This window comes from Mesoplodon densirostris, chromosome 1 (genome assembly GCF_025265405.1).
Source record: "Mesoplodon densirostris isolate mMesDen1 chromosome 1, mMesDen1 primary haplotype, whole genome shotgun sequence".
NCBI lineage: Eukaryota > Metazoa > Chordata > Mammalia > Artiodactyla > Ziphiidae > Mesoplodon > Mesoplodon densirostris.
Window position 1 is genome coordinate 33,010,746 of NC_082661.1, and position 72,089 is coordinate 33,082,834.

At 36.7% G+C, this 72,089-nt stretch overlaps 1 protein-coding gene across 7 annotated transcripts; it reads right to left on the bottom strand.

Moving 5' to 3' along the window:
* Window positions 1-1,778: 1,778 nt before the first annotated feature.
* On the bottom strand, window positions 1,779-27,123 carry ZNF518A (zinc finger protein 518A). 7 transcript variants are annotated; one of them, XM_060101611.1, is made up of 7 exons: window positions 26,771-27,123; window positions 24,715-24,826; window positions 24,180-24,265; window positions 11,345-11,492; window positions 8,541-8,592; window positions 7,882-8,005; window positions 1,779-7,736 (listed from the first exon to the last, which is right to left on the bottom strand). In XM_060101611.1, exon 7 carries the CDS (start codon window positions 7,606-7,608, stop codon window positions 3,142-3,144), a length of 4,467 nt encoding a protein of 1,488 aa, XP_059957594.1. In that variant the 5' UTR covers window positions 7,609-7,736; window positions 7,882-8,005; window positions 8,541-8,592; window positions 11,345-11,492; window positions 24,180-24,265; window positions 24,715-24,826; window positions 26,771-27,123; the 3' UTR covers window positions 1,779-3,141. The 7 variants fall into 7 exon arrangements, with proteins under 7 accessions (XP_059957594.1, XP_059957577.1, XP_059957602.1 ...); XM_060101594.1 differs by lacking the exon at window positions 24,715-24,826; XM_060101619.1 differs by lacking the exons at window positions 24,715-24,826; window positions 26,771-27,123 and adding an exon at window positions 26,265-26,750.
* Window positions 27,124-72,089: the final 44,966 nt, after the last annotated feature.

The following is a 72,089-nucleotide window of genomic DNA, read 5'->3' on the forward strand; positions in this document are numbered from 1 at the left end:
AATCTAAAAACCGATCTTTGAGAGAAAGCAAGGGTTGGTAAACCATTTGATGGGCCAAATTTGGCCCACTGACAGGTTTTTTTTTTAACGTTTTATTAAAATACAGGCAAACTCATTCATGTGTTGTCTATGGCTGCTTCTGCATTATGACAAAGTAGTTAATGACAGAGACTAATGGCCTACAAAGCCTAAGTTATTTGTCTGACCCTTTACTGAAATACCTCACTGACTCCTTAATGAAAACAAAAATTTTTATAAAAAACTATTAGAATTCAATCTGTGCTGAATGCTTAGTATTGAAATTATATTTCAATTATATTTCAAACTCTGAAAGTTGAACTATTATTTTAAGTGAATGACAAATAGTGAGGCCCATTTCAATGCAGAAGGACAAATAGGAAAAAATGAAAATCTCCTGACCCAGAAGTTGGATTGCAAAAATAACACTAACTCTTCCAGTTGTAATAAGAACTTCAAACTAATTAATATCATATTTTGGAAAGCCATCTTTAGCTAACTTTCAGCCAGAAGGAAAGAAAGGATAGAGGGTTTTATTTTCAGATTTTCTGCTCTGGCAATAAAGAGGCTCCAAGCAGGCTTTCCTCCTTCAGAATAACCTAGTTTAAAAACAAAACAAAACAAAAAAACTCATAAAAGGTATCAACTAGAGTATCTGGGGCATGAAGCTTTTTAAAATAGCTTTTAAAACCTTAAGGCAAAAAGTATGTGTCTTGACATTAGATTTTTTTTTTTACTGGTATGGCTATTCTGAAATGTATTTTTATAGTGCTGCAAACATTGGCAAGACAGTTCCTTCTCTCTCCTCTATTTACAGAAGGTGATGCATCATAATAGATCTAACCATAACAGAGCAACATTTCAGTTTTACTGCCGTTAGGGTACTGAAGAACATAAGCTTCTCTGTGGCTTTTCTTACCAGCATAGTTAAATTATAATATATGTTACCCCTCTCAAACAAAATCTCAAAATTTCACCTATAATTATGGGGAAAAAAAAATCCCAAACTTCATTTTGCATTCACTAGCATTAAAAAAAAAAAAAAAAAAAAAAAAAAAAAAAAAGCTTTGAAAACTAAGTATTTCTCACTAGAATAAAATTCCCATTTGACTTCAGCATAGTAAAAAAAATTATGTAAACACAAACTTAAGATAAATTTAATTGAAGACATTCGTTACAGAAATTAACAATGCTTACCATTCTTTAAACACCATATACATTATTAATATATACCGTATATTTCCAATCAACTCCGTTCTTAGGCTCAATTGAAGAACACAATTGTAACAGGTTTTATACAAAAAATACTTCACTTCTAAGAAAGTAGACAAACTGCACAAAAACAGTACATGTATAATGTGCATAGCAAGATAGCTTGAAGCATCTATGTATGGCTTTCTTTAAAATAAAATTATTGGGGGAGTGGGCCCATTTGGGACCTAATGTTACAGTTGACGTATGTAAACTGTTTCACATCTTTTAGGCACTTGCTAACAATAGTGTTCAATCCCTGAAAACTGAATTTATCAAAAAAAAGAAATTGTACATCTGAAATAAAAACCAAAAAAATAACATGGGTAAAGTCTTATATATTCCTTTTAAATTAAATGACAAGTTTTATTAGTGCATGCACAGAACTAAATTGAAAGAAAATAAACTTTTTATGTCAAAAACTTTCTGTGCAAAATTTACATAACTGAAAGGTACAAAAATATGTACAGGTTTTAAATTCTTTGTTATATACAGAAAAGGAGCCCTGAAGTTTTCAATCAATGAAAATGTCATAACACTAGTAGTAACAATGTAACAAAAATTATATAGTATGTAATTTTTTAATACAAGAACTCCATTGTCCAATGGTCCAACAAAATTTGATCCAAACTTACAAAGTGGGAAGTTTAAATTGATGATTCTGTTGTCATGAAAATATTCATTTTAAAACTCTACCTGTTGGGCATATCCCTTCGGAATCTGTCCTGAAGTGTTATGCACTGTCACTGAGTCCACTATTAATGCTTCTTCAATTTCCAACTGCAAACAATCAGTAATCTGCTTTGGGTTGTCAGTCATACTGAGAAGTTGCTAACAAAAATGGTTTGTCCCAATGTGGACATGTTCAGACACTAATAATAAACACAAAAATATGATTTGCTTTGCTAATCTTACTTCAAAATATTGTTTCTGAAGAATAATTTTTAATTTTCAAGAAAAGCCATTCCCTTGGAAGTGCTTCTATGTTTCACTTTTTTTAAAAGGGATGGCAACCAAGAAAAAAATTGGCTACTTGGTTTACGAGGGGACAAACAATTTAAATCAAATAAACATAGTTCTGTGCAACGGAATCACTGGGGAATATAACCAAATTCAGAAAAATGTTCAAGTTCTTTAAATGAACTTCAAACTAGACAAAGAGAGTTTAATTCTTCTCTCGAGATTGCCCATCTACTGCAACGCTTGAGAGCCATTTAGAAAAAGAAAATCACCTTGGAAGGGTGTTCCAATCAATGACATGTAACACAGTTTACAAGGAAAAAAGATCTGCTTGTCAAAAACTCTTATCAACCATCATATGAGGTGTACTGTAGTGAGTTAAATGTACCCTCAAAGGAGCTTAACTACCTTCAAAAGAACTACATTTTGCATATGTAGAGTAAGTTCTTTACCCAAGTTCTCTTAGAGTATCTTCACAAATGATGAGAAACTCCTTCAGTTCCATAATGAAAGAGCTCTCAACCTCTTCAGGGGAGCTACAGTTATCAGAATCATAAGGCTGGTGGAAGAAGAGAGGGAATGGGGCTGTCAACTGTTACCCTCTACTAAGAGTCACTAAACTCGGAAAACTGTTTTATCAAAATTTTTAGCCCTAACTTCCCGAGAACACATTTAAAAAAATTAAATCAAGGTGTATCTGTGCTGATTAGTTTCTTTCAAAACTTACATGTGCACTGACAGCATTTTCAAATATCACACTAAAACTTTTGCTCTTCCATGGAAATATAGCTAACTTTTAAATGTTTAACTCCAGGTACTATATTGAAGTAAAAAATGTCTGCATTAGTAATTCAACCCACTATTTTCTTCTAAGGTACTTTCACTTTTCTTTTCCTTGGTAATTACAGTAAATTATTGTAACACGTTCCAATCACGAGTAGCTTCCATTAAATGTCTCTGACCATGACCAGCCCAAGCATCCTGATTGTCAAATACTCTACCACAAAACCAACAGCTAAATTTAGCCTTCAGAACATTTTCAGAGGTAGTTTTCACAATCTGGTAATTGTTTTTGCTTGTCTTTTTGAGAGTTAATTTTAGCACAAATCTTTCTTTCACAGAACTAATAGGTTTAAATGTTTTGTGCCTCTTGGGAAAATCATCGTAAGTTGTTTTAGAAGGGCTATAACAAACTGGTTTCAGTAAAGCACTGATAGTTCTTTTTGACAATGAAACCTTAAGTACACGTCCATTAAATTTAGCAATAGTTTTCATTACACTTACTACTTCTGGGGCATCTGCATCAGGATGATTCAAAACTACAACTGGTTGGTTTCTCCTAGGACATTTCACAAGCTGTTTGGAACTGAAGGGGGAAAGCTGCAAAGTTCTGACTGAATCTTTTGAAAGCCTAGGTCTGCTGAATCCGAATGATTCATGGACATCTTCAGGCTTTGCTTTTTCTTTACACTTTCTGTGTAATGCTTTTTTTCTTGGAGGTTCTTGGTAACTATCCCTACACTTGCGTTTACAGTTTCTGTTTCTAGATACAAAGGAAGTTTCAGAATCTTTACTTCTTTCATGAGTTTTTATTCTTGAACATTTCTTTTTCGAAGTCTTTTTCTTATTGAAGTTTCTCTCAATTGTACAATTTGTTTTACACCTTAACACCCTGGCCTCTGAATGGTCAGTGATACCTATTGGTTTCTCAGAAGATTCTGGGCATGTTGCAGTAGAAGTTATCACAATTTCATTTGCTGGCATCATATCATCTAGTAATAAGGGTAAGGCATCTCTAGAAGATTCTGGCTCTTTCTGCTCTCCTCCTATAGTCTGATTAGATGGTACATTGTCTTTCTGCAATGAGGATGCAGAGTTGCTTACTGACAGATTATTAGCAGCAGTCACATTTAAAACAGGGTTAAAAATTTTCAGCAATATTTTTTGTGGTGTTCCTTCAGGTTTCTTTGGCTGTATATTTTTATAATAAGTACTATTCTGGACTAATTTAGACTTAAGCAGCTCAGTCTTATTTGGCATCACACACTTTAAAAAAACAGCTTGTTTGCCATCAGGCAAAAGGGTGTAAAGAGGTGGCTTTGGAAAAATCTTGTTCTGCTGTTTTACTGAATCCGAGATGTTCAACTTAGTGCCCTGATGCTCAGATATTATATTAGGAGCAGGAACACCTTTCACTGAAGAACTTGCTGGCGTTTTAATAATGTAAGGGCCTTTTAATGACAAAGTATTTTCTGAGCTACTTTTCATGCTCAAACAGCTGCCAATGCTGGAACAAAGTGCAGGGGTTAGACAATTACTGTTTGGTTCTACTTTTAAAAAAGGTGTTCTGCAAGGCTCCTTACTTGTAGTTCCACAAGCTTGAGCATTCTCAGTTTTGACAGCAGAAACATCTTCAAGTTTCCCATTATTAAATGTTAAAATCATCCCAGGTTTCTTGTTTAAAAGGAGAGAGGCAGGGACACCTTGTGTATTAACCAATGGAAGTGGTCTTCCTGAAACATGTAATGCAGGCTTGTTAGCAATGTGCAATGGTACAAAAAAGCCTTTTGGAGTCTGAACAAAGACAGCCTTTTTTGGTTCTGAATTTACAAGTGGACTCTGCACATATACAGAACCTATATTTTGCGTAGTGGCTCGTAGTTTGTCTTTTACAAGCTGCTGTGTAATTATTGCATCTGACTGAGTCTTAAGTAATGTGCCAAAACCAGAAATTCTAGGGGTCTTCTCTGAATCTCTCACATCTTGTGACATTGACATTTGTTTTTCTTTTCCACTAAATTTTAAATTCAGATCATTTGTAGCCACATTAATCCCCATATTACCAGATGGAATTGGAAAGAAGCCTTTTACTTTCAAGTCTTTTGAAGATTCAACTATTTTGTCTTCTCCCTCATGTTTCTGAAATGACTGGTCACAATGAAGCGGCAGGTCTTTATCTGGAGTGTTACTAGAGTCTTGTTTTACATCAGGTTTTGCTTTTAATACATCTTGAAGTAACTGGTTTATTTCAGGTGGCAAAAGTTCTGATGCCTGTTGGCTCTGGAGAGAGAAAACAGATGTAATTCTAGGCATCATAGGTGACTCAACACTAGAAACGTCATCCCATTTAGGCTTTTCAGTCATGCTCTCTAAATTCTGATTTTCATTAGTGTATAGGTTCTGTCCATCAATGTTTTGTCCTTTTTCTAAAACACACTGTTCTTCAATTTCAGCTTGTGTTTTTAAAGTTCCATCTTTAGTATTTAAACGACTAATAGATGCTAACAGGCTATCTGGGTTTGAGCTCTCCTTCCTCACTAGTGATAAAACTGACTCACTTATTGGTTGTTGAACTACTGTCTTGCTTGATGAAGATTCTCTTTGAGGGTTTTCACACATTGCTGTCCCTGAAAACCTATGACGTTTATTAGAATTATTCACTTTTGAGTAATTATGAAAAGGCAATGATCCTTGGTTGGAAGAATCAACAGGTAACTCAGAGTTGACATAATTAATGCAATAGTTATGCATATCTCCACTGTTGTATGAATTTGGTTTGGTAGTACAGGTGACTTTATCTGGACTTTTAATGGCAGTACCTGACACCTCAGGGTGACACTGAGTAATATGACTTCCCCATAAGTCAACATTCTCTCTTGTTTCTACTTTTGTGGTCAAATTCACCGATGCTGTGATCAATTCTGATGTTATTGGCAAAGGAGAAACACTTTTTCCATCATCCACTGTTGGAAGCATATTACTTGTTTGAGATAGCAAAGCCATTTCTTTTTCTGAAGTTACCTTCCCTGAAAGTATAGGAGAAGAAGATGAAAATGGAGTAGCTGCTTTCATGTAAACTGTGTCATTTAACTCAGTTGTTACTCCTGTTAAAAATGCAGTAGTGCCCAAAGTCTGGGGCTGCAAAATTGCAGTACTGTCCCTTACGGCACCTGACTGTGAGCCTGGTGAATATAAATTCTGTTTATTGGTAGGCAACAGTTTTATTACAATATGTTGTTTTCCATCCACCATCTTAAAGCCCATAAACTTAGCACTGTAGTTAGCAGGAATTGTTATTCTATTATTTTTTACCATTAACACTGTAGGTCCTTGTACAGCAGTCTTCAAGAAACCTGAAGTAGAATTTGATCCCTCTTCAGCTCCATTACATTGCCCAGTGGACAGAAGAGTTGGCTTTTCTGACTCTGACTCAGCAGGTTTATCATTATTCTCACAGTATAGTCTTTCATCCTTTTCTTCATTTAAATGTTCCTGAACAAGATGGCTCTGGTCTTCAGATTTAGCCTGTGTTTTGTTCACTTTTTTAAGAACTTGAGTGTTTTTTTCTATACTTCTGTCACTTCCATTGTTGATTTTCTTACGTTTCCAGAATGTCTTCCTTGATGCACCTATTTTATATCTTTTCAATATTAGTTTAAGTCCTGCTGAAGTCTTTGCCATCCTTTTTTCATATTTGTCTTTTTCCAGTTTTTCTTTCGCATATAAATGTTCTTTGTGCAAAGTTATAACATGTCTTACAAGGTGCTCTCTCCTGGTAGCACCATAGCTACAATATTGACAAGTGAAGGGAAACGTACCAGAATGAATATGAAGGTGCTTCTGAAGCTCTCCTTTGGTTAAACATATATAATGGCATTTACCACATCTATAAAGGATTTCATTATGTCTATGTATGTGCTGAACAAATGTGCCAACATCCTGGGTGGAGAATTCACACTTTTCACATTGAAAACTACCATTTACACAATGTGTGGATGAAAAATGCTTTGTCAAGTCTAATAAAGTATATAAATTCTCATTGTTACAAATATCACATTTTACTAAAGTAATTCGATGGGTTCGTCTGTGTTGTTTGAAGACCTGGAAGTCATTTGCTGAAAAACTGCACATTTCACAAGGATATGAAGGTAATTCACCACGGTGCCACATTTGGAAGTGTTTCTGCAAATCATTTGGGCTATACCGAGTACTATCTCGGCACTTCAAACAGTTGAAGTTGAGTATTTTTGCAGACATTTTTATACCTTCTTCTTCAACTCTCTCAGACTTACGGAGTAACATACACTCCTCTACACAGCTTACAGTCTTTATACCGATAGATTTTCTTGCAGTCTGTGGTTTATGCTGAAATAATTTTCTGTATTTGTCAACTTCGTGTTTCAATAGGACCTCATTTGGAATATTTATCTTCGGCAAAACAATTTTCACATTTTTTAGTTCATAATGAAAACTACTTTCTGAAATTTTTGGTTTAAGTACTGATCTGATAGTATCAACTATCTCATTTTTCACATCATAATCTCTTTTTAAAGTATTCTGTTTTTCATCAAAAAATAAATGTTTCTGTTCAGATGGCATGATTTAACCAAAACAATCCCAATTTCTTTTTTTCCTGCAAACTCTTGAAGTTACTTGTAATTTGAACAGGAAACAATACTGTGCCGCAACATCTTCAAAATACCAGGATTTTTCCCACATTAACTCACCTAAAATCAAACAAAGAACTGAAATTTTCATCACAGAAGTATCAGTAAAATTCATATTTTAAGTTCATTTTGACACAAAGCAAGAATGTTGATCAAACAAATAAAAGACATAAAAGACCTATTAAGTATTTTAAGAACAGCTTACCAAGAAGTAATAGTGTGAAGTAGAAATGACATTAATCTGGATCTCAGGAAATACAAGCTTTACTTCCAGCTCTGCTCTGTAACACTGGGCAAGGTTTGACTTCTCTGCACCTCAGTTTCCTCATCTAAAGAAAACCACAATTGGATAAGCACCTTTAAGCTCTAAGATTTTATAAAAAGTTGATACTACAGTTTTTAAACAGGATTTTAAAAATCTCAACAAGAGAGCCCTATAAACTTAAGTTCCACTGACACACATGGTTCCAATTATACACATATACCATTAACTTTCTCAATAACTTAGTTGACCCTATAGCTATTATCTTGTGAGAATTTCAACAGACTTCTCTGCAGATTTTCTACTTCCCTAGTGCCTCAGGGATAATCTACATTTAAAATAAAAGTTTCATTCACCTAAACAACAATAACAAAAAGACATTGCCTGCTGTCTCAAGTTAGCATTAATAATTGGTAAAAAAAGAAGGAATTAAAAGGAGTAACACATTTCCCTGGGGTACTCCTAAGTCTAGCTACTACTTCTGATTCCCTACCATTTTGGCTTTTTTTGTCCCTAGAACTAAGTCAGGTGGCAGCAAGGCAAGCCCTTGGCAGATTAGAATGTACTCATTACTAGCTGCCTCCATTAATTCAAACACTTACTGGTTTGTGTTACTCTAGACAAGTCTCAATCTCTGTGTTTTAGTTTCTTCATCTATAAAATGAAAAAAAAAATTAGTATTTCCCCTACCTCTTTCACAGGGTTGTTGTAAAGGTTAAATGAGGACACATAAGTAACAGAATCCTGTAAAGTACTATATAAACTGTAGCTACTACCATTACTGTATGTGATTACCATGTATGAGACATTATGATTCAAGGTGCAGAGGAACAGAAAACAGTAGAGTTAAAAAGATGTGACAGGGGGCTTCCCTGGTGGCGCAGTGGTTGAGAGTCCGCCTGCCGATGCAGGGGACATGGGTTTGTGCCCCGGTCCAGGAAGATCCCACATGCTGTGGAGCGGCTGGGCCCGTGAGCCATGGCCGCTGAGCCTGAGCGTCCGGAGCCTGTGCTCCGCAATGGGAGAGGCCACAACAGTGAGAGGCCTGCGTACCGCAAAAAAAAAAAAAAAAAAAGATGTGACAGGGACTTCCCTGGCTGTCCAATGGTTAAGACTCCATGCTTTCACTGCAGGGGGTGCGGGACTGATCCCTACTTGGGGAACTAGGATCCTACATGCCATACAGCACGGCCAAAAAAAAAAAAAAAAAAACGGATGTGACAATATATTGCTGAGAATGGAATCTGACTACTGAAGGTTCAGTAGTAAATATATCAAGCAGTACTACATTTTCTTACTTTCATGGTCTTAAATATGTATATGACTAATAGATATAATTAGGTAAGCTAAAAAAATAAAGTGTAAATCACATGAAGTTTCATCCATGTCTATCCAAAGGTCTCACCTCTAAATTTCAATTAATCTAAGTAACCAGGAACTTCACTGTTTTAAAAATCCTTTCTGAGAGAATATAATTAAAAGTTAAATTACTTTACATTACTACTAAGAGGCCCTTTGAATATTTCTCAAACTTAAAACTTTTGGTTGGGTCTAAAAAACACCTTCAATATTTTTCAAATATATATATACTAATTTGAAAATGAATTCATTAGAAGGGTATGAGTTTACTGAAAAAAATTTTTTTTACATACCATGCCTAATACAGTAAAAAAATATTAAATTTTTTACTCTATTATTTAAAGCTAAATGTAAAGACTTTTTCTTCAGAAGTAAGAATAATAATAAATGGCTGGAAAAAAGTTCAATGATACCTGGTGGATACTTCACACCAACTGAGAAGATTCTTTACAGAGTTATCACATTCTCAACAGTGACAAGCATCATGGTCATCTATGGAGTTTTCACCATACCAGAATCTGAGGGTGGGGCTCAAATATGTGAAACTTTTAAAGCACATCAAGTAATGATTCTTCCACATTTGGATACCATATTGTGGTCACTCCAGACTATCCATACCCAAGCTTTTCTATTTCTATATATAATCAAGAGGAGTCTGTATCATAGGTTTCATTACAAAAGGCAAATTTCTTCTTATATATATTTGCCTTATATATGTAATATTACATTTCCAAAAATGTGTAATGCTAAAAAATTACATATTTTGATAATATTTCTAAATATCATCAACTTCATTTCAAAATACCTATATAATTTAAAAGTTTTCTTAGAAGAAAACACATATCCCAAAGTTTGACAACCAGTTTGATTTAAATAACTCCATCAACTAATACTTACTAAAAAAATACCTACTATAAATGTGTTGCATTTTGATGAGTGCTATGGAGAGATGCAAAAACATGGTCCCTACCCTTAACTGCAGCTTGCAATCTAAAGGAAGAGGCAGGACAAATAAGTTAATATACTGCTTATTCAGAATTGATCATCCAGCAACCTTAAGCTTCTAATACATAAAAAATAGAAAATAATTAAGTAGGATGCATGGCAGCCAAAACAGATCCCACAGAGTCCACCCATTAGTGTACATGCTCTTTCCTCACATACAAAACAATGCTGAAAAAAGGGACCACCTCATTAAGAAATCCACTTAGCTTTTACTTAAGTCTGATAACTGCTAATTAACTGATGTTGAATGTCATTATTTTTTATATTTAATGTATGGAATGTATAATATAGCTTTAAGAGAGTTTGTGTATTTTAGGTATTTTGGGGTTTATTTGCCCTCAAATTTTAAGTTTGGAGAATGTGTTTTATTTTTTTAACCTGTTTTATGTGGAAGCAATCAAAGATGACACCTGGTAGCAAATTATACTATGGTTGCCATCTATGGGGGGGAAAAATGTGTTCCATTAAAAAAAAAAAAAAAGGAAAGAAATTTTATTATAATTTTAATCTTCCAACCTATTAGCTAATGCTCTTTTCACTACAGACCAATCTCTACACCCCACCAACAAGGATTACTGATTTTAAATCTCCTACTTAAATTACTGCCTTACATATATGTATTATTATCTCATAAGACTTGAACAACATCTCATCAAGCCTTAAAATAATACTATTTGTTTAAAGTATGATTGGCCCTTTAAAGTAACCCAGAGTTTGCTACATCAAGATGGCAACTCAAGCCGTTTGATTTTCTCCCTCTCCCAACTGAAACACAAACCAAAAAATATAATTTAAAAAAATCCTACAAAATGGGAAGAAACTAAAACATATTCCACAGCTATGCCACATGGTGTTTGGAAAGAAAAGGTCCAGAGAGAGAAGAGTGAAAACAAATGCTGATCAAGCAGCATTTTTAAAGCACTACTTTTAAAGAGGAAGCACACTAGGGGACATTCATTCAACCAATATTCAATGAGTTATCTATCTATTATGCCCTAAGTAAAAAAGTAACAAGTCCACCCACTCCCTCTCCTAAACATACCTTGTGAGAGAAGTGAGGGCTTGAGAGGAAGCTTGTGTGAAGCCCTTTGGGGTGACAGAAGGCTCAGGCTGAGGTATGGGAAGAGAATGAATCCAGGGCTTTGAGCTGGGTCCAGAGACCAGACACAGTTGGGGGTTGCTAGCACCAGCTGTCAGGAGAGATGTAAAGAGGACATCATTTCTGAACAAAGATATATCTTCCTAAATCCATGGCCATCTTGTTCTGTTTAAGAGTGCTGCCCTTTCTCGATGTAAGTAAATTACTAACTCTAAGCTGTCAGAAGAAAATTACATTAACTTTCCCCACTTCATCTAACCAACTAAGAAAATCTTGGTTTATTCTCCAACAATACATCTCAACTTCCAATGCCATCAAAAAAGATAAGCAGGCAGAAACATCACTGGATACAGCAGCTCAAAAAAGGGAAAATAATCTGAACACTCAGAGAAACCTCTCACCCATTCTCTCAACCAGCAGTGAAAACCAAAAACTACAATGAAAGTTACTAGAGGGAAATGGAGAAAGCTTAAAAAAAAAAAATCAAGTAGTGACTGGCAATCTCACTAAGACCTGAGCTAGTATGCTGAGAAAAACAAAAAAACAAAAATAAAACATACTGCCACGAAAGAGAGAACAAAGTAGATGGGGGAGAAATAATGGTTTTGAAAACAGGAGAAAAAAATTACATTGAGTTGTTGCATTTTTTTTTAAAGCCTTGAATTTTCAAAATCAAAGGCTCCCCAAAATGCCAGGCAAGATTATTAGTGGGAAAATATAAAACTCAGTATCTAAACTTATCCTAGTAAAATGTTTCAGTTTAAAAGATAAAAATGAAATTTTACCAAAAAAGGGTGGAGTGGGAATTACCTAAAAAGATATTCACAGCACCAACTTTAATCAGACATCAATATTAATCAGACATTTTACTCACAATTCGAAACACTAGAAGACAATGAAATAACATTTATAGAGTTCTGAGGGAAAATAATTAACCCAAGAATTAATTCTATACCCAGGAAAACTCTCATATGGGAGGGAAAAACACAATTTTAGATATGCAAAATTCAGAGAATATACTACGTATACACTGTTTCTAGGAAAATTTTTAATACTTCAGCAAAAATCAAATTTCAGTCGGAAAAAAAAGAACTAAAAAAAAAATGTGATATAAAAGAAATATCTGTCAACAATAACATCTACAAAAGAGAAATAAATGTAAATATTTTGTAAACACAGTTAAGAAAGTAGAAAAGACTGGAGAAGAGGAACATCTGCAAAATGACAAATATGTAAGAAGCCCTTACAGAAAAATTAATGATGGGAAACAGAAGAGGTGAAAATAGCAACAAAATTCTAGATACTGGAAAGGAGATAAGTAGTAAATGACCTCGCAGACTCAAGAAAACAATCCCAGGCAGACAGTGGGGCAAACTAAGAACTAACCCATTTTATACTCTGAATCTTCAAAAGACTTAGGAACTGGCAGCACCAAGTCACTCTGAAATGGGAAGAAGAAAGGAGGAGGAAGCTAAAATAAAGAGAATTTTGGAGAAAGCTGCTTGAGTTTTGGTTAGGTGCTAAGATTCTCTTCCCCACTCCATCAAGGTAGGTTACTGCTGTTCCCCAACCACAGCAGAAGTCTGGAGGTTATTCTCTGCAGAAAGTAAAACAGAATCTCTGAAATACAGGATACCAGACACAGCTGAGAAAGTGGGTACCATACCAAAAGGAAGAGGATTAAATGACCATATACATATGAGACACAAACCCCATCCCATGCCCCAGTTGGCTCCTAGGCTAAAACAGGGCTACTAAAAATGTGGTCTGCTGATGATCCATGAACCATTTGTCACAAGTCCATGACAAGATTTGTACAGAAACTGAATAAGCATTTAGAAACTGTAACAGCACTTTCACAGTGTTAAGTTTATGTCTGTTGAATCCAACAATAAAAATTTGGATTTGTTTTGCATGCTTTCTTTTTAAAATTTCATTTTCTTTTTTTTTTTACCTTGCTAAAAATCATTTTATTTTTCGTTCGATAAACATTGTGCATGAATTTCCTATAAAATTTCATTTTCTAGAAATAAAGGCACTACAACATACTAATGATGGGAATGCAAGCTGACAGAACTTTCATAAAAAACAGTTTGTAAAATATACGTATTTATTATAAATATTATAATAATTTTTATAAAATAATATAAACATAAATATAAACATATCTACATCTACATATATGCCGGAGGAGAAAGTACATTAACTTCCAATTCATTCCTAGAAATCGATCCTAAAGGTAATAATCAGATGTTCACAGAAGCACTGTTTACAAAATCACAAAATTAAAAATAACTAAAAGCCCATCAATAAATAATTTATGGTATTTCTATTCAATGGAGTATTCTTAAATTTTAAAAACAATATTGTAAACCCACATTTATTAACAGGAAGAGATCCAAGACACATTAAGTGAAAAAAACAGAAATCAAACAGTAGACATGTTAGGATTTAATTTGTTCAACTATTATTAGATGGGTAGAAAATAGATGGATAAACAGACACATGGTCCCCTACAAACTGTCAGTAAGAAGTCAAGAACATACACACAAGAAAATGTTTATAGTGATTACTGGTTATCCTTAGGTCAGTGTTTCTTAAAATGTTATCCTTGGATTACTATGACCTCCACACTGGCATACTTCCTTATCATAGCACAAGCAAATAGCTTACATTTGGATATAACAAGAATGACAATCTCTTTGTCCCTAGACCACACTATTATGAAGCTTTATCAAAAAAAGTGGCATGAATCCATGAAACTTTTGTAATTCTCAAGCAAAGCAACTGACTTTGTGGTAAACCAACTAAGCTTTCCTGAACAAACTCAAAATAGTAAACTTGACACCAGTAGAAAACTGAAGAATGCTGACACTAAAGGTGGACAAGAAATTAAAACAAAATAGGTATTATTCAACGCTGTACTCCCCTTATCAACACACAGGTACCCAATTACACTGTAACAGCTACAAAGCTAATGGCAAACATAATACTCAGAGAATGAAGAACTATGCTACTAGATGTCACTATACCTCATAAATTCATGCTATGAAGAGAAATTTTTTAATTTAACAATTAATTTGAAAGCCATGAGGTTATTTAAAAAGTAAGTAAAAAGAGAGTTGGCACCACCAGAATAGCAGTTATGTATGCACTGCTGTTAAACAAATAAAAAGTTGTATGTATTTTATACAGAAAACAAGTAGTATTCAACTAATAATACGATTCCTGATTGTTAAAAGATTGTACGTTGTTAAAAGAATAAAAATTGTAACATCAATCTAAATTTGACTTTTTTTTCTATACACTATATAAAGAAATAAATAGCAAGTATAATGTTGAACTGTTTTTGCATTAATATTATTCTTTAATAAAGGACTGGTTTTGATATGACAAAATTGTATTTATTTTTATTTTATTTTTTAGTGTTCTCATTAAGTTTTGGTATTGGTATTATGGAGAATTTGTAAAATGAATTGGGGTACCTTCCATCATTTAATCTGCTCTGGAATAGTTCACTGAACATGAGACTTGCCTGCTCTTTAAAATTACACAGACTGTGCCAACACACCATATGGGCCTGGTACCTCTTTAAATTTTAGACATTACAATCTTTGTAAGTTCTTCTATGGTTTCTGGGGTCTTTGGGTTTTCTACTGCTTGAGTCACTTTTGGCAATTTATATTTTCCTTGAAAAAAAGCGATTTCCTTCACATTTTCTAAGTATACCTCCATAAACCTTACTTTTAACAATCTATCCTACAGAAATAAAAGCACAACATAGAGATATGTATCAGTAGCACTTAACTGTCAACAAATAGGAAAATGACTAAGTAAATTATGGAATATCCACACGAAAACAATATAAAGAAAGAGGTATATGTACTGAATTCCCTTAGAAAGATATTTATTGTGAAATTTTTTTAGTTTTCAAAAAAGGAAGTTGCAGACTAAGGCATGTAATATATTTTTAAATTAGCAGGAAAGAGCCTTGTTTTTATGTCAGAAAGAAAGATTCTATGAGTACATGTTTGTACATAGACAAATTTATAGATATCCTTCAAACTACTAATAACAGGTTAATTTTTTTTAAAGGAATGACAGCATGGCATAGCAAAAACAAAACAAAACAAAAACAAAAAACCAAACAAACCAAAACAACAGGGAAAGAATCATCAGATCTACTAAGAACCTTGACTGAAACCAAGAAGGCAATGTCACTACCACAAGTCTTTACTGAGGCCTGCCTGTATATTCCTGCCCTTGAATTCCAGGAAATTCTGTATCCTTAACATAATTCCCCCTTTTCAGCTGACATTAGCTTAAACTAGCTTAAGCTAGTTTTATTACTTGTAACCAAAATTTCTTTCTTTTTGTTTTTTTTAATTGGAGTATAATTGCTTTACAATGTTTTGTTAATTTCTGCTGTACAACGAAGTGCATCAGCTATATGTATACATATATCCCCTCGCTCTTGGACCTCCCTCCCATCCCCCATCCCACCCAGCTAGGTCATCACAGAGCACCCAGCTGAGCTGCCTGTGCTATACCACAGGTTCCCACTAGCTATCTATTTTACACATGGTAGTGTATTTATGTCAAACCTAATCTCCCAATTCATCCCACCCTTCCCTTCCCTCCCTGTGTCCACACATCTGTTCTCTACGTCTGTATCGCTGACATTAAGTTAACAGATCAACGTTGACTGTGTTTATTTCACAGAAAGGTAGGTTTTGTGATGATCCTTTAAAGAGTTAAAGGACTTAAACATGTAAGAAAGGAGGAAAGGTTATCTAGACCAGAAAAAAAGAAATATTAGAAGAACTGCAGGATCTAGATCACAGACAGAATGAGAAGGTTAAGTAAGAAGACTACAGAGGACAAATCTGAACTTGAAATGAAAGGTAACAAGGAGCCATTCATATTACTTTATGAGCAGAGAGTTATAAAAGCAGTACTTTAGAAATAGTATTAGAATGCTACTAGACAGCAAGATATATTGGAGAAAGAGAGTAAAAATAGAAGTGAGAAAACTAAGAGGACTAAGTGACAATCCAAACAAAAAAGTGAGGAACCAGAGAACTGGCAGTGTTAGCATATGTTAGGAATCACACAGTAGGTACAGAGAAATTTTTTAAAAGATGATTCCCAGAGTAAAATGCCAAGGATAGAGACTTAGAGTGAATCAAAAAGTGCTATTCCTGGAGAGTTTTGTTTGCTTTCTACAACAGAGTTTTGTTTTGCTTTAAAAAGCAAAGACATTCTACAGTGTTCAGCTTTAGTGAAAAGGTATAAAAAGAATCTATGTGCTAACTCACAACGTTCTAGTTGCTCAAACATTAAACAAAGAACTAAAAAAACTCTAAGTTTAGTTTAGCCCTATTTGTGACTCAGCATGTACCTTTGTAACCTAACTTGTCACATTAATCGTCCATACACAGGAAAACTAATTAGTCATTATTTTTTTATAACTATTGCATTCCTTGAGTTATTGAATGTTTCTCTGCAGAGATAACTGAATGCAAAACAATCATATAAACATACAACTGGAGATAGAACAAAGCAGCATGCAGCAGGAAGAGCTTGCTGAAAAACATAAAGTTCTGCCTAAAAGGAACCTAGAATACACAAAAAACTAAAACTCTTATTTTCAAAGCAGGACCTATTTTATTTTATTTTTTAATTGGGGTATAGTTGTTTACAATGTTGTGTTAGTAGAAACTAACAGAACCTATTTTAGTGTCCTCAAAATAAACTATTATCTTTTCATGACTTGGAACATTTTGGGCTTACTCTTTTTGTAACTGTTTTAAGTTTTTAAAAAGTTTACCCCGGAAGCCGACACCTATCTTATTTTAAACAAGTGAAAGAATAAATACTGTAGAAATTTATATTGAAAGTCAGCTCCCTTCAAATCATTGTGGCCCAATGACCTAACTTACCACAAAAAAGAGAAATAAAAAGTTAAGTACGCAAATGTGATCAAGTACAGATATAGAAATATTCAAAATGCTAGTGTACATGTGAGCCACATACCACTCAGGTAGATTTGTGACACTGGTATACAATTATGAAGGAGTTTAAAATAAGAATTAAAATACAGAAGCAGCTCCTGATTCAGGTGAATCTTATTTCTTTTTACTCTCTGAAACTATAACTGCTCACTACACACACACACACACACACACACACACACCCCAATACATAAGATGCTTTCTGCTCCCCAATATATACACCTATATTTACCTTTGTTCATACTGTTTCCTTTCACCAGGCTTGTCATCCCTTTCTCTTTCTCTTAATTCAATTCTGGTCAAACTTCTTCTCTAATTCTACTTTCTATAGGGACATGAAACCTTCTGCAACACGCACTAATTTTCCCCCTACTCTGAATATTCATTTCAAGGATAGCCATTGCGCATCACTTTATTACAAACTTTTATCGATATATCATTTCATTTTTAAGTTTTACCTCCCAAGATAACTTATAAGCATCTTAAATATAAGTTCTATTTCATATTTCTCATTTATCCCTCAAAAAACCCAAGAAGATTGGGCACACAGGGACCTAACAAATTATTAGTTCATTTATTCTTTTATTTTCATCTCTCCATCCCCACTGGCATCATCTTAGTCCACTGTCATCTCTAACCTGGATTAAAATAATAGTCTTCCTAACTGGCATTCATGCTTCTCCCCTGCCCACCAACCCTTCTCTGAATCCATTCTCCACACAGGAGCAAAAGTGATCATCTTAATATAAAACAGATTACAGTATTCTCTGCTTAAAACTCCTCAGGGGCTTCCCAAAGCACTTAGCAAGCAAAATTTAATCTCTTGGCCAAGGCCTGCAAGACAGTGACATCTGGTCCTGGACTTCACTCTTCAACTTCATCTCATGCCACTCTTCCCATCTGTAAATATACTCCAGCAAATTACCATATATAGACTCTCAGTTCCTCGATACTCCCTTCCTATCTTTCTTATCTCAGACCTTTGCACCTGCTACTCCCTGCTTGAAATATTCTCTCTCCCATTCCTCAAATGGTTAGATCCTTCTTATCTTTTACGCAGCTCAAATGTCACCATCTCAGAGAGGCTTTCCCCAACCTATAAGCCATTCCCTCCTCAAACAAAAAAACTGTTCTCTATTTTAGCCCCTCGTATTTCTTTTTCTATAACATTTTCCCCTCTGGCAATATTTTACTTATTTGTCAATTTATTTTCTATCTGTCTCTACCACTGGAATAAAAGCACGTAAACACATGGACCATACCTGTCACGTTCTTTGCTATACCACCAGCATCTGGCACAGTGCTGGCCTTGTAGCTAGCACCAAATATGTGCCAGCCTTTGTTCTAAACCTTGGAAATACAGCAGTGAATGAAACAGACAAAAATCCCTCCCCTCATGGAGCTAACACTCTACTGGTTATTTAGATAATATCAGCATAAGTAAATCATATAATATAGTCAAAGGTGACAAATGCTGTGGAGAAAAACAAAGTAGAGAAGGAAAGGCAGAACCAGAGTTCTAATTTTAAATACAAAGTCAGGGAGACCTCACTTGAAATGGTCTGATTTGAGCTAAGATCTTAAGGAGCTGAGGAAGACAAGCAGCATTCCAAGAAAAAAGAAAGAGTAACTGCCAACACCCTGAGTGTGGAGTGTGCCTAACATGTCCGGGGAACAGCAAGAAGTTGGTCAGTATGATGGGAACAGAAAGCACCAGAGGAAAAGCAGCCGGAGAAGATGAGATCAAAGAAGTAATGAGGAGAGCTGCTGGAGCATTTCGGGTAGAGAAGTAACATGAGCTGAATTGTTTTTTGAAAAGATCACTTTGGCTGCTATGTTAAGAACCCAGTATTTGAGAGGGAGGTAAAAATGGAAGCAAGGAGACCACTTTGTAGACTATTATATGACAACTACCCAGGTAAGAGATGGTGGCTTGTCAGAGACAATAATGTATGGTCAGACTTTGAATATATTTTGAAGATAGAGCCTATAGGATTTGCTGACAGACTAAATTTGGTCTATGAGAGAAAGAAACACATCAAGGATAACTGAAAGTTCTGACCTCACCAACTGGAAGAAATGAGTTGCTCTTTACTAAGAAAAGATAGTGTGGGAGTAGTAGGTTTGGAAAGGATATCAAGAATTCCATTTTGGCCATGTAGAATTGGAGATATCCAGTTGACATCCAAGTGGAAACATGGAATGTGTAACCGAATACAAAATACAGAGGTCTAGGTGTTAAGATAAAATTTGGGGAGTTATTAGTCTGTGTACATATATGTGTATGTATTTTTGCATATAGAACTGAATGAAAGTAAAAAAAGAGAGAAGTCCAAGGTGTGAGCCTTAAGATACCCTAACATTTAGAGGATAGAGAAGAGAAGAGCTGGTGTGGCTGAAAGGAATGAGCAGTGAGAATGAAGGTAAATTAGGAGAGTGGTACCCTCAAATTGCAAAGTGAAGAAAGTGGTTCCAGAATCATAATGATCAACTCTGTCAAATAAGATGAAGACTGAGAAATGACCCCTGGACTTAATGTCAAGAGTGCTGGTGACACTGATTAGAATGGTTTCAGTGGCTCACAAACATGAATTTGAGAGAAAATGGGAAGAGAAGTAGAGGTGTAATACAGACAACTGTTTCAAGGAATTTTACTACAAAAGACCAAGAAATAGAGGAGTTGGAGTTTTTTGATTTGTTTGTTATTTAAAGGTAGAAGAAATTATAGTATGATTGCATGCTCATAAAAATGATCCAGTAAAAATGTTAAAATTAGTGATGGAAGAGAGAAAGAAAAGAATTGCAGGCAATGTCCTTTAGTAAGTGAGAAGAGATGCAATCTAGTGAACAAGTGGAAGAATTGAACTTAGAAAAGAACAAAGATAATTCACCTGTAGTTACTGGAGAGAAGGAAAAAGACACCAGTTGGTAGGTAGATGTTATTGTGAGAGGTTGTAGAAAGAAATGCCTCATTTAAGTCTACGATAGGGGTTGGCAAACTACAGCCAATAGCCAGTTCTGGCCTGCTGCCTATTTTTGTAAATTAAGTTTCATTGGAACACAGCCACATTCATTCATTTACATATTGTTTATGGCTGCTTTAGTGTTACACAGCAGCTGATAGGTACAATAGAAACCATATGTCCACAAAGCCTAAAATATATACTACCTGGCCATTTATAGCAAAAGTTTGCCAACCCTGGTATATTGGAATACTCTGTTAACTCTTTGAGCTGAGGACCAGATAGAAAAGAAGAAACAAAGAAGAAAGAGGAAAAAAAGAAGATAACCAAAAAAGAAAGAAGATAAACAAAGACCTAGGAAACAACAGCATTTAGTGAGAATGACACATTAACCTATACATCATTCCTAATATCTGGAGCTCAAAACAAATATTCTATGAGTAATCAAACATTACTTTAATTTCACTCCTTATCTCTTTTCAAATGTTTTTATAACTATTGCTATATTAGTTTTGAACTGGCTTTATCTCTACAGAGGAAGTATGGTTTCACCACTGTACTAAGGGATCTCTCAAAAAGAAGGAGGTAAGGAGAAATTAACTACATATAAAACACAGAACAGCATTGCAGGTTAATTACTTTTTTTTTTAATTTTCAAGGCGGATGGTTATTAGCAACAAGATCTTTTCCATGACAAATAAATATACGCCACTTGAATACACGTATTTTATATCTTAGCATCACAAAAATAGTATCACACTGAAAGAAATACAAACATTTTACTCAAAGAAAGCTCCACCTTAGTAGAAAGAAGCAAAATTTCTGCCTGGCTTTCCAAATACCTCACACATAGATTTACCTAAAACAGTCAACCTTAATTCCCATTACCTCTCATTCCCCCAAAATACAAATTGTTACTGTCAAACCAGTCTCCTCCCAATCTTGGATGAGCACTTAATCATTTTCAACTCCATCCATTCTTCAATTATTCTTTATGCCTATCAAAACCCAATTCATGGGCTTCCCTGGTGGCGCAGTGGTTGAGAGTTCGCCTGCCGATGCAGGGGACGCGGGTTCGTGCCCTGATCCCGGAGGGTCCCACGTGCCGCGGAGCGGCTGGGCCCGCGAGCCATGGCCGCGGAGCCTGTGTGTCCGGAGCCTGTGCTCCGCAACGGGAGAGGCCACAGCAGTGAGAGGCCCGCGTACAGCAAAAAAACAAAACAAAACAAAACAAAACAAAACCCAATTCATAAGTCAAAATCCATTTGAAGTTATACCTCCTTTCAAGAAACCTTTCTAGACTGGGCCAGCCCTCACTAATTTCCTCCCTATCAGAACTCAGACTTACAACCCATATGACTGTGCGTTCATTTAACCTTTTTAGCCATTTGTATTATGTTTCATGTATATTAATCCGGATTACTTAACTAAACTATAAGCACTTTGAAAGCAAAGAGCTCCTCTTATTCTTATATATTACTAAAAAGCTAAGTACAGCACAGATTATTCTCAACACACACTTGTTGATCTGTGTAACCTAAGTATATAAAAATGTGCTTTATTAGAAAAAGTCCACCATCCACTCAGCCAAGTATGTACAATCCTTGACTACCCAGGCAGGTGCACATACTTGTACATACTACTATGTATCCGATAAATACTTGTAGATTGAATGAAGGACTAAATACATGTATAATGAATGAACGCATGCATGCATGCATGAATGAAGGGTATCTTTTATAAGGCAGAGGGAAAGGGCAAATTATGTATGGATGTGAATGAGCAACTTGAAGCTACAGATCTTAAATTCATAAAGGCCATATATTCATCAGGAGGTTTTCTGCTACAATCCAATTCAAACTAACTTATATGCAGAATTTTGGGCCAAGGGACTGGAAGGGACACCAGGGTAGCAGACAGAAAAAAAAAACAAAAACATAGATACGTCATACCATGGTTCCTGGGACTAAAAGTGGTACTCTATCTCCATCTACCTCCCATCTATATGGCTTCACTTTCACCTACTACAGATGCGGTTCTCATACACGTAGGAAAGAATGTCACTAGCATCCTCCCAGATTAACAACATTAGAGAACAGGGAGCATATTTCTCCCAGCATTCATATATCAATTTCAAAGAATTCTGATTGGCTCTGCTTGAGTAACGGGCAATCACTGTTTCAACAGGGATGACTGGGCTTGGGTTATAACACTGACTCATAAGATAAGACACCAACCACTCATAACAGGGGAGGGATGGTTCCCCAAACGAAGAGATACTGGGTTGATGAAAACAACATGCGTACACACATATATATACGTCTTCTACCAGCCACAACCTCCAACAACTCAATTTTAATTAGGAATTGGTGATGACTTTACCATATTTTGAAATTATGTGACTTCCTATAAAGCCAATATTTGTTTTCAGCTATTACCACTTCTTGAAATGAGACCCACGTGAAACTCACTTAATTTTCCTAAGCTTCAAGTCATGCACCTGCATTCCAATATTCTGACACTGGTTTCATGCAGTCATACCAATCATGATTTTTAAATTTTAGTCAGATTTTGCTTACAATTTTTAAGCTCAGATAATCCAAATCATTTTGATCTGTCACCATACAGCAGTCTCTTATTTACTTCATTACACGTGAAGCTTTCATTGTTCACCATGTTACTTTTTTTGAGTAGTTTGGCTCAAACTTAGCAAAGAAAACTCTTAGCACTCAGCATTTACTTTCTCTATTAAGGAGCAACATAGTACCCATGTGAATCTCAAGGTAAGAGATCAAACAAATGTTATATACGAAGAAATGACACAGGTAAATGAACATAAATGATAACCTGGTATCCCAACTTAGCTTTGTTGCTACTTACTGCAGTTGTTATATTACCTTAACTTTTAATAAAATAATTTGTACCTTTGTGAAAAATGGCCTGAAAAAAAAATCCATCTGCTAGTAAAGTTCACAGAACATGGTTACAATTACTAAAGTAATAATTTAAGTTGGTATAGTCTACTTCAATTATTTTAGTAGTTACATAAACAATCTTATTCCTAACTTAGGATTATACTTATGGGTATACATTTGGTGAGGGGAATTATATGATACTGTGATATCCCACAACCTATCCAACACAAACAGCAAGAGGCACTTGTGTTTCAAGGATAAATAAGCCACGTTTTTGTACAAGGGTAAAGTATTCTCCACTGAGTGCAAAGCTTTCCTTATTATAACACCACGGATTTGTTGGCAGGTATTTTTCCTTCTTTTTGTCCAAACCAGGATATTCAGACGACTGTTTCCAGGAAATCAGTCATAACTTCTATAGTGATTCCTAAGTCACTTTTCTGACTCACAATGCAGATATCATTAATCACAATGCAAATATATATTAGATAATTTTTATTTAGGTGCATTACTTTGCACTTACTAGAGCAAAACAGAAACACTCTTCTGGCCATTTATACAGCTTCAAAACATCTTCCTACCATATTTATCTCCATCATCCATTAACCAGGAGCCCTTAATGTCATCTTTATACTTAGAAGGATGATATAGTTAAAATCATCTTTAGATTTCTAATGAAATGTTGAAACATAAACTATGCAACAAAAAACTACTTTTTTTGCTTCCATTAAAATGAAAACCCACATGTATTTTATTTAGGCCAAAAGTAAAACTATAACTTACAGAAATTCATATATAGGTAACTATTCCATTTTGCCCAATATTAAAACATATTAACTTACTACTTAATAGACTATGTACTATAGTACTTCAATCTTCACCATACCTCTTTCTTCAAGGAACAAAAGGCACACAATTTAATGCTTGGACAAAGCCACAGTCAGGAGCAGTGATCAAAAGAAGAGATGATATCTGGAAATGAAGACCAAAATTTTAAAACTTTGACTGCAAAAACTGTCAGGAAAATGTTTTTAAACTTTTGATTCAGTTATGCTTCATAGTCAATGTATGTGTATAAATTTAGAAGAAAAAAAATCTCTCTGCACTTAAGACAAATAACCTATCATTGACACCCAGTGATAACATGTCATAAATTTACAAAAGTCACAAAACTCAAAGCTTAGAAGGGAGCTTAGAATCAATCTAATTCAATATCTTCATTTATTACATGATAAAGAAAATGAGTCTTATCTAAATTCACAAAGCTAGAACTAGAATCTGGATCTGATTCCAACCTAGATATCCTACCATGATAATGCTACCTCTTAATACTCACTTCTGATATCTACGGTTCCATGAAAATTGCTCACCATGTGAAGCCAATACCCCATATAGAACCGAAATACTCATAGCCTACACACCTGATATAAGATAATTAAGAATACTTTCAACTTTAACTCTTTTCTTTCGCTTATAGTGCTTTGCCAAAAAACTTTTAGTAGAGTAACTGAGGGCAAGGTCCGAGTCTTTTATCTTTAAAAAAAAAAAAAAAAAAGCTGTATTAGGTGATCTACAGCACACAATGCTTTAACAAAAATAAACAGGAAAGTAAACAATAAAAGTATATTAAAAAAGCATGTTTAAAGTATATTTTAAAGTCAAACTGTAGACTTATGCTAAAATATATCCCCTCTGGAATGTTTCAAGATATAAAAACTTTGGGATCACAACAGACTATACTATTACCAGACAGGATAGGAGAAGATCTGAAGTGTGATGATAAAAATCGCAAGCATTTAAAAGCTCATACATTATCAATGTGCGGAGTAGATATTCACTGTGGTTGCTGTCCTTTTATCCTTCCCAAATAACAAACATAAAACGTTTTGAATTGATACTTATACTTACTTTTCGTGGCAACAATAAGGAAAAATTTGGATGTGCAGAACAGGTGTTAGATACCTACATTTTTCTCCCTCCCCACCCTTTTGTTAATTTTCTAGATCTAGGATTCATCTTATTTATGAGAATTTTAACAAAAATCAACATGGTCTACTACGCTTACCGTCCTCATGAAATGCTAACACCCTGAAAAAAGTTAATACAATGCAATGTCTTAATGAATTTCAGGAAAATCCAGTTTTACTGAAAGATAATGAACACATTTCTATTGATTTGCAGTTAAACTCTGAAAAATGTTAGGGTATTTCACAGAATCCATTTAAGTGATTTCTATCTGTTCAACTTGAGTACAATAACTTTACAGTACACTCAAATCAGATCCCTTCCTGCATGAAAAACAATTCAACCATTTCAGTAAACTAGGCCTAACACATAGACGTTCAAAGTTAATGAAATTCCCACCCTGATGTACAGTTTGGTGGCATGTTTCATCATCGTGACAACCACGCAGAGTTCAACACTATTATGTATTCTTTAAACATTGACTTATCTTACTTTTCCAGTGTTTTTTAAAGTTTTGATATCCAAACATACCCAACTTATGTTTTCGCTAAAATAGTTCACAAACACTAAACGCCCCCAAATTTAAACCTAAAAAGAACACTGAACCTGGACTTTTGCATTCAGAACGTTAAAGCTACCGTATCTGTTTCATTGGTCTACTTAAGAGCTATAACATTTTACCTTACATACACTCATCCTATATATTTTCAATTACCATAGCCATCTAGGTAGAAACTGTCTACTACTTGACAATAAGGACATCATGTTAAGAACAGACTCAAAATGGACCCTACAAGTAAGAAAGCCAGTTACAAAGAAATCCATCTGCCACTGGGTGTGGTTGGGGTCTGCACGGAAGAGCGCCCTTGGCCAACTCTGGAGGAGGGAGCGCGCGCCAGAGACTTGAGCATATCTGCAACAACAAAAAAAAGACCTCCAAAGACCACAGACTGAACCCACAATGGGGACGCCGTCGAGTCGGGCTGCCGTGGACCTGCGAACCTACAGCTCGAGGGGTGCGGTCTGAGGGGGGCCCAAGCAGTCTCCACCAGCCCCGGAACGCGCCGAGTGGGTGCTTCGAGCGCCGCGCGCCCCGCTCCGTCCCAAACACCGCGCCCGATCCGCCCCTTCCTCCGGGGCTCGGCTGCCCCTCGGGCTCGCGGAGGCACACTGTGCCGCACTCCCGCTCCAGCTCCTGGACTGTGGGAGAGTGCGGAGTTCAAAAAGCCCCGACGTAAAGCAAGCCCAGGCTAAAGGACTGAAGGTTAGCTCTGGCAGCGTAAGAGCGCCTAGGAAAAGGACCGACTTCTCTAGAAAAACTTTGCGACAAGTTAGGCGGAAGCGCTGAATGGCCGGGACTATTTAACAGACGCTTCCTATCACGAGAGGCGGAACCCTGAGAGGGTTCGGGGGGTCCTGCAGCCCCCACAAACTCGCCCTTTGCCCCCTGGCTGGCTCTCTGTAAATCCCGGCATCCTAACAGGTCTGGGCGGCCCCGCTCACGGGGAATACCTGTCGTGGTCCCCATTGCCTGCGAGTCCCTGATGGCGGCCATTATGCTTCCATCCGGGTATTGCCGAAAAGCCGATCGCAGCGCTACCGGGAGCGCTCGCTGAGGCGGAGGGATCCGTGCCGCACCTGAGGCGAGCGGAAGAGGACGGAGGCCGGCAGGGTCCTCCCCCCACCCTGGTGAGTCTAGGCCACGGAGCTGGGCTCGCTGCTGACCTCTCATTTAGCGCGCTTCTGCCACGGAAGTGGCTCGCCCCCCCCAACCTTGGCTCACCAGCAGCTGGAGAGAGCCCACTTTCAATGGAATGAGAGACACACCTCCACTCTATGCTCTTCAGAGAAGACACCAGAAGCAGGAACTGTGCTCTTGGCAAACCCTTGCTTGACTGGGAATGGTCTCAACCCTGAGATTTTAATCATTTCCGGTTTTCCAAATGGCGTCTCCCCCACTCCTTGCTTTCGACATGGCAGGGTTTAGCAGCCATTGCAGCCCATGTCAACGAAGGAAGCTGCCACAAGCAGCGCTGGAAGACATATTGAACTCCAAACATGTACATATTTAATAATTGATCTGAAAACCATCATTCAACAAGGGAGGCTCTCATCACCATCAAAGGAATCCTTTCCCACACTACACACAGGGCTGACAAAGAGGTCAATAATTTGATTAGGTTTGCGCCAGGGGCCAGTATGGCTCTTCTATCCTTTAGCGGATTTCTGAAATGAAATCCATTAATTGACCTCACATTTTTACATAAATTACCTTCCTTGGGAGGGGGTGGGGGTTGTTATGGCAGAAACTTTTTTTTTTTTAATGAAAAAAATAACGCGACTGGAGGGGAGGGATATGCCAAAATATTAAAAGGGGCAGTGGGATAGAATTTTTGTCTCCTATTTTTTATGTTCCATATGTTCTTAGGAATTATATATGCCGTTTGTGATTGAAAAAAAAACTTTAAAAATGTTAAACATTTTTCATTGTCTTAGAGTATGCTTTTGAAAATGTTGACATGTAACCATACACACGCTTTTCTGCATCCTTCAATAAACATGTACTCTGTGGAATCCTCACTTTGTCTTTAAGGAATTTTCTTATCACTGTCTACTGGTCTACACAGTTCCTCCCGGAAAAAAGGAAATGAGGGGTAGTACACTTTAGGTGTGTTCATATATCTTGTACTCGTATGCCTGTATAAAACACACAAGGAGAAATCTTACATAAATACCTAAAGGAATGCCAATATGGAATGAAGAACATGTTTACAAAATGGATTTTATTTTGCATTAAACATCATCCTCCCCTCTCCCGTCTTTATTCCATGCAAGTCAGACATGTGCATACATCACAGAGGAAAGAGAAGCTAGGATTTTTTTTTAATAGCAAAAAAGATGATGATAATTGGGAACATGAACAGTTATTTTGTGTTTTGATGTAATTTTTGTTTTTTGTTTTTCACATTAAGAAATTTCACCCCTCTTCTCTGCAGTACACACATTACAACTTCACCCTTGCATTATACATTCACCTAAAAAATCTTGCAAACCTGCATATGTTATGAAAGAATTAGATTGTACGTTTATATCAGCCCCAAACTTGTCTCTTCCCTCTTTTCTTCCTCCATCTGTATCACACAACCTCCATCCACTCTCTTGCCCTCTTTTTAGAACATTAAGGTTAGCACATAAAAGGGAATGAAACACAAGGAAGGAAAGATGATGGTTAAAAGAAAGAGCGAGAAAGAATACAAAGAAGAGAATATTGAAACATAGCTTAAGAAAGGATTCTGGAATATTCTAAACTTCACAAAGATAGTTAACATATAAGTGGAAATTACATGTCACTCTAGGGATCCACACCTTCGAATCACAGATAACATCATACCACAATAAAGTTATAACAAGCTTATATATGCATTTACAAAAATGTAAGCACGCTTTTAGTCGTAGTTTGAAATATCATAAGCATTATAAAAATGATAACTGTTACAATCATAATTAAAGAATTAAATGATATTAATTTGGAGAACAATTCTCTTTAAATGGCTGTCTCCTTTTTGCTGATCTCTCAAGTCCACACACCCTACCTCCAAAAATATAATCAAGTGTAACCAGAATTGGAAAAATAGAGATACCAAGAGCCTGGGTGATCTAGCTTAAAGTGCTCACACTTCTTGGTTAAGAAATTATAGGTTGATTACTCTCTTCAATTTATCAAACAAGTGTTAGTTGAACATGAGCTTCAAGTATCATCCTTCCCAATGGCCTCTGCAATGTTTGTTATTCAATATTTATTCAGCAGACATTTTCTTGAACACTGTTTATGTGCCAGAAACTGTGCAGTGATAAGACATGACCCCTTATGGAGTAACAAGTATGATGGGAGATTTTTGAATACCTAAAAGATTTCATGATTCAACACAGCAATTACAAAGGTGGGATTTCAGACACTGTGATAGGTGATGAGAAAGATTTTTTTTAGGGTAGGCATCCCTGCCAGTTTCCTCTCAACTCAGACTTCCTAGATGACCAAGACTTTGGATGTACTATTTTTATTGTTTTTATTAAAGATATTAAAGTCCCTCTTTCTTAATTCTTTCAGTGGATAATATATTTGACTGTGAAGAATGTTAAACTATATAAAGTATATTGGCCTTACATAAATATTTTAGGGCACCTCTCCCTGTCTTAGAATTATGTAAAATTCTCTCTAAGATTCACTGTATCCTGAAGGCAAGAGAACAGAGGGCTCAGATAACTTAAGGCCTTGCAAAAATAAAGAGAGGGAATTGAATGCTAGTTAATTATGTTTCTTTTAAGAACAAACCTGGTACATATATATGTTATATATACTCCTTTTTATACTCTTTTATATGAATAGTACATTTCATTATTTAAAGTTTTAAAAAAATAAAAGTATAGAGTTTTCCTTTTCTTCTTTCTTTCTTTCTCTCTCTCTCTCTCTCTCTCTCTCTCTCTCTCTCTCTCTCTCTTTCTTTTCATTGTTGTTGGAGATTAAATACTACGTAAATTAATTTGATGTTTTGAGGAAAGTTTTTTTTTAAGGGTAAACCTAATTTCTGTGAGACCAGTGACACTGCATCATGTTATTATCACTAACTTACACTTAAGAACTTGTAAGAGTAGATTATTATGGCTCATTACTCCAAAATTTCCAAGTTACATCCACCTGCAAATTTCTCTAACTCCTCTCTTCAAAAAAAATAAAACCCTAAGCCCAGGTTGTTTACTTCTTTTAATGCCTTAATACTGCTATATATAATGCCTCAGAAGTCTTGAAATTGTATTAATGTTGTGGTTCATGTTCTGTTTTTGTTAATGTCATTTCTTGGGAAAGTGGAGGATGTGAGGAGACACGTCCTTAAAATATATCCTGAAATGTCTGATGGAATAAATGAGAAACAATTATGAAATTTAAAAGAACCAATAACTCATTTCATTTAGCTTTACATGCCTTGTTCCTGTTGACATTAGAAAATGTCAAAGTGGTGAGGAAACCCTGGAGAGCTAGGATAGCAAAGGATTTAAGTATATAACACAGCAATAGGAAGAGCATAATTTGTCAAAGAGGGAAGAATTAAGTGCAAAGGAGGTGGAAAAGCTCTATTCTAAAACTTTACATATATATATGGAAAGATATCAACTGGAAGTTGGAAACACAGAGGAAACCATGTGGATGAATATAAAGGCACACAAAAACACAGCTAGGATTGATATGAGAATAGATTCAGAAGACCTCGGAGAGATGGAGGAGATAAATGATACTATCAAAATATAAATTACAAGAGTGGCCCAGAGTTCAGTAATCATTTTGGAATGCCTGCTAAGGGCTAGGGGATACAAAGACCTGCTCTTGCCCTCAGACACAAGGCTCATCTATGTTGAATACAGGGACCATACAACTCAGTTTGCCCTGGAAAGCCCTGATTAATGCCTGCTTTCCCTAGCTCTCACTCTTTCAGTCAAAAGTGTTCCAGTTTGGACTATAATTGTGTGGTCACTAATGATAAAGGGAAAGTGCTGGAAATCTGTTAAGTGCAAATAATCTCAGAAATGTTTGACCTGCTTTGCTCTTGCTCAGAGAAACTAAACAATTCTTCAGTGGAAAGAAAGAAAGCAGAAACAGGCATTATTAAGGTGAATTAGGGCTAATCAACAAAAAGGAAAAAGTTGTTCATGATGGGATGAGTGGACTGGCCACAGTGATCAGAAGTGGCTTTGTGGTACCTGGTCTCTCAGCTCTGGGGTTCTTTCATTCCTCTCTCCTTAAACTCACACTCCAAGGAACACACACTAATGGACACATACTAACTATGTTTTCAACCTGACCCAAATACACATTACCTGAAAGAGGAGCACAAGCTCCCCAGAAACGTGAAAAGAAAAATTAACAGAAAGAAAGATATCAAACCAAACAACATATACTATATGATGAAGAATTATTATAACAGAAAGACAAATGTTTTAAAATAAACATGCTAAATATACTTAGATGAGGTAAGATAGTATATAAAGAGATGAGGGAAGATAGTATATAAAGCAAGAGCAAGAAATCATTGGAAAAATGTAGAAATATAAAAAGACAAGAGCAAAATTTTCTGTCTTATTTTATCAGGGAGAAAAACCTATTCCAATAAATTTCTCCTTATATTTTATTGGCCAGGACTGAATAACATACTCTCCCCTGGAACAAAGGAAATGGCAAAGGAAAACAGGATTGTTGTGATTGATTTAAATCAATTATGATTTATACCCTGGGAATGGGCAAATTGCCACCTGAGAAAAAATAGTAGTTAACTAGCAAGGAGGAGGATGCAATGAAACTTTTGGTTTGCAATGAAAGATGTTTGGCATTTGCTACTATCAAAATAAGAGGGAGAGAAAACCAGGAATTATGGAAGAACAAAAGAATACCTATAAAGTAACCTTAGCAATTCACAGGAAATACAGAAGAACATAATAAACTACACCATGGGGATAAAATCTGCTATGAGCTTTAGGAAACTGCACAGGATCAATGACTTGTTTTCTCAACCAAACAAAAAATTGCAAGAAAAAAAAAAGAGAGATGGAAGGGAAATCTATAGATTAAAAGAGACCTAAAATGCTTATCAATCAACTCCTATATGTAGAAGTTAGTTATTTAGATCCTGATTCAAGCCAAAAGACAAAACACACTTAAGACATGTCTGAGACAATTGGAAATTTGAAGACTGAGAATATTTGATGATATTAAGAATTGTCTTGTTAATTTTTTAGGTGTAAGGTATATACTGTTATGTTTTAAAAGTTTATCATTTAGAGATACATGCTGAAATATTTACAGATGAAATTGATAATGTGTCCAAGATTTACTTCAAAATAAGAGGTAGAGGTATACGTGAGGGTATGGATGAGATAACATTGGCCTTGAGTTAATAATTGTTGGCCCTGGAAGATGGGCATAGAAGGAACCATTGTAAAATTCTGTCTATTTTTGGTATATGCACTACATTTTTATATTTTCCATAGTAAAATATTTTTTAAAGTTGTTACAAAGGGAAGGAAGGGAAGCTGGAGGAGAGCCTATAGTCAAGACATTTTAAATTTCACTGACTTCCTAACAGTGGGGGAAACTTGGAGGGAAGACTAGACTACAGAAGAAAAGGGAGATACTCTCCTGAGAGTCCGTTTTCCATTTACTGAATAAATTAACTGCAAGAGAGAAATATCTCCATAGACCATAGGTCTTCACTTTAATTGATCCTATCACCAATATGGCCAATGTTCCTCAAAAACAAGAAACCAGAGATATGCAAAAGGAACTGGTCTTTAGGACAAAGGGTTTAAATGAAAGAATGCCCAGATGGACACGGAAATTACACCACTGCCTTTTCCCCCCTCTAGTGAAATGGAAGGATTCAAGAAAATGCTCATAGAGGTTGACATTTAGTGTCTTTCAGTAAAACTCTAAGCCTCCTCAATAAAGCCCACTAGTCATAAGCAATCCATTCAACACTCAAGTGCCTCACCTTTAAATATAGAAACTTTAGGGAGCCAAAAATAGTCAGAAATTTAAGAAAAGCTTACAAAAACATAGACTATTTTTTGTAAAAACAATATCAAAAACAGAAAAAGTAACTGAAGAAGAGACTCAATGCGGCAAGCAGAAGAAAGCAAAACAAAACAAAAGCACTATTATATCTCCAGATGGATAAGAAAATATATTGTATCTATGAAAGAAGAGCAGAAATACTATGGAAAAGGAATATCCTGAGGCCAAGAAAGCACTCTTGAAAATTAAAGGTGTACTCTTAAATATTTAATAAATAGTTTTGAAGATAAAATTCTAATTACTGCCCCTGAAAACAGAAAAAAAAATTCAGAATTAAAAAATCAAAACCATTAACAAATTAAAATCTAACATGCAATTAATAGGCATTCCAGAAAATGAGAAGAAATCATTAAGTAAAAATTATAAGAAAATGCCCCAGAACTGAAGGACACAAATTTCCATACTGAAATTACACACTGAATGCCCACCAAAATGACTACACCAAGATATATCATTGTGAAATTCAGAAAATCAGGATATAAAAAGTCTATAATCTTTCAAAGAGAAAGAGTAGGTCACATGCAAAAGATTGTGAATAAAAATAGAATCAGATTTCTCAATGATTGCACAAATGGCTGGACATAAGTGAAAAAATACCTTCAAATTCCAAATACCTTCCAATTTTTTTTCAACATAGGGTTCTACAACCAGTCAAACTATCAATTAAACATGAGAGTAGAGTCAAGACATTTTCAAAAAGGGAAATTCTCCAAAATTTACATCTCTTGCAGTAGTAAACCAAGAAAGAGGAAGGTATGGAAACCAAGACATAGGAGACATAAGTCAGGAGAAAGAACAAGAAAATCCTAGTGTAATAGTAAAAGAAAGTCCCAGGAACAAAACAAAATCATCCACTGGATCTGTGGAGGAACTGTGATAGCCTCAATTTACTCTGGAAGAGAAGGCTTATAATCTATCATATAAGACCTTGTTCCATTCCATAGGGCTGAGATAGGCTGAAAAAGACAGCTTCAAAATAACTAGACAGGAAAAAGTGAGCAAAGAGTGAGAGAGCGAGAGTGAGCAAGAGAACAAACAAAAGATAAACTTCTCACTGAATTAAATTAAATTAAATTCCAAACCTCTTAAAGTAATCTAATGTTAGGAAAGTAGCCTATAAGATCAAACTTCAGAACATAGATACACTCTGGAAGAAAATGAACTGCCTCACTCATAAAAGCAAATGAAGAAATGATGGTATTAAAAAGAACAGGCAAACAATTATGAAGCAGGAAGGAATGAAACACAAATAGACTGATGTTTTAAAAGAATCAATTTAAAATACAATTAGATAATCCTGGAATAGCCATTGAAATAACATGATACAGATTGGATAAGGTCTACAGCAGCTGCAATAGAAAAGAAAATAAATGTGAAGATAGCTCTGAGGAATTTCCCCAAAATGCAGTAAAGGGAGATAAATACATTAAAACATGTGAAAGAACAGGTAATAGACGTGGAGAATAAACTGAGTGTCTCAAACGTATACATCTATTGGAGGAGTACAAAAAGTATGCATGTGTGTTAATGGTGGAAAAGCAGTATTTAAAAAGATAAAAGCTGAGCATTTTTCTGAATTGAAGAAATATGAGCCCTTCATTTAAAAATGTACCACAAACCATCAGTAGGATAAATAAAAAGATACCTGGATACACCATATTGAAATTTTAAAATATGAAAAGTAAAGAGAAAATTGCTTCAAATTCTCAGTGAGATAAGACAGATTAAATACAAATGACTGACAGCCTAAAGACAGAATTTTCAATACTTTAGTAAATGCCACAGACAATGGCATGATTTTTGAAATGTTAAGAGATTGTGACTGTCAACCTAGAATTTCATGTCTAGCTAAACTACCATAATGAGGGCAAAATAAAGGTATTTGCCATTATATGAAGATTAAGTAAACTTACTCCCCATATATCCTCCCTAAAAGTACTATTAAAAGAATGAATTTTAGTCAGAAGGTAAGTAAACCTAGAGGTTTGAGATTTAACAAAAATGGTAAGTTCTGAAACTTACAATGTATTTCTATAAATTAATAACTCTTCAAAAAAAATCTTAGCTTTGAAAACAATCTATGCAACAACTACAAGATTGGTGTTCAACTGATAAAAGATGTTGTATTCAGAAGATAGAAATACTGAGTAATTACACACATTGTCAGAAAAATTGTAAAATTAAGGGTTACTATGAAAAGAATAGATGCATTCCATCGTTTCCAAACCAGAAGAGGAATTAAAAGGCAGTAAATTTTTTTCAATCCAACATAATGAAGGAAAAAAAAAGATACAATGATAAAAGGTGGTAAATAAAAAATGCAAGTAGTATGGTAAAAAATAAGTCTAAATATATCAATAATCATTTCAACAAATTAAGCTTGCATATTGAAAGAGAGATTCTCAGAATATATCACAAAAAACAAATTTCATCTCTATGCTGCTTACAAGAGAAAATGTAAAACAAAACTATAAAGTTTGAAAGTAAAGGATAGAAAGATACACCAAGAAAATATTAAACTAGAGGAAGACAGGTTTAAAATATTAATATGAGTCCAAAATATCATTTAAAGACAGAGTTGTAATAGGGATTTAAAAGTCACTATATGTAATAATAAAAGGAACAATCAACCAAGAAGGTATAACAAACCTGAACTTATACATAACAACTTAATATTGGAATTTTTAAAGCAAAAACTAACAATTAAAGAAATTGAGAAATCCACAATCATAGAGAGAGATTTTAATACCACTCTATCAGAAACTGATAGGGCAAGCAGAAAAAAAATTAGTAAGGATAGAGATTTAAACAATAAAACCATCAAGCTTCATCTAATTTATATATTCCTGCACTTAAAACGCTAAGAATAGAAAAATGGGATACAAAACTTGAATACATTTTAAGACACAAAGTCCTAAAACATTTCCTAGAATTAATACCATACAACCTAATGATTCCAAAACTAGGATAAAATGACAGTATAAGTAAGGTTTCATTTCACTTCACATCGTAGTGAAATATGCGTATTAGGATGGGTATTTTCTTTAAATTTTTCAAGATTAATGAAAAATTTTAAAGAGAAAAACTAAATATTAAATAAAATTCAAATACAGTAACCTAAAAACATATGTTATAAAATAGCATGCAAATAGATAATTAATGAGAACCTACCCTATAGCACTGGGAACTCTACTCAGTGCTCTGTGGTGACCAAAATGGGAAGGAAATCCAAAGAAGAGGGGATATATGTATACATATAGCTAATTCACTTTGCTGTACAGCAGAAACTGACACAGCAGTGTAAAGCAACTATACTCCAATAAAAAAAACATAGCATGCAAAACACAATTTTTAAAAAATATAATCATTAAACCTGCCTATCATTCAAATACAAATAGAGTGGTGATGAAAGATAAGCTATTGCAAAATACCTGAGCAACTACCTCAAAATTGATAAAATTTAGGGCCTCCCTGGTGGCGCAAGTGGTTGAGAGTCCGCCTGCCGATGCAGGGGATACGGGTTCGTGCCCCGGTCTGGGAGGATCCCATATGCCGCGGAGCGGCTGGGCCCGTGAGCCATGGCCGCTGAGCCTGCGCGTCCGGAGCCTGCGCGTCCGGAGCCTGTGCTCCGCAACGGGGGAGGCCACAACAGTGAGAGGCCCGCATACCGCAAAAAAAAAAAAAAAAAAAAAAAAATTGATAAAATTTAATTTAAATGAAGAATAGAAAATGAAGTAACATTTAATAATTTTTAGAAAGTTAAATTATACCAGGATGGAAAATGGCAAGAAGGGAGTTAAAAGTCATGTCAAATCTTTTCACCTGTCTCCTTCATTGTCAAATAATTCTATCTCTAGGTGATGACTCTGAGTCTATAATTTTAATTATATGTAAACTATTATAGTCTGTTTCAAAGAAAACAGTTCCAGTAAAGTTTTAATATTCTTTAATGTCATCTCATGTAAATGAGATTCCACAGAAAGTCATCCATATCCACTTCAGTGTTGCCCTGTTCATATTCCAGTTGTTTTAAGTCTTTGACCTGGAGTAATAAATAATCTTCAAATAGAAAGTTTGCTGTGTTCATTGTCATTTTCATCTTGCTCTTGAAGAATATGGAGATTTCACAAATATTTGTTTAATTCAACATTTTAATGAGGTACATCTCTTTCTGGAAAGAGATGATTTTTGCAGAGCCAGTGTTTTAACTGTAAACTTCATAGTCACATTTGTAGTAAGAGCTGTATTTTATAGAAACATGCTTCAGTGGCCAGCTTTTCTGTAAGAAACACTGATGTTTTCATAAAAGTCATATTGAATCTGACTTCAGACAGAACACATTTCAGAAGTTAAATACTTTAAAGTCTTCTGAATTTTTTTGTAGATTATATGTGTAGAGAAACATCCCCCAGTACCAAGTCCTGAAAAATGCTGCCTAAGATTTCAAAAATAGTTTAAATTAAAAAAAATATTGCTGATCAGGTAGAGAGGTAAAAAACTCAAGTGGAGACCAGAGAAAAAATGTCTCCACAGGGATAAACAAGTACCAGAGCCAGCAATTGTCCTCAGTGCATCTGCCATAACATGGCTGCCAAGAACTGGTGTTTTTATGTAGCTATTTCCCTAGAAGAGTAAGTAGTTCATGAAAAATGTTTTTCACAAAATATTTTTTAAAACGTATAGAGAAATGCACAAATAAAAAGGGTTTACTGCAATGAATTTGCTCAAAGTGAATATATATAATCACGACATAGGTAAAAAAATTGCCAGGACTTCAGAAGCCACTCTCATGCCTCCTCCGAATCATTACACACTCTCCTCTTCCCAGAGGTAATCACTTTCCTGACTTTTATTTCCCATAAATTAGTTCACCCTGTCCTTTTAACTTCATATAAATGGAATTATAAAGGGTGATTGTGTGCTTGTGTGTATTTATTCATTTATCCATTTTCTTGTGTAGCATGAGATATTTTTAAATTGCTATAAACTGTTACATTGTATGAATGCACCATGATGTATTAATCCTTTCTATTGTTGATGGACAATTGGACAGCTTCCAATCTTGGATAATCACAAATAATGTTTCTATGAACACTCTACACGTGTCTTTTGTTGTACATGTGCACACATTTATGCTGGATATATACCTAGAAGTGAACCTGGTAGATCATATGACTGTGTATATTTATTTTTAGCATATATTGCCAAATCATCTGTAAGGTGCTTATACTAATTTGCATTCTGACCAGCAACATACGAGAATAGTAATGATTCCACATGCACACAAATACTTGACAATGTAGTTAGATTTGTATTCTACTACTTAATAAAGAGGTTGAGCATCTTTCTATATACTTATTGCCTAGGTGGATTCTCTTCTGTGTGGTGTGTAAATTTTTATCCATTTTTCTATTTGGTTGTATGTCTCATTGATTTACAGGAGGTTCTTTGGATATGGTATTCTGGATATGAGTTCTTTGTAGATTAAGTATGTTGTTAATACCATCTTCCTTTCGTGGCTTGCACTTTCAATCTCTTTTTTTCCCAACTTTATTGGGGTATAATTGGTATACAAAAAACCTTTAAATAATTAATGTATACAATTTGGTGATTTTGGACATATGTATACATACATTCATTTATCATCATCACAGTCAAAGTAATAAACATATCCATCACCTCCAAAGATTTTTTGTGTATCCTTTTGTAGTTTGTTTTGTTGTGTTTTGTGATAGGAACACAACATGAGATCTGCCCTCAACAAATGTTTAAGTTCACAATACTATACTGTTGACTACAGGCACTATGTTGTACAGCAGATCTCTTGAACTTAGTCACTTTATATAACTGTAACTTCATACTTATTGAACAACAACTCCCCGTATCTCCCTCCATCCCCTGGTAACTACCATTCTATTGTCTACTTCTATATGTTTGACTATTTTAGATGCCTCATATAAGAGGAATCATGCATGCAGTGATCATACTCCTTTGTATAATGTCTTCTAGGTCCATCCATGTTGTCACAAGTGATAGAACTTCCTTTAATGGTATCTTTTGATAAACAAAACTTTTAAACTTGTTAGTATTTCCTTTGAGACTTGGTGCCTTTTTTAATGCTGTTATTACGTTCCCACACCAAGAATTACGTTCCCACACCAAGAAGGAAGATATTTTCATATATTACCTTCTAGAAGTATTATTGCTTACTTTTCACATTTAGAAGTAGATGTTACTTCATTTGTTTGCCCTAAAGATATCCAATTTGCCCAACATTATTTATTGAAAACACAGTCTGTCCATTACTGTTCTACAGAACCACCCTTTTCATAAATCAAGTGTTCACATAGATGTGGTCTATTTCCAGACTCTGTCTTCTGGGCAATTGTTCTACTTCTCTGTACTTGAATCAATAGAACACTGTCTTCATTATTGTAACTTTATATAAGTCTTGATATATGATGAGAAAGTCTTCCCACCTTTTTCCTCTTGCTCTTTCAAACTGTCGTGGATACTCTTGGCCATTTGTGAACTTAAATCTATGGTATTACTGTTTTTGTTGTTGTTTGTCCTACATTTTCTGTAGTCTTTTTTCTCCTTTTGTATTGATTGGTTGCTTTAGTATTCTTTTTTGTCTTTTATCAACTTGGTAGTTATTTATTCTTTAATTCTCTGTAAGTGCTTTACCCATAGCCTATTTTATTGACCCTTGACTTATTAGTGTCTAATATATATTAGTACTTCATCCTTTTCCTGGACAATGAAAACAAAGCACTATAACTCAGTTTAATTCCATCTCTCCTGACTTACATTCTACTGTTGTTCATGTATTTTAATTCTCTATATATTCTAACTGCCAAGAGACTTTATTACTTTTTTATACAGACATAATTGATTCAGATTTATTTACCCGCATAATGTGCTGCAACTCCAAGCTTCCAGCTGGGATTCTTTTCCTTCTGCCTAAAAGGAATACCCTTTTCATTGTCTTTTAGTGGGGGTTTGCTGGTGATTCATTTTTTTCAGTTTTTGTGTCATTGAAGATGTATTTTTCTCACCTTCATTACTGAAGGGTATCTTGTTTAGTATGGAATTAATTATAGGCTGGCAGTTATTTTCTTACATCATTTTGAAGATATCTTTAAGTTGCCTCTGGCTTCCCCTGTTTCTATGGAAAAGTCACAGCTATCCAATCTTTGTTCCATGGAAAATAACGTGTTCTTAAAATCTTTGAAAGGAGACAATTTTGCTTTAAAATTTCCCTTTGTCGGGCTTCCCTGGTGGCGCAGTGGTTGGGAGTCAGCCTGCCGATGCAGGGGACACAGGTTCATGCCCCGGTCTGGGAAGATCCCACATGCCGCGGAGCGGCTGGGCCCGTGAGCCATGGCAGCTGAGCCTGCGCGTCCGGAGCCTGTGCTCCGCAACGGGAGGGACCACAACAGTGAGAGGCCCGCGTACCGCAAAAAAAAAAAAAAAAAAAAAAATTTCCCTCTGTCTCGGACTTCAGCAGTTTGGTTCTTAAGTGCTTACTATGAGTTCCTTTCTTGTATGTAAAAGAAACCCCTCAGTTTTTTTTTTAATGAAAAAAAAAACCCCTCAGTTTTGGAAATTTTTCATATATTAGCTATTTATAAATGCATAAAAAATTGCCCAAAGCTTAGCTGATAAAACCAACAAATATTTAATATCTTATATAGTTTGTGTGAGGGATCCAAAAGCAGCTTAGCTAGGTAGGTCTGGCATGAAAGCCACATTGCTCTTTATGACATAGTCTCAGAAGTTACACTCCCTCATTTCCACAATATTCTATAGGTTACAGAGGCCAACTGTATTCAGTGGGGGAGGGGGCTACACAAATGTGTTAACACTGAGAGACTAGAATAACCGGAGCCCATCTTGGTGGTTGGCTACCACATTCTACACTCTACTCCTTTCATATGCAAAACACACTCATCCTCAAAAGATTCATCCCGTTACATCAAGTCCAAAATTTTATATCTACATCAGGACTAGGTATGCATGAGTCTCCTTGGATGTAGGTCCTTAATGAAGTTCCTTGAGTATTGTTTCTCTTTATCTGAAGACATGTGAACTAATGAGACAAGTTATTTGTCCCTTCCACACCAAACGCAGAATGGTTGGTACAGGTATAGGATAACTGTTACAGATGCTCTTGTTCAAAAAGGGGGAAACAGGCAAAACACATGGTCCACAGCAATTTTGAAACCTGACTGGGCAAAGTTTAGACGTTCCTTGACTGGAACTCGTTCCTACTCTTGCACAGGAATGATTCTCCATATTTTTTGGCTCCACCATCTGGGATCTTGGTTCTTCCCTTTGAGTTATTGTGAGCTTATAGAAAATATATATTGGTCTCTGCTCCCAGTTCCTAGCACAGAGCTCCTGAAACCTTTGTAATTTCCTAAGTGATAAAAAGTACTAGGAGCATCTTTTGTCCTAACATATTTCTTTGACCCCATCCCTCCTGACATAGTGCTCCTAAAACCCTTGTGAATTCCTAAGTGATAAGAGCACTAGAAACATTTTTGTTCTGTTGAGGTGACTCTGAGTGAGTCACCTGGATAAGGGTTGGTAACCAGAAAGACCAAATCATGATTAGAAGCTTGGAATTCTCAGCCCCACCCCTCAACCTCCACAGAGGGGAGACAAACTAGAAATGGAGTTAATAATTAATCATCCCTACCTGAGGAACCCTCTATAAAATCCTAATAGTACAGGGTTTGAGAAATTCCAGGTTGCTGAACACATCCTAACCAGTAGGGTGATGCACCCCAACTCCATGGGGCAGAAGCTCCTGCTCTTGGGACTCCCCCAGACCTCACCCTATGTATCTCTTCATCTGGCTATTCATCTGCATCCTTTATCATATCCTTTAATAAACTGGTAAACATAAATAAGTGTTTCCCTGAGTTCTGTGAGCTTCTCTAGAAAATTAATTGAACACAAGGATGGGGTCACTGGAAGCTCTAATCCACTGACTGCCTCCTTCCAAAGCCAGGCCTCAAAAATCTGTATTTGTTGTTTGTTGCTGCATAGCAAATTACCCCAAACTTAGTGCCATAAGACAATCAACATTTATTATCTCACACAGTTCATGTGGGTGAGGATTTGGAAGTAGCTTAGGTTGGTGGTTCTGACTCCGTGTCTCTCCTGAGGTTGAATATATATGTCAGTCAGGAATGCAGTTATCTGGAATTTTAAATGGGCCTGGAAGATCTGCTTACTCACATCTCCAAGTCAGTGAACCTCAGTTCCTTGCCACATGGATCTCTTCATAGGGCTACTTGAGTGTCTTTGTGAGATGGCAGTTAGCTTCCCTGAGAAAGTAATCTGAGAGAACAAGAGAGAAGGTGCAATGTCTTTTATGACCTAGCCTTGGAAGTTCCACAATCTCTTATTGGTTATACAGATTAGCCCTATATAATACAGGAGGAAACTACACATGGGAAAGGAATACCAGGAGGTGAAAATCACTGGGGGCAATTTTGAGGCTGGGGATCACTTTTCAGTTTGGGAAAAGTCTCAGCCATTATCTCTCCAAACATTGTTCCATCCCATTCTCTCTCTCCCCTCTTCTGGGATTCCAATTACAAATACATTAGACAATATTTGACACCTTTTCACTGTATTCACTGTGTCTTTTATCCTCTTCTATACACTTGTACCCTTTTGTCTCTCTGTAGCTCATTCTTCATCTTTTCCTCTGACTTATCTTCAGTTTACTAATTCATTTACTAATTTTTTCTTCTTTCAGATGACATATATATATATATATATATTTTTTTTTTTCTTTTTGCGGTATGTGGGCCTCTCACTGTTGTGGCCTCTCCCGTTGCGGAGCACAGGCTCTGGATGCGCAGGCCCAGCGGCCATGGCTCACGGGCCCAGCCGCTCCACGGCATATGGGATCCTCCCAGACCGGGGCACGAACCCGTATCCCCTGCATCGGCAGGCGGACTCTTAACCACTGCGCCACCAGGGAGGCCCCAGATGACATATATTTTTATTATTTTATTTTCTCCTTATTAGTTTCTTGATTACACGGCTTTTAATTAGTCAATTGGTGTTTGCCACAGAGATTACATCATGCATTCTTGACTTATTAGAGTCTCTCTGAAATTATTATTTTTACCTCTTCACAAACAATGAAAGAACTTTACACATTTAAGATTATTTGCTCTCCCAATTTGTCCTACTGTTGTCATATATTTGGTTCTATATATATTCTAAACCTAAGGAATTACTATTATAATCTTATAAAGTCAATATTTACTTTTATATGTACACATATTTACCTTTCCCAGCACTATTTATTCTTTTCTGCATTTCTGTACTTCTATTTGGGACCACTTTTCTTCTCTCTGAACAACTCCCTTTAGTATTTCTTTTAGTGGAAGTCTAATGGCAATACATTCTCTCAGCCTTTTTTTTTTTCTTTTTTGTCTGAAATTGTCCTTAGTTTGTTTCACTTTTGAAGGATATTTTTGCTGGATATAGAATTCTAAGTTTATGAATAGTTTCTTTCTACAACTTAAAGATGTTGATCTTTCTGCCTTCTGACTTCCATTGATTCCATTGAAAAGTCATTTGTTGCTCATACTGCTTCTCCTTTGAAAGAAACATCTCATTTTTCTCAGCTTGCTTTTATGATTTCTTTCAGTGTGTGGGAGTGGTCTTTGACTATGGTAATCCCAGGTATGATATTCTTTGTAATTACCCTACCTAGGATTCTTAGAGTTTCTCAGATATGTAATTTGATAACTTATGTCAGTTTTGGAAAAGATCTCAGCCAATATGTCCTCAAATATTGTTACTATTCTATTCTCTTCTCCTTTTCTGAGATTTACACATAAGTTAGAACACTTCACCATATTCTATCTATTCATATCCTTGTTATATATTTTTCGTTCTTTTCTCTTTGTGCTTTAATCTTGATGCTTTCTACTCACATGTCTTCTAGTTAACTTATCCTCTTTCTTGATGTGTTTAATCTCCTGTTAAACCCATCAACTTACTTCTTAATTTTAGTTATAGTTTTTTCACCTTACATCAGTCATCCAAGTGTCAGCTGAAGTTCTCCATATTTTCCTCCATTTTCTTGACTATATTAATCATTGTTATTTTTAATTCTCTGTCTCATAACTCCAATATATGAACCACCAGTGGGGATATTTCCACCATCTGTTTTTTCCACCATCTGGATTTTGGTAATTTGGACCTTTTTTTTTTTTGTTTATAGCATGCCTCATAATTTTTACTGGATGCCAGACATCATGTATTAAAAATGTATGACACTATCTCTTTCCTGAGCCAATTAAGTTTTCTTCTGGTAAATAGGCATGGTACAATAGATCATCTTAATCCTATCTAGGCTTGGTTTTAGGCTTTGTTAAAGATGATTTACTTTTTGCCCTTACTCCTAAGATATGGCTTTTCTGTGGTCTCTTCTAAAAGTCCATGGAATTTACATAGTTTCTCTACCTTTGCCAATGTTTAAGTCCATCCTCTGTCTTCCTAGCACATTGAAGTTGCTGAATCCCTGTTAAGCCCTTTAGCCTCAAAGATACTCCTTTATACTGGATTTCTTGGAATATCATCCTGTGTATATAAAGCTCCACAACTGGCAATTGTCTTGAGGCAAGATGGCATGCAGGTTTTTGGACTCACTTTCCTTTGATTCTCTCTGCTGTGGTATTTTGTCCCTCAAGTTCCAGTTGTTTGTCTCCTCAGCCCAGTGGAACTGATTCTTTCTGTTAGGAATATGTTCATCTATTCTAAAAATTGACAAATTACCTCAGGGAAAAAAGCCAAGAGCCTATCAAAACTGACCAGAGATATTTACAAAGTACCAGGTAGAATTTCCAGAAAATGAAAATATATAAACTGAAAATTAAAACTCAAGAATTATATTAAATTATGTATTAGAAACTCATGAAGAAGTGAGTGGTAAAATGGAAGATAGATCTGAAGATATTTCCTGAATGCAGCACTGTCAGAGAGAAAAGAACAATGAAAAGAACTAAGATACAAAGAAGCGAGAATTTCAGCAAAGGTCTAATTAGAGTTCCAGAAGAAAAGGATAGACAAAATGCAGGATAGGCAATATTTGAATAAATAAACTCTAAAAATGTCTGCAATTGATGAAAAGATACAAATCTTCAGATTCAGGAAGTCCAGCAAATACAAAGTAAGATAAATAGAAAAACAACTATACCTAGAGACAGTTTGGACAAACTGAAGAATACACACACACTCACACAAGAAGAAGAAGGAGGAGGAGGGGAGGAGGAGGGAGGGGGGAGGGAGGGAAACATAAAGCCAGCTAGAAATAAAGAGCAACAATTAGGCTGAGATGAAATAGTTATCTAAGTAGAAAATCCCAAAGAATTGATCCAAAAAACTGGAACTGAGTGACTACAGCAAGGTTTCAGGATACAACATTAATAATACAAAAGTAAATTGCTTTCCTTATTTCAATAATGAACAAGTGAAATTGGAAATTAAAAACAAAATACTATTTACAGTAGCACCAAAAAATGAAGTACTTTGAAACAAATCTAACAAAATAAATATAAGATCTATATGAGGAAAACAAAAAAAACCTGATGAAATAAATGTAAGATCTAAATAAATGTAGAGATATCCCACTTCATGGATAAGAAGACTCTATATTGTTAGGAGGTTTGGGCTTCCCAAACAAATATACTAACATCTTAACATCTTCTCAACCAAACATTTTCAATCTTATCTATAGATTCAATGCAATCGAAATAAAAACCCAGCAAGTTATTTTGTGAATATCAACAAACTAAAGTTTTACTGGAAAGTCAAAGACCCAAAATAGTTAACAAAATACTGAAGAGGAAAAACCAAGTAGGAGAATTGACACAACATGACTTCAAGACTTAACTATAAAGGCATGGTAATAAAGTCAGTGTAATATTGGTAAAAGAATAGACAAATAGATCAGTGTAACAGAACAGAGAGTCCAGAAATAGATACATACAGATATATTCAACTGATTATTGATAAAGGAGCAAGGCACTTCAATAAAAAAGGTAGTCTTTCAACAAATGGTGCTGGGACAACTGGACACCCATATGGAAAGAAAGAAGGAAGGAAAGAAAGAGAGTGAGAGATGGAGAGAGAGAGAGGAAGGAGGGAAAGAAGGAAGGAAGGAAGGAAAGAAGAAAGGAAGGAAGGAAGGAAGGAAAGAGGGGAGGAGGGAGGGAAAGAGAGAGAGAGAGGAAGGGAAGAAGAGAGGAAGAAGAATCTAGACACAGACTTGCCCCTTTCACAACTTATAACTGAAATGGACCATAGATCTAAATGTAAAGCGCAATACTATAATAATTCCAGAAGATAACACAGGGGAAAATGTAGGTGACACTGGGTTTGGCAATGACTTTTTAGATACAACACCAATAGCAGGATCAATGAAAGGAAAAAATGGGTAAGTTGGACTGCATTAAAATTTAAAACTTCTGCTTTGTGAAATACACTGTTAAGAGAATGAAATGATAAGCCATAGTCTGGGAGAAAGTTTTTGCAAAACAACTGTCTGATGAAGGACTTTTACTCAAACAAAAACCCTTGGTTAATGGCCCAAGGTGAATCACTACTGTATCTAGATTCCCATTAGCAAGGAAGGGAGAAGGAGAGGGAAAGGGCACATCTTTTCCTTTTAAGGGCATAACCTTGAGATTTGCACACATCTCTTCAGCTCATGCTTTATTGGACAGAACTAAGTCATATGACCTAATTGCTAGGAAGCTGAATTTTTGTTTTTGGCTGGCCTGTGACCCACTAAATTTGAGAGTTCTATACTGCAGAAGAAGGCAAGAATGGATATTTGAGACCATTACTGTTTGTTTCTTAATTGAATCTAAGAATACAAAAAAAATCTCCCAATAAAATTGTGACAATGCTTATCACTTAGAATTTTTATTGTGTACTTATTGAAATAGAACTTTTTGCTTTACTTACACATGAACTTAATTACATATTACTTCTGTGCATATATAAAAAGGAATATGTAAGGAAAATAAATCATCCAAGGTATTTTAAAATTTTCTTCACATTCAGAGTCTGTTCTCAATCACTTTAACTTGGAGGCATAAATATCTGAGTTTTTGTATTGAGTGTCACCCTCTGTACCATAGCACAGGTTTGTGATCCAGCATTTCTTTAAAAAGTGATTAACTATTACCTCCAGGATATTATTACACACAGCTGACACCCATTCTGCAGGTTTTGATGCTGGTTATGACTAAAAGAAACTAGTAAATTTGTATTGACCCTGGACAGCTATGGATCTAACTAAAAATTGGGGTTCTATGAGTGTAGAAGGGGAAATTGATATCAAGGGACAACTAGGAGTTTCAGCAACATGGCCATCATTTCCATATCATAACTACAAGGTAAATGAAACTCAGAGAATGGACTAATTTGCCCAATGGCACACAATTACTAAGTCATGAGGCCAGAATCAAGCCAGGTGAGTCCAGATTTACAAAACTACTGTAAAACACAGATCTAGAATTTATAAGGCTTTGAGGAAATTGGCATACTTATAAACTGTTTGTAGGAGTATAAATCACTACAACATTTTAGGGAGGGGTGATTTAGCAGTACCTGTCAAAAATTTAGATGTGCTTCCCTTGATTTTTTTATTTTTATTTTTTAAAATATCTTTATTAGAATATAATTGCTTTACAGTGGTGTGTTAGTTTCTGCTTTAAAACTAAGAGAATCAACTATACATATACATATATCCCTATATTTCCTCCCTCTTGCATCTCCCTCCCACCCTCCCTATCCCACCCCTCTAGGTGGTCGCAAAGCACTGAGCTGATCTCCTTGTGCTATGCAGCTGCTTCCCACTAGCAATCTATTTTACATTTGGTAGTGTATATATGTCCATGATGTGCTTCCCTTTAAACCCAACAGTTCTTCTAGGACTCTAGTCTATAGAAATAACAGCACGAATATGCACAGATACATATTTAGGATCTACGTGAGCAAGTAACTTCTACAGGCTTTAAATTAGAAACTGGTGCTGCAAATAAGGGTGGTGGCTGGGGGGTGGGTGGGAATGGTGGCAGGAACATTGAAATTTCAGAGCCAGCAGTAGCAATATTGTCATTGGTGCAAGCCACAGAGTGTATAACCAGCAGTCACAGCAGTGACGCCCCTGCTAGACCAGTTCTGTGGTAGGATTTGGGGGAGTTTGCCTTGGTGAGTCAATCTCTAAGATAGGTTCTCTGGTTATTCCAAAGATTCTGTGAGCTGCCAAGTATTTTTCAGTAAATTCCTTTTCCCCTTAAACTGTTACATTGGTTTCTACTGGTTGTCACTGAGAACTGTAACTGATACATTGGCCTCATTTCTTTTCCTCTAAACTGCCAAGATGTTACTGCCTTAGGATCTTTGCTCTTGGTGTTCCATCTGCTGTGGTCTCACAGGGTTGCTTCCTATGTATCACTCTGGATTTAGGTCAAATGTCAGCCGTGGAAACACTGCCCATGTCCCCCAATCTCAAGAAGCTCTGTACACACACTCTTCACTCTCTTTCAAATCTCCATGTTTTATTGTCTTCACAAAACTTATCACTAGGTGAAATTATTTAGCTCACATTTATTTGTTTTCTTGTTTATTTCTTCCCCTCCCACGAATAGAAACTCCAGAAATTACCATGCCTAGAAAAGTGCCTGGCAGTTAGTATGGGCACCAAAATTTTTGCTGAATTAATAAATGAATGAAAGAATTTTATATCTTTGTTTTGTAATACCATGTAATTGTGAACAGCCTTTGAATATCCATTAATAGGAAATTAAATAAACTGGGGGCATGGCCATATAATAGAATATTATATACCTATTAAAAACATGAAGTATATTGTATATATCTTAATCTAGAAAGAATTCCACAACAGATTGCTGAGTGAAACAGTGAAATGTAAATGAAAGTAGTCCTAAGGTGATATGATTTCATATGTGTAACATGCTAGAAAAAATATGGGAAGATATTAAGCAAATATGTTAAGAGTAGTTAACTCAGTATAATGGGAATACTAAGATGGAAAGAGAAATCCCCCACTTTTTGCATAATAGTTGCTTTTTATTTTTTATTTTTGGCAACGATCATGTATGCACTGAGTCTTTTAGTTTCAAACAAATGAACTAGCTTGAAAAAGATGAATTTATTGGAAAAATACTAAGGTGTGATATCCTTTGTAATGAAAGGAAGAGTTAAACATACAACTACTGAAAGGGCAGGAATGTTACTGGGTCTCAGAAACTCCCAGAATCAGAGATATAAAAATTCTCAGATCTGAAATGCAAATCAAAACTACAATGAGGTACCACCTCACACCAGTCAGAACAGCCATCATTAAAAAGTCTACAAATAACAAATGCTGGAGAAGGTGTGGAGAAAAGGGAACCTTCCTATACTGTTGAGGGGAATGTAAATTGGAGCCACTATGGAGAACAGTATGGAGGTTCCAGAGTTGCCATATGATCCTGCAATCCCACTCCTGGGCATATATTCAGAGAAAACTCTAATTCAAAAAGGTACATGCACCTCGATGTTCATTGCAGCACTATTCACAATAGCCAAGACATGGAAACAACCTAAGCATCCATTGACAGAGGAATGGATAAAGTAGATGTGGTACATATATACAATGGAATACTACTCAGCCAGAAAAGAGAATGAAATAATGTCATTTGCAGCAACATGAATGGACCTAGAGATAATCATACTAAATGAAGTAAGTCAGAAAGAGGAAGACAAATACCATATGATATCACTTATATTTGGAATCTAAAATATGACTTAAATGAACTTATCTATGAAATAGAAACAGACTCACAGACATATAGAACAGACTTGTGGTTGGTTGCCAAGGGGGAGGGAGGATGAGGGAGGGATGGATTGGAAGTTTGGGATGAGCAGATGCAAACTATTGTATGTAGAATGGATAAACAACAAGGTCCTACTGTGTAGCACAGGGAATTATATTCAATATCCTGTGATAAACCATAATGGAAAAGAATATGAAAAATAATGTGTATATATATATATATGTATAACTGAGTCACTTGGCTATACAGTAGAAATTAACACAACATTGTAAATCAGGGCTTCCCTGGTGGCGCAGTGGTTAAGAATCCGCCTGCCAATGCAGGGGACATGGGTTCGAGCCCTGCTCCAGAAAGATCCCACATGCCGCGGAGCAACAAAGCCCATGCACCACAACTACTGAGCCTGCGCTCTAGAGCCCATGAGCCACAACTACTGAAGCCTGCGTGCCTAGAGCCCGTGCTCTGCAACAAGAGAAGCCACCACAATGAGAAGCCTGCACATCACAACAGAGAGTAGCCCCCGCTCGCTGCAGCTAGAGAAAGCCTGCATGCGGCAACAAAAACACAACGCAGCCAAAAATAAATAAATAAAATAAATAAATTTAAAAAAACATTGTAAATCAACTATATTTCAATAAAATAAATTGAAAAAATTAAAATTCTCAGATTTTTTCCATCAATCTCTTATCTCGGTTACTGTTTGCATGTCAGCTTCATTCTATGTCACTGCTACACTTCTGCTACCCAAATCTAGAGCTGGCGATTGTGGCTAAGCAATAGAGAAAGCTGCCCCCTTCAGCTTCATCAAAGACTTCATAGAACTATTATCAAAGACTTATCATCAAAGACTTCATAGAACTATCCATAGAGCCTGTATACTTATCTATTTGTACTAGGCAGAGGAGCAAGTAGTAAGGGAGATGGTTTGTAAAGAACCACATATGCGGCATTCAGATTGGTACTCTGAGTTCTCTTACCTCAAGAGAATACATTTAGAACAATGTAAATGATGCAAGATTCCAGTGATGGACATCCACAGTGAAAACTTTTACATTGTCATCAGGGTAATTGACTATTGTCTAGATCATCCATGTCTTTATGTCCACGCAGACTGTAGGTAACATCTCATCTTTAAGCATTGCTGAGAACCCTTTCACAAACTGGGAACTAGTATGTAACTCTGAATAGGGACTGCCAACAGCTGCAGTACTACATTATTTCTCATAAACCTTTGTTAAATCTTAATCACATTTATTTAGATGGTTGATATCTTTACACAATATTTTTGCCCTAACAAGTCAGTCCCATCAAAATCCATAAGGAAGTGTTTTAAAGCTGCTGGTATGTTTGTTTGTTTTATTTCAGTGTCTTAACAGAATGAAGAATTATTGCTTTCTCATGTCCCAGTCCAATGTGGGTTAACAGACAGGGGGAGGGGGCTCTGTTCCATGCAGACACTCAGGGACCTAGGTTTCCTATATCTAGGGACTCCACCTCCACCAAGGGGCTCAGAGTCCTCCAAATTCTCCATATCTGGACTTCAGAAAAAGAAAAGGAGGGAAAATAAAGAAGCCAATACCTACTCTCAATCATCACAACCTAAAAATGACACACATTACTTCTTCCCACATTCCACTGGTGACTTATGAACCCATCTAGAAACAAGTTAAGTTGGGAAATATAGTCTGGCTGTGTGCCCAGGAGGAACAGGAGAAAATGGATATTGGTAGTTGCTATTTACTTTTATAACAATTAATATTAAACAGCTTATTGTATTTTTCAGATGCTTATTTATAAAACCACCTCTTGTTAGCATGAATAATACCATGACTGCACAACTGCTTTAGCGGGTTCACATTCTATATTAATTGAAGCTCTTTTGGTTGCAAATATCAGAAATGCAAAGCAAACTAGTAAATGAAAAGAAGGATATATTTGCTCACATAAGCAAATCTCAGACGGTGGAGGTATAGAGCCAACCTTGGGGACAGTTGCAATAACAATAGGGTCTTCTCTCTTTGTTGCTGATCTTTGTTTTTCTTTTTGTTTATTGGCTTGCTTCTTTAAAACTGTAGGTCTGTGTGTTAGGTGACATGTGCTCAGATCCAAACATCTCTCTAATCAGTCCTAGTTCTAGAAATGGCAGGAATGGACTACAATAAGCCCAGGAGTCATTCCCAATATTCAATGTGATCCTCTTAATCTTGAGCTTGGGCTCAACAGGTGTTGTGCTCATGTGAGCAGAAATGATAATATGCCACTTTGGTACTAATTAACTTATCAGTTCATTCATATCTCTGCTGTTATCATGGTAAAGAGAATAATTCTATCAATATTAAAAAAGAAGGTTAAAAGTTCTGGCAAAAGAGTGAAGCTGTAGAAGATCTACAATGTTTGTAGTGTTTGGCACCCTTTCAACAGCTATGAAGCAAAATAGGGCTTTTTATTAGAAGATGAAAAGAGGTACTTGAAATATTTAGCACATTACTATACTAGGATGCTTTAGAAAAGGCTTCCCACGGTCAAAATACATTCCTCACAACAGGGACTATGAGCAGTTCCCCAGTATATCCATTCCCCTCTATTTCTAGAGCAGGAGTTGGCAAATTTTTCTTAAAGGACCAAATAGGGAATATTTTAGGATTGCTATGTGGTCATAGGACTCTATGGATCTCTGTCACAACTACCCTCAACTCTGGTATTGTAGCACATAAGCAGCCACAGACAGCACCAAAAGCACAAGCAACAAAAGGAAAAGTAGATAAACTGATCATCATCAAAATTACAAACTTTTGTGATCCAAAGGGTACCAAAAAGAAAGTAAAAAAAAACAACCAGCAGAATGGAAGAAAATATTTGAAAATTATATTTCTGATAAGGAATTTATATCTATAATATATAAAGAACTATTACAATTCAATAACAAAAATACAAATAACCCAACTGAAAAATGGAAAAAAGGATCTGTATAGACTTTTCTCCAAAGAAAATATACAAATGGCCAATAAGCTCATGAAAAGATGCTAACATCTTTAGCTATTAGGGAAATGCAAAACAAAGCCACAGTGAGATATCATTTCACAACTACTAGGATGATTATAATAAAAGAGATAATAGGCATGACAAGGCTGTGGAGAAATCAAAACCTTCATACACTGCTGATGGGAATGTAAAGTGGTATAGCCACTTTGGAAAGTAATCTAGCTGTTTCTCAAATGGTTAAACATAATGGTTACCATACTACTCTGTAATTTCACTCCTTGATATGAACCCAAGAGAAATGAAAACATACAACACAAAAACTTGTAGATGAATGTTTATAGATGATTTATTCACAGTAGCCAAAATGTGGAAACAATCCAAATTTCCATCAACTGATGAATGGATAAACAATATGTAGCATATCCCTACAATGGAATATTATTTGGCCACAAAAAGAAATGAAGTATTAATACATGCTACAACTTGGATGAACCTTGAAAACATTATGCTAAGTGAAAGAAGCCAGTCGTAAAGGACCACATATTGTATGATTCCATTCATATGAAAAGTCTAGAATAGACAAATCTATAGAGACAGAAAGTAGATTATCGGTTGCCTAGGTCTTGGGGGGAAGGGGAGACAGGAGATTCAAGGACAACAGCTAAGGGGTATGGGGCTCCTTGTCAAGGTAATGTAAATATTCTAAATTGTGGTCTAAATTGATTTAGATGCATGATTCTGTGAATATAATAAAAGCCTTTGAATCGTACCCTTTAAATGAGTGAATTGTATGGCATGTGAAGTATATGTTAATAAAGCTGTTTACAAATATGTAGCCATAGACAATAGGTAAAATGGGAAGGGCTTTATTCCAGTAAAATTGTATTTATAAAAACAGGTGGCTGGGACCTCCCTGGCAGGCCAGTGTTTAAGACTCTGTGCTTCCACTGCAGGGGGCACGGGTTCGATCCCTGGTTGGGGAACTAAGATCCCACATGCTGCGCGGTGCAGCCAAAAAAAACAAACAAACAAAAAAAAAACAGGCAGCTGACCTGTGGGCCATAGTTTGCTGACCTCTGTTCTAGAGTGAGAGAATCCCCAATTTTTTAGCTAGTCACTGGCTTATTAAAAAAAAAAAGAAAAACCTACGTTTTCCCAGCCTCTTTTGCAGAAGCTTGTGTACAACTTTTGGGAATTGCCCTTAAGTGGAAGAGTTATGCTTTTCGAATGCTTCATCCTTCCTGTTCACTGCAATGGCCAGAGCTCTAGTGGCCATCCTGGACACTGAAATGAATTTTGAAAATGAAAGCCACACATAGTAGGCAACAAGATAGCAGGAACCTCACCCCATGAATCACCATACTAACCCCAGACCGATTTCATCCAGATTTCTCAAAAGAAAAAAATAAATGTATGTCATGTTTAAATAACTTTTATTTTAGAGCCTTCTGTTACTCTGTGCTCACAGCTGAACCTAGTTCCAACTACTAAAGCCCTTAAGGAATTAAACAAAAACAGCTAGCCTTCCTGGAGGGGGTCAAGTGGATGCTATCCAACATTCAATCCTATGAACATAGACATTCAATTCTCTCCTCTTCTCTTTCTCTCTGTCTCTCTCTCTCTCTCACTCTCTCTCACTCTCTCTCTCATGTAACATTTTTTTAAATGTCAAATTTCATACATACAAGCAGCACCATACAGAACAGTCCCAATGTTTGCTAAATCCCTGTTTAGTCCAAGTCCTGATCAATGTCTACACAGTCTGTTGTGGGTTTCTCTATGGGTCAGGTAGTGTTAGCATTAGCTTGTGTCTTCCTCTGCTCTGTAGGACAGAAGAAAACAGTCCTCTGGGTGAGTCCATCTTTACCTTGATAAGATTAAAATAATGTCTGAAGAGCTCTAAAAAAGTCATAAATGATCTCCAAATATAATGTTTACTTTTGTTCACAAAAAGATAGATACACTATAGCATATCTTCTCCATAAGGGTGTGAGGCATGGGACAGACCTAATATTATTATGCTCCCCACTAAAAAAGGTATCTCTGTGTTCCAAGTTATACTCTGTTATGAAATAAATGTTTCTGTCCCCCTGAAGTTTATATGTTGAAGCCCCAACCCCCAGTGTAGTTGTATTTGGAGATGAGGCCTCTGAGGAAGTCATTAAGGTTAAATAAGGTCATAAGAGTAGGGCCCTGATCTGATAGGATTAGTGTCCTTATAAGAAGAGACACCAGAGACATACCTCTCTCTCTCTCTCCACACACACACACACACACACACACACACACACACACATGAGTGAGGAAAGCCCCTGTGAGGATGCAGCAAGAAGGTGAACATCTGCAAGCCAGGAAGAGAGTTCTCACCAGAAACGGATTAGCCAGAACCTTGATCTTGAACTTCTGGCCTCCAGAATTGTGAGAAAGTTAATTTTTGTGGTTTAAGCCGCCCAGTCTGTGTCATTTTGCTATGGCAGCCTGAGCAGAATAACACATACTCCAAAAGGATAGTGTGGAGAAGAAGATCCTGCTTCAGCATCATTTTCCAATTGTCCTCTGATAAAAACCACTTTAACACTGACCTGGCCATAAGCTGGCTTCACATACTCTGGACCTGCTTGATATTTCAACTTGACTTTTACTCTCACGAGCAATTTTTTGGGCTCTTGGAGGCTCCCTGCTAGGGTGCCTTCTGACTGCAACTCCTCCTGTGACATGTAGAATGACCAGTCATCCTGAATTGCCTGGGTCTGAGGGGTTCCTGGGACTCAAGATTTTTAATACTAAAGCAGGGAGAGTTCTAGGCAAACTGGGAAAAGTTGGTCACCTTAGATGGGTGATGCATTCTATTCCCCCAGTTACTGCTCCATTTACAGCTCCGAATTTTCTAATAATCCACACCACACAGATTCTCTCTTTTGGAGCCCCATCTCCCTTCCAGGCAGGCCTCTTGGGAAAGAGTCAAAAAGGCTCCAGGCAAGCTCTTTCTCTCATGTGCCCCACATCTGGTGCATGAGAAATACTCAAACATCATTTGCCCTGGTGGGAGGGACAGCTGATACCAACATAGCAACTCTCCTTTGCTCCTGTGCCAAAACCTCTTACTGACCCATTTCTCCTACCCTTAGGATTTCCTAGGTGCGAGTCAGACACTATCGTACCTTCTCAAAAGCCAGGGGACATATATCAAGCTCTCTGAGTAGTGCCGTTGAAGCCTCACTCACCAGACTTGAAGGGCCATGGGAAAGCATAACAATGGCTCTCTCCAAAACTCCTCCTCCTGAAATCATCTCTTTCAAAAATTTTCTTTTAAGCCTGAAACTGGTGAAGAGTTCCAATAATTGAAAAACTAGTTCTTGGATTGTGGTGACCAAATAGAGGGAGCAAAATTGACCCAAAGTCCTAGATTCTGCCACATTTGCACCAAAAGCCAAGCTTCCAATAGGCTACTCCAGCCAATGACCGAGTGCAGCACAGATAATAAGGCAGGCTCTTCCCTAGGAGGACTCCTCTGACAGTGATTTTGGCTTATGGATCCCCAACAGCCTTGCTGAATCTTCCTCAGACTGCGTAGAAGTCTAGGACACTTCCACCAACCTTCCCTCCTTCTCTCCTTCACTCAGTTTCAGACCTGCATCACAGTTGGAGAGCTCTCCCAGCCTCCCCTGGCTCCCTCCCCATTCTCTCTCACAAGTGTTTCCTCTAATAAAACTCCTGCACATTTAATTTCATCTTAGCAACCACCTCTCAAAGGACCCAGACTAACACAAAGCTATTTCCTTCAAAAACATGCGTCTTGTCAGCACCTCACTTTGGTGTTTCATAGTTGTTGTACTGCAATACTGCAGGCAAAACTTCCAACTCAATATCCATTTAGGCCATTAATCATGAGATGAATGAATGGTATGGTAAGAGGGAGCACCATGGAAAATGATGGGATTTTACTTTATATTTCTTGTTGTTCAGTGACTCCCAGTTTTGGTAAAATATATGTTTAATTTGTAAAAGTATAAAGTGGATTTTGGCCAGACTTATCATTGTGGGTGCTTGGTGTGTGAGTGGAGACACTGTATATGTGAATCTACCTTTGGATGGGCAACTGGGCTTGCACCAGGACTCGGATGCGACGGTTGCTACATGCCACCTTGGAATTCCAAAGTAACCTCAACGCCAATATCAGATTCTTCCTTTATTCCTCCACCTTTTCTTCTTCCCCTGATTTCTTCTCATTTCTTTCTTCTATCTTTCCACCATATTTCTTGTTGTGCTACTGCTTGAGAGGTCACTAAAAACAATAGTAGGAAGTGGAATATAGGGAGAGAAGAGAGAATGAAGTCTTTATTTTGCATAGTCTGAAAAAAGATAAATTGCTTAAATCTGTACCCCAAAGAAGGCAGAATAAAAATAGCTTTCTATACTTGTTCCCTAGAATTTCAAGAACGCCAAATACCTTCCCCTCTTTTTTCTTTAGAAGAAAAACTTTTGATTGTAGTATATTTTTTATATAACAGTTCGTGAAAAACATCAATTTTTACCCATTTGTTTCATTTTTCCTGTAAGGCTTGTTGACCCAAACTGTATTTTGATAATACCCTGATAAAACCTCAATGCTCTTCCAGGCAAACAGGATTCCCCTATGTGACTTGCACCATGACTGTCATCTGTCAAAATGTGACAACATATCTTTGTCTTCATTATAATGTCAGGCAATTAAAACGGTTTTACTGTGGACAATTTGTCTATATTAAAAAGATATAGCAGATATGGAAAATAGAAAGTAGACGAATATAAAAGAAATGAAAGGATTCAATGGCCACTCTTCAAGTACTATCACTGTTAAGTTTGATGTATTTGTTAGTGCTTTTTTCTATGCATAATGTTTTTACAAAAATATGACCTTAGTGGCTATTCACACTTTGTTATTTGAGGGTTTATGTAGACATAAGATCAAAGGATTGATTCTCAGTCATATTCTAAAGAAAGAGAAACCAGAAGAAACATAATTGACTTGGTGGAAAGTCCAAGATAACACTTGTCAAGCCCTTTGTTAAGACCAGAGACTGCATTTGATGATGGTGACCTCCAGTTGTCTTAACAGTCCCGAATTTACAAGTACCTGACAGGAGTTAAAATGTTTCCCCGAGCCGAATAGCCAGTGCCAGTTTCCTCAGTTAACCTTCACTGTGAGGGCCGGTGCAGGGTCAAGGGGTAGGAGACCAAGAGAAATCTCAGGTCATCGGGATAGCGATGGTGACCCGGGCACACGCTCGGCCTTGTGCCCACCGTAAAATGCTCAAGGGCTGTGGCTCGGCCCCACTTCTAGGGCAACAGGATGCAGAGTTGAAGGCAAACGCCCTTGCAGAAGTGGCTCACCAGGATAACAAGCACCAGGGGTTTGAACTTTTCTAAATAGAAGCACGACGCAGGAGGTTTCAAACACAGGTTCTGCAGCCAAAATGACGGGGTTACACCAGCTTCACCAAATACTAGCTCTATGATCTTAAATCACTTGCCCTCTCTTAGCCTTAGCTTCCCCGTACATAAGATGGAAATGATAAAATTTCTTTCTCCTGGGACTGTTGTTGAAGAAGGGATTAAGTGGTATGGCAATGCTGGTGTTAAGCACAATGCCAGACACGTGATATCTATTCTAGGGAGTTGATTGTCACAAAGTCCCCGACCTTTCCCCGCCACGAACAGCTTCCCTTCCGCACCGCCTTTCGCCTGTCTGTTCACCTCAGCCGAACGCGATCCTTCCGCGCTAGCGTCACTTCCGGGAGAGCCTACGCGCGGCCCCCCGACACACCCGGATGCAGTTATCATGGCTGCTATCAGTGATGGACCGCAATGGAGGCCGAGTCAAGAGTTGCTCGGAAAGCGCTCAGAGTTTGGGGCTTCAAGGAGGCCTGTCAAAGGACAGAGGATGAGATCGCTGGGCGGCATGGTGTCCCAAAGGGTCCTAGAAACTGCTCCTCCGCGATTCCTGTTAACTTGCCGCCAAGTTTTTCTAGAGGAGTCGCTCCTCTTGGCAGGGTGGAGCCTCGCTTCCTACCCAGCACTTCTTTGTGTGCCGGGTTTTTGTTCCGGTCTTTCCCAGCTGCTTAGGAGCTGAGGGGGCCGTGCGGTGGCTGGCCTGGGAGGAGGGGGTGGGCCGGAGTCTAGAACAGAGAGAGGTGGGGCGCGCTGGCGACTCTGAGGCGGCCAGGCTGGGGGCGCCCTAGAGTACAGCCCCGAACTGCCGCCCCCTCTGGAGCCTGGCCCCTAGAGGCTGAGATGCTTCTCACCAAGGGGCGCTCCGAGTAAGCCATAGAGCTCTTCCCTGCTGACCCAACTTTACTCAACTTTGATCTTCAAAAACATCTAGGATATGTATTGATATAATGCAGTATGTGATTGGTTTGTTTTGGGTTTTTTTGTCCCAAAATACAAGCAAACTAATAATGTTAGTTAAGTTACAGAATAGGGAAAGTTCGTTGAGAGAAAATGTTGAGTCATTTGGTGGTTTTCTTTTAAGGTTTAAATTTGGATAACATGCTAGTGCTTACGAGATTTTACCGAAAACATTCTTTTACTGAGCTTTGCTGCTATGCAGTTGTCATGATGAAGATGCCAGAATTGTACCTCACGATAAGGCTTTAATTGCCAGAAGGTTCTGAAAGTGCAACAGTAATTCTAGGTATAGATCTATTAATTTGAGTTAGTTCTCTTGCAGGGTGCCTTATAGGTTTTGTCATCGGGTGAAACAGGAACAAATGTGAGTTGATTAATATTTCATAGTAGTTAAAATTACTTCTTAAGTGCTTAATTACTTATTAAGTAATTTTAAGAAGTTAAAATTACTTCCTAAATGCTTAACTGTATATCTGTTGGATTCCAAATCTCAATTGAAACCATTTTTATTTGTCTGAAATAGGTAATGAGCTGATAATGTGTGAAGACATACAGAATATTACTATTTTTATAGAAACAAAAATATGGAAACTAATATTTAAAGCAGGTTGATTCAATGTAATGTAATGTGTTGTAATTTGGATTTTCACTTAAACTCTCAAAATTAAAAGAGCTGACCTAGAAAGCCTTAAAAATGAAGAAAGTAAAAAAGAAATGTGAACATTTACCCCTTCTCTGAATATTCTGTTGTTTGAGTGGAAAATAAATGACATTAGAAAGCACCTGGGATTTGTTTTTACAATTACATACTGTATGCAAAGCACTGAGAATGGATGAGAAAGTGCTTTGTAATATATAAAGTAATATATAAATCATAACAGTTATTACTCTCACTCTTCTGGCCAAATCATGTCTCCCTGTGGTGCATTTTAAGCTCCAAATGTGTAGTTCTTTTACTAGTATTAATATATACAGTTGTAGTAGTATTTTAAAGAAACCCAAAATGAATGCTCTGTTATACATTTTAAATGTTTTTCCTTGTTTACGTGTTCTTTGAGGTTGTGTTTACAAGTGCATTTGTACACGTTAGAGTACTGGTAATTTGATGGTCAGGGGTGGAGGGGGAGATTCTTACTTTTTGTATGGTTTCTTGCAGGTAAGTCTGCTGGGGTCTTGGCACAGTACCACATGGACCTGGAAAAAAGCATTGTTAAGGTGGACATTTTTATTACACTAATCAGTTCAAACGTTTGACCAGTCTATTTAGTTTTCTGATACTTTAACCAGATAACTAGATGTGAGCTTCATATAGTGATCTGTATTTGTGGGATAATTCATGATCAGTTTATTTCCTACCAAATGTAAAGTTTGATCTCAAATAGTTAACTTTTTTGGAGCACTTACCATTTGCTAATATCTGTGTTAAGTCCTATACATGCATTATCTCACTTAATACTTAAAGTAACATATTAATTAGGTCTCTTAAACTTCCTATTTTACAGATAGAGAAATGAGGCAAAGATCCTTGCCCCTGGTCCCAAAGTTAGAGCCATGTACTAGAGGCTTTCCTTCCATTAACTGAAGACTTAGGTAGAAGAAGAATGACATTGGAACTCAGACCTGGTCTCTTGTCCTACCTACTCTGCTTTGTGAATTAGGGCAAGTCATTTAACCTCTCTGAATTTCATTTTCCTCTGCTGTAACAGATGAACACTTTGAACTATTATACTTTATTGAATCCTAAGTCATCAAAAATCCTTAAAAGGGTGCCTTCACCATTATCTGCTGGATTTTCTTCCAAGCCCCTGACACTCATTCCATGTTTTGATGCACACATGCTGGCAGTGACAACTCTATTGCTGCCTGGTCTGACCACACTGTAAGATGTGGCTGATTTCAGAGATGTCAGAATGTAAAATACCATGCATCTTGGAATTGATGACAGACCGTAGGTGATCTCTGAGCTCCTTTTCAACCTCAGTTCTATGACATCTGTGACTTAATAACATTTTATTGCTGGTTTATGTATTTTTAATGTAAATGATTCAAGATAAAACATAAGCTTCTTGGTAGTGGAAAAGTAAGAATCATGTCTGTCTTTTTCACCTCTGAATCCCCAGTAGCTAGAACAATGCCTAGCATGTAGTAAATGCTCAATAAATATTTACTGAATGAATTAAGCAAATCTTCATTTCATATTGCAAATACAACTTTAAAAAAAATTGTGTTCTACTTGAAGTTGATGTAAAATATAATAGTATCAACAGTGCAAAAATATTTTGCTAACATTTTTTTGAATGCAAAAGTGCACTGTTAAAAAGCAGTGGTGTTTCTTTCCAAACATCTTTTCTGCTTATTGTTGTTGATTGTCATCAAATGTGGAGTACATTTTTTTTTTTTTTTTTTCGGTACGCGGGCCTCTCACTGTTGTGGCCTCTCCCATTGCGGAGCACAGGCTCCGGACGCGCAGGCTCAGCGGCCATGGCTCACGGACCCAGCCACTCCGCGGCATGTGGGATCTTCCCAGGCGGGGGCACGAACCCGTGTCCCCTGCATCGGCAGGCGGACTCTCAACCACTGCGCCACCAGAGAAGCCCTGGAGTACATTTTAAAAAAAACTTTTTTTAACTTTATTGAAGTGTAGTTGATTCACAGTGTTGTGTTAATTTGGAGTATGTTTTGGTCCTTGAAGAGGATGATAAAAATTGAAATGCCAACATAGAGACTTTTTTAAAAGGAATCACAGAGATCTTCAATTTAACGAAAGTTGGAAAATGTTATTTCATATCTTTATTAACTTTTTATGAGTATTCTTGAGGTGATTAAGCATGCCATTCTTCCAAATGTACAAATGTGTCTGAGTTATGAATGATGAAAATAAACTATAATTGCACGATAGTTTGAAACTATGTGAATGGGCATAAAAGTGTTTTAAGTTTTGGGGTGGGCAAGTGTAAAATAATGTAACTAAAGAAATTATCCCAACTATATAGTATGTCTAATGATGCCTGCACTTTCAGTTAGAACCAGGAAGAAGGCATAGGAATTATTATACAGTTGTATAGACTATTATCTGGAGATAATCAACTGAGTGTTCTTTTGTAGCCAGAAAGGCCAACAAGATGTGACGTATCATGAAAGGGATTTGGGAAAAATCAACAAACAATATCTTACCCTCAAAATACACAGTGGTCTGTCTAAACATGAGATACATGCAGTTACTTTACATTCATGATGGATAGATCCAGAATGTTCAAAATCCTTTCAACCCCGCCTCCGCCGCTGTGTGGCTTGCGGGATCTTAGTTCCCCGACCAGGGATTGAACCCAGGCCTAGCAGTGAAAGCACCGAGTCCTAACCACTGTACAGTCAGGGAATTCCCTCAATTCTTAAATATGACTATAGCTATAATTTTCCTCACAGGATTCTGGAAGGCCTATATGCCTGTATACCTAACTTTTAAAGACTAAATACTAATACTCCTAAATAAGAGTAAAGTCATTTACATAGCTACTAAAATTTCTATCACTAAAATAAACTCTGTACCATATTACAGCACATTATTACTGAATGAACATTAACCAGTAACTTCTCTGGATTTCTACTATCAGTTTGCTTTTCTCAAGACCCTTTTTCACAGAATATGCAGTTTTTATTCCTTTATAAGTTATTGCCTGTGTAATAATGAGGAGGGAATAATGTTCACCCCTCTTAGTACTTATTTCCTTTCACAGATTGTATCAATGTATACTTTCCTGAAGCCCCAAACCCAAAGGAGAATAAGCCCGGGGGCCCACAGGAAGTTATTTTATGGGCCCAAATAAAACAATTCATTTTTTTGAGGTTTTAAAAATAATTTATACTTATTGATTAAAGGTTTATTCCTCTAAAGGTTTGGCGAGTGCTCCAAGGAGGAGTGATATTTATCATTAAGTCTGGAGCAAATATGTTCCTTGAGTTCAATAACTGAAGAGTTTCTTAAGTACCTAATGATTGCTTTGTACTACCTCAAAGTTTTTTTTTTTTAATTTCTACTATATCCACACCTTTTTTCTCCATCTTTCATTTTTCCTATAAATAAGTCATAGTAACCTTCTTTCCCTTACCCTGCAAACTGTGAATTCAATCTAGGCTGAAATCCTAGGATATATTCACTTTGTTTTGTATACTTTTTCTACATCTATAAGAATTTATATCAGGGCTTCCCTGGTGGTGCAGTGATTAAGAATCTGCCTGCCAATGCAGGGGACACGGGTTCGAGCCCTGGTCCGGGAAGATCCGACATGCTGCGGAGCAGCTAAGCCCATGCACCACAACTGCAGAGCCTGCGCTCTAGAGCCCGAGAGCCACAACTACTGAACCCGTGAGCCTAGAGCCCTTGCTCCGCAACAAGAGAAGCCAGCACAATGAGAAGCCCGTGCACCGCAATGAAAAGTAGCCCCCGCCCGCCGCAACTGGAGAAAGCCCGCGCACAGCAACGAAGACCCAAAACAGCCAAAAATAAATAAATAAAATAAATAAGTTTAAAAAAGAAGAATTTATATCAAATGTAGATGATTTGTAAAATTTGTCATTTCGCAAGAATCTCACTGACGCAAAATAATAAAGTCAGAAAGGCATGGGACACTTGAAAGGAGGACTAGAAACAAAAATTTTAAACCCTCATATTATTTACCTTCATCAAATGTGAATTTATAAGCATTACATTTACTCTTTAGGGCAAGTAAATTCTTTAAATGTTTCTGGAAAACAAGGAATATAAATGCAATGTTGCTAATTTTTTAATATAAATGTATTTATTTTTGGCTGCATTGGGTCTTCGTTGCTGTGCACGGCCTTTCTCTAATTGCGGCGAGCAGGGGCTACTCTTCGTTGTGGTGCGTGGGCTTCTCACTGCGGTGGCGTCTCGTTGCAGAGCATGGGCTCTAGGCACGCAGGCTTCAGTAGTTGTGGCACGTGGGCTTCAGTAGTAGTGGCTTGCTGGCTCTAGGGCACAGTCTCAGTAGTTGTGGCACATGGGCTTAGCTGCTTCGTGGCATGTGGGATCTTCCCAGACCAGGGCTCGAACCAGTGTCCCCTGCATTGGCAGGCAGATTCTTAACCACTGCGCCACCAGGGAAGCCCCAATGTTGCTAATTTAAGATATCTGGTTTTAGTTTGGTATATTGAGGGTAAAGGATTTTACAAGTTCCCTAACAACCTTATTCCTCAGATCTTGATTTTTTTCCTTTGAGGTCTCATCCATGGCTTCTTTCTTTCTATTTTTAACATCCTATTTTTTTTAAACATCTTTATTGGAGTATAATTGCTTTACAATGGAGTGTTAGTTTCTGCTTTATAACAAAGTGAATCAGCTATACATATACATATATCCCCATATCTCCTCCCTCTTGCGACTCCCTCCCACCCTCTCTATTCCACCCCTCTAGGTGGTCACGAAGCACTGAGCTAATCACCCTGTGCTATGCGGCTGCTTCCCACTAGCTGTTTTACATTTGGTAGTGTATATATGTCCATGCTACTCTGTCACTTCGTCCCACCTTACCCTTCCCCATCCCTGTGTCTTCAAGTCCATTCTTTACATCTGCATGATTATTCCTGTCCTGCCCCTATGTTCTTCATAACCATTTTCTTTTCTTAGATTCCATATATATGTGTTAGCATACAGTATTTGTTTTTCTCCCTCTGACTTCACTCTGTATGACAGACTCTAGGTCCATCCACCTCACTACAAATAACTCAATTTCGTTTCTTTTTATGGCTGAGTAATATTCTATTGTATATATGTGCCACATCTTCTTTATCCATTCATCTCTTGATGGACACTTAGGTTGCTTCCATGTGCTGGCTATTGTAAATAGAGCTTCAGTGAACATTGTGGTACATTACACTTTTTGAATTATGGTTTTCTCTGGGTATATGCCCAGTAGTGGGATTGCTGGGTCATATGGTAGTTCTATTTTTAGTTTTTTAAGGAACCTCCGTACTGTTCTCCATAATGGCTGTATAAGTTTACATTCCCACCAACAGTGCAAGAGGGTTCCCTTTTCTCCACACCTTCTACAGCATTTATTGTTTGTAGATTTTTTTGGTGATGGCCATCCTGACTGGTGTGAGGTGATACCTCAATGGAGTTTGATTTGCATTTCTGTAATGATTAGTGATGTTGAGCATCCTTTCATGTGTTTGTTGGCAATCTGTATATCTTCTTTGGAGAAATATCTATTTAGGTGTTCTGCCACTTTTGGATTGGGTTGTTTGTTTTTTTGATATTGAGCTGCATGAGCTGCTTGTAAATTTTGGAGATTAATCCTTTGTCAGTTGCTTCATTTGCAAATATTTTCTCCCATTCTGTGGGTTGTCTTTTCGTCTTGTTTATGGTTTCCTTTGCTGTGCAAAAGCTTTTAAGTTTCATTAGGTCCCATTTGTTTATTTTTGTTTTTATTTCCGTTTCTGTAGGAGGTGGGTCAAAAAGGATCTTGCTGTGATTTATGTCATAGTATTCTGCCTTTGTTTTCCTCTAAGAGTTTTATAGTGTCTGGCTTACATTTAGGTCTTTAATCCATTTTGAGTTTTTTTTTGTGTATGGTGTTAGGAAGTGTTCTAATTTCATTCTTTTACATGTAGCTGTCCAGTTTTCCCAGCACCATTTATTGAAGAGGCTGTCTTTTCTCCATGGTATATTCTTGACTCCTTTATCAAAAATAAGGCAACCATATGTGCATGCGTTTATCTCTGGGATTTCTATCCTATTCCATTGATCTGTATTTCTGTTTTTGTGCCAATACCATACTGTCTTGATTACTATAGCTTTGTAGTATACTCTGAAGTCTGCGAGCCTGATTCCTCCAGCTCTATTTTCTTTCTCAAGATTGCTTTGGCTATTCAGGGTCTTTTGTGTTTCCATACAAATTGTGAAATTTTTGTTCTAGTTCTATGAGAAATGCCATTGGTAGTTTGATAGGGATTGCATTGAATCTGTAGATTGCTTTGGGTAGTATAATCATTTTCACAATGTTGATTCTTCCAATCCAAAATCATGGTATATCTCTCCATCTATTTGTATCATCTTTAATTCTTTCATCAGTGTCTTATAGTTTTCTGCATACAGGTCTTTTGTCTCCTTAGGTAGGTTTATTCCTAGGTATTTTATTGTTTTTGTTGCAGTGGTAGATGGGAGTGTTTCCTTAATTTCTCTTTGATTTTTCATCATTAGTGTATAGGGATGCAAGAGATTTCTGTGCATTAATTTTTATCCTGCTACTTTACCAAATTCATTGATTAGCTCTAGTAGTTTTCTGGTAGCATCTTTAGGATTCTCTATGTATAGTATCATGTCATCTGCTAACAGTGACAGCTTTAGTTCTTTTTTTCCAGTTTGGATTCCTTTTATTTCTTTTTCTTCTCTGATTGCTGTGGCTAAAACTTCCTTGTATTGTTCCTGATATTAGACGAAATGGTTTCAGTTTTTCACCATTGAGAACGATGTTGGCTGTGGGTTTGTCATATATGGCCTTTATTACGTTGAGGTAAGTTCCCTCTATGCCTACTTTCTGGAGGGTTTTTATCATAAATGGGTGTTGAATTTTGTCAAAAGCTTTTTCTGCATCTATTCAGATGATCATATGGTTTTTCTCCTTCAGTTTGTTATTATGGTTTATCACATTGATTGATTTGCCTATATTGAAGAATGCTTGCATTCCTGGGATAAACCCCACTTGATCATGGTGTTTGATCCTTTTAATGTGCTATTGGATTCTGTTTGCTAGTATTTTGTTGAGGACTTTTGCATCTATGTTCATCAGTGATATTGGCCTGTAGTTTTCTTTCTTTGTGACATCTTTGTCTGGTTTTGGTATCAGGGTGATGGTGGCCTCATAGAATGAGTTTGGGAGTGTTCCTCCCTCTGCTATATTTTGGAAGAGTTTGAGAATGATAGGTGTTAGCTCTTCCCTAAATGTTTGATAGAATTCCCCTGTGAAGCCATCTGGTCCTGGGCTTTTGTTTATTGGAAGATTTTTAATCACAGTCTCAATTTCAGTGCTTGTGATTGGACTGTTTATATTTTCTATTTCTTCTTGGTGCCATCTCAGAAGGTTGTGCTTTTCTAAGAATTTGTCCGTTTCCTCCAGGTTGTCCAATTTATTGGCATATAGTTGCTTGTAGTAATCTCTCATGATCCTTTGTGTTTCTGCAGTGTCAGTTGTTACTTCTCCTTTTTCATTTCTAATTCTATTGATTTGAGTCTTCTCCCTTTTTTTCTTGATGAGTCTGGCTAATGGTTTATAAATTTTGTGTATCTTCTCAAAGAACCAGCTTTTAGTTTTATTGATCTTTGCTATTGTTTCCTTCATTTCTTTCTGATCTGACCTTTATGATTTTTTTCCTTCTGCTAACTTTGGAGTTTTTTTGTTCTTCTTTCTCTAATTGCTTTATGTGTAAGGTTAGGTTGTTTATTTGAGATGTTTCTTGTTTCTTGAGGTAGGATTGTATAGCTATAAACTTCCCTCTTAGAACTGCTTTTGCTGCATCCTGTAGGCTTTGGGTCATCGTGTTTTCATTGTCACTTGTTTCTAGGTATGTTTTGATTTCCTCAGTGACCTCTTGGTTATTTTGTAGTGTATTGTTTAGCCTTCACGTGTTTGTATTTTTAAAATATTTTTTCCTGTAATTGATATCTAGTCTCACAGCGTTGTGGTTGGAGAAGATACTTGATACGATTTCATTTTTCTTAAATTTACCAAGGCTTGATTTGTGACCCAGGATATTATCTATCCTGGAGAATGTTCCATGAGCACTTGAGAAGAAAGTGTATTGTGTTGTTTTTGGATGGAATGCCCTATAAATATCAATTAAGTCCATCTTGTTTAATGTGTCATTTAAAGCTTGTGTTTCCTTATTTATGTTCATTTTGGATGATCTGTGCATTGGTGAAAGTGAGGTGTTAAAGTGCCCTACTATGATTGTGTTACTGTTGATTTCCCCTCTTATGCTGTTAGCGTTTGCCCTATGTATTGAGGTGCTCCTATGTTGGGTGCATAAATATTTACAATTGTTATATCTTCTTCTTGGATTGATCCCTTGATCATTATGTAGTATCCTTCTTTGTCTCTTGTAATAGTCTTTGTTTTAAAGTCTATTTTGTCTGATATGAGAATTGCTACTCCAGCTTTCTTTTGATTTCCATTTGCATGGAATATCTTTGTCCATCCCCTCACTTTCAATCTGTATGTGTCTCTAGGTCTGTAGTGGGTCTCTTGTAGACAGCATATATATGGGTCTTGTTTTTGTATCCATTCAGCCAGTCTGTGTCTTTTGGTTGGAACATTTAATCCATTTATATTTAAGGTAGTTATCGATATGTATGTTCCTACTACCAAATTCTTAATTGCTTTGACTTTGTTACTGTAGGTCTTTTCCTTCTCTTGTGTTTCCTGCCTAGAGAAGTTCCTCTAGCATTTGTTGTAAAGCTAGTTTGGTGGTGCTGAATTCTCTTAGCTTTTGCTTGTCTGTAAAGGTTTTAAATTCTCCATCAAATCTGAATGAGATCCTTGCTGGGTAGAGTAATCTTGGTTGTAGGTTTTTCCCTTTCATCACTTTAAATATGTCCTGCCCCTCCCTTCTGGCTTGCAGAGTTTCTGCTGAAAGATCAGCTGTTAACCTTATGGGGATTCCCTTGTATGTTATTTGTCGTTTTTCCCTTGCTGCTTTTAATATTTTTTCTTTGCATTTAATTTTTGATAGTGTGATTAATATGTGTCTTGGCCTGTTTCTCCTTGGATTTATCCTGTATGAGACTCTGTGCTTCCTGGACTTGATTGACTATTTCCTTTCCCACATTAGGGAAGTTTTCAACTATAATCTCTTCAAATATTTACTCAGTCCTTTTCTTTTTCTCTTCTTCTTCTGGGACCCCTATAATTTGAATGTTGGTACGTTTAATGTTGTCCCAGAGGTCTCTGAGACTGTCCTCAATTCTTTTTTCTTTATTCTGCTCTTCAGTAGTTACTTTCACTATTTTATCTTCCAGGTCATTTATCCGTTCTTCTGCCTCAGTTATTCTGCTATTGATTCCTTCTAAAGAATTTTTAATTTCATTTATTGTGTTATTCATCATTGTTTGTTTGCTCTTTAGTACTTCTAGGTCCTTGTTAAACATTTCTTGTATTTTCTCCATTCTATTTCCAAGATTTTGGATCATCTTTACTATCATTTCTCTGAATTCTTTTTCAGGTAGACTGCCTATTTCCTCTTCATTTGTTTGGTCTGGTGGGTTTTTACCTTGCTCCTTCATCTGCTTTATGTTTCTCTATCTTCTCATTTTTCTTAACTTACTGTGTTTGGGGTCTCCTTTCCACAGGCTGCACATTCGTAGTTCCTGTTGTTTTTGGTGTCTGCCTCAGTGGCTAAGGTTGGTTCAGTGGGTTGTGTAGGCTTTCTGGTGAAGGGGACTGGTGCCTGTGTTCTGGTGGATGAGGCTGTATCTTGTTTTTCTGGTGGGGAGGACCACGTCTGGTGGCGTGTTTTTGGGTGTGTGTGACCTTATTATGATTTTAGGCAGCCTCTCTGCTAATCGGTGGGGTTGTGTTCCTATCTTGATAGTTGTTTGGCATAGGGTGTCCAGCACTGTAGCCTGCTTGTCGTTGAGTCGAGCTGGGTCTCAGCATTAAGATGGAGATCTCTGGGAGAGCTTTTGCTGTTTGATATTACATGGAGCTGGGAGGTCTCTGGTGTACCAGTATGCTGAGCTCCGGCTCTCCCACTGCAGTGGCTGAGGCCTGCCACCCAGCCAGAGCGCCAAGACCCTGTCAGCCACACAGCACAGAAGAAAAGGGAGAAAAAAAAAAAAGGAAGGAAGGAAAGAAAGAAAGAAAGAAAGAAAAAATAAAGTTATTAAAATAAAAAATATTTTAAAAATGTTAAAAATTAAAAAAAATTTAAGTAATAAAAAGAAAGAAAGAAGAAAGCAACCAAACCAAAAAACAAATCCACCAATGATAACAATGCTAAAAACTATACTAAAAAAACAAAACAAAAGAAGAAGAACAAAAATAACAGACAGACAGAACCCTAGGACAAGTGGTAAAAGCAAAACTATACAGACAAAATCACACAAAGAAGCATACACATGCACACTCACAAAAAGAGAAAAAGGAAGAAAATATATATGTCTATGTATATTAAAAAAAGGAAGAGAGCAACCAATTCAATAAACAAATCTACCAATGATAATAAACTCTAAATACTAAACTAAGATATACATAAAACCAGAAACAAATTAGATGCAGAAAGCAAACCCCAAGTCTATAGTTGTTCCCAAAGTCCACCACCTCAATTTTGGGATGATTCGTTGTCTACTCAGGTATTCCAGAGATGCAGGGTACTTCAAGTTGATTGTGGAGATTTAATCCACTGCTCCTGAGGCTGCTGGGAGATATTTCCCTTTCTCTTCTTTGTTCGCACAGCTCCTGGGGTTCAGCTTTGGATTTGACCTCGCCTCTGCGTGTTGGTTACCCTCTGGTGTCTTTGGGAAGTCTGAGGTCTTCTGCCAGCGTTCAGTAGGTGTTCTGTAAGAGTTGTTCCACATGTAGATGTATTTCTGATGTATTTGTGGGGAGGAAGGTGATCTGCACATGTTACTCTTCTGCCATCTTGAAGTTCTCCCCCCATGACTTCTTTTAATATGGAGTATTCATAAATGTTATCCTACAAGTTGGTGAAGAAATGTTAAATTTCCTTTCTAATCTTTATTAGAAAATCAATCTTTATAGTTAATTGCTTAAATTCTTGACAGCCCATTTTAATTGGCAGAATATTATTTTCATGCTCTGCCTCCTACTTTGGTGACTGTGAGAAGTCTTTTGTTTAAGAAACAACATTTATGAAGTGCTTACACAGGGTTAAGAGATAGACATGAAAAGATGACTACACCTTGCCACAGCCTGGGAGTACCTATATGAGAGTGCTGTTTAAGCATATAACTGTGATGAAGGATGATCCATACTGTGATGAAAGTATGCATGGAGTAGAGAGAGACAGCAGTGATTCTTCCCAGAATCTGGAGAGCATATTAAATAAAGGGGAGGGGAGGGGCTTCATAAAGCTTTGATACCTTGAAGAGACAGGCTCCTTTGCAGAAGCCCTCTAAGCAACTTGGTGGCTGGGTTTCTCAACAGGGACAGCGTTAACATAGGATAGGACAGTTCATCACTACTGGGCTCTCATAAGCATTGTAGAATATTTAGCAGCCTTGTATCTGTGGTCTTTTCCCACCAACTAGCTTCAGCTGGGGTCAGGAGGTGCAGTTTCTATCTATTAAGTAGTGTCTCTAGAATACGAACCCAAGCAGCTTGCCACTAGAATCCATGCTCTTAACTACTACTTTAGACTGTCTTCCAAACCAGTTATCTTCTCCTTCTGCTTTCATACTTGGACTGATGAGCCATTTTAGGGACAGAGTAGTTTGGCTAGATGGAGAATGTAGAAAGTACTCATCTTACCCCTTGGTTCAGTAAGTGACCCTCTTGGTACTTTTCCAGCCAAGCCAGGAAACACAGAGGTTTCAGTCATTTAAAAAAGTAAAAGTATTCTTAGCTTTCAGGCCTAAGCTTGCCCAACTCTGCTCTAGATGGCTCACAAGATTTTGCTATGCCCTTAGGGTTCAGAGGAGTCACACAGTTAGGCATTTGAATCCCAGCTTCACTACTTACTGGTTGTGTGGCTTTCGACATATATCTCCCCCTCCCTTTTATTTTTTTATTATTTTAAAATTTATTATTATTATTATTATTTTGGCCACGCTTAGCCACTTGCAGGATCTTAATTCCCTGACCAGGGATCGAACCCATGCCCCCTGCATTGGAATCTCTGGACCACCAGGGAATTCCCTCCCCCTCCCTTTTAAAGGAGACTTTCTGGAGGTCTCAAAGAGTGCTTCCACTTATATTTC

Coding starts and splice junctions, on each gene's coding strand:
- ZNF518A (XM_060101642.1), bottom strand. CDS start 7,608: ATGCCATCTGAACAGAAACATTTATTTTTTGATGAAAAACAGAATACT.